Genomic DNA, 72,089 nt, shown 5'->3' on the forward strand with positions numbered 1-72,089 from the left:
TAACCTAACCTAACCTAACCTAACCTACACCTAACCTAACCTAACCTAACCTAACCTAACCTAACCTAACCTAACCTAACCTAACCTAACCTAACCTAACCTAACCTAACCTAACCTAACCTAACCTAACCTAACCTAACCTAACCTAACCTAACCTAACCTAACCTAACCTAACCTAACCTAACCTAACCTAACCTAACCTAACCTAACCTAACCTAACCTAACCTAACCTAACCTAACCTAACCTAACCTAACCTAACCTAACCTAACCTAACCTAACCTAACCTAACCTAACTAACCTAACCTAACCTAACCTAACCTAACCTAACCTAACCTAACCTAACCTAACCTAACCTAACCTAACCTAACCTAACCTAACCTAACCTAACCTAACCTAACCTAACCTAACCTAACCTAACCTAACCTAACCTAACCTAACCTAACCTAACCTAACCTAACCTAACCTGGAAAGTGCTCTTTCCCCCTTTATTGCAGACAACCAGTCCAGCGGAGTTGACCATGTCCATCAGTATCTCTCCTCGTTGGTCGCTACTCGGGCAGCCCCAGTCAACATGTTTGGCGTTGAAGTCGCCAGTGAGTAGGACCTCTCTTGCTTCACTTTTAATTGACCACTCCAGTCTGTTTATGAAATCCTTGTAGTCTTGGATGGTAGAATTTGGTGACCAGTAACATGTGTACAGCTTCAGTCCGTGTACTGCCACCCATCTGAAGCCTGCCTCTCCGAGTCCTTCCTTTTCTAGCCTCGTTTTACTGACGTTTACGATGGCTGCTTTGCCCAGCGTGTCAGCGTACCAGTTTGGCCCCTCCGCTCTGTTGAATTCGCTTGCCAATATGAAGTCGATATCCTCTTCTGCTGCAACCTGATGCAACAGGGCCTGGGCTGCCTTGCAGCAGTTCAGATTTATTTGTAAGTACTTAGGCATCTTGGTGTACGTTTCGGGTGCCTAGTTCTGAGTCTGACTCCCTTTGTACCTCCCTGTCTCTCTTTGTGCTGGCTGTTAGAGTTGCTCTAAAGGCGGACTTGATATCTGTCGCTGAAGTGCAGTTTGATGCCTTGTGCCCAATCTCGCCGCATTCTCTGCAGCAGTTTTGTCTGTCCGGGCCCGTGCATTCGCTTCGGGGATGGCCAAAGGCTAGACACCTTGGACATCTCCCTCTGCCCCGATCCTCCCAGAGGCGTAGCCGGCAGATTACGTAGCCAACTCTCAGCTTCCCTGCTACGAGAAGTTTTTTCGCTAACGCAGTGGGGAGCGATACGACGGCCCATTTCTGTCCTCTGGTGACTTCTCTCGTTGACACCACCCTTACATCTTCTTGTTTAGCGGAGATAGCCTCGCTGATAGCGTCGATTACCTCCTGCGGTTCTGCTTGTTCGTCGAGGTCCTGGACTACTACTTTTGTATAGTTTACCATTTCCTTGACTGCCGTCTCGTCTCCCGTTACTGAGCCTAACGCCTCGATAAGTTGTTTGGACTTTTCCGTCTTTGAGTTGACCCGTACTAGGAGATCGCCATTCCTCGTTTTCGTAAGCCCGACTATGTCCTTTGCCACTGCCTTCATTTTCTCGCATGCCTTTATTTTTTTCAGAGTGTCAGAGTATGTCCCGTCTTTTACACGCACAATGATGGCCGGGGGTCTCGGTCTCGGTGGCCTGGGAAATTCCTTGGTCTTGGTTTGTGCCCTTGGTTTAGAGGTCCCTTCTACTTGAATGCTATCGTTCGATTTCTTGCGTTCATCCTTCTGCGTTTCTGCGGTGACTGTTGCCCACGACCTCGATTCCCTCTGTAGTCGTGTTTCATTTAACGCCTCTTGCATTTTATGTAGTTCTGCAAGAGTATTGGTTTGGGCCGTTTGGATGTTTTTAATAGCTTCTTGTGTACGGTTGTACTGTTCTATTTGTGTTTGATGCTGAGCTTGTACTTGTTGTTGTAGTTGTTGTATAGCCTGTTGTTGTTGTTGCTGTTGTAACTGCTGTTGTTGACATTTTGTTGCTCGATCACGTGAGGGAAATTTGTCTACAAGTGACATGTGCTTCATCATCATTCTTATTGATATTCCAAGTGATCTGGAACTATCTTTTACATCCTTCTTTGTATTGGGTGCTCCCGCCACAGCCTCTTCAAGTTTTGCCAGTTCTTCCATAGTCTTCTCTATGGATTTTGCAAACAGATCCTCGGCTTCTTCGCGACTTCCCTTTTTTGCTTGTGTGACTTCAGACGCATGAGTAGGTTTCCTGTTGGAGGCAATCAGCTTATCTGTCAGGGTGGACCTCTGGTTTCGACCACTGCCATCGTGTTGTGTTAGATCGGCTATCTTACCCACGTCCTGAAGCACGGCTGTCTCAGCACTTGTAGTTTTAAGAGTGGCGGGGGCCAGGCTGGCCACCCCCGCGCTCTCACGGTCGCTTGTTGACGACCGCAGTGAGCCCGCTACGTTGGACCCGGCTGTTACCCCGGATCCACTCACTGCTGCCGGCGCCTGGGGGTCCGAATCCCCTGGTGCGGTAACTTCAATTCCTGTTAGTAAATCCATCATTATATTGTTGATTTTTGGCTTAGCCGCCACCAACGACACCAGCCTCGCGTCGAATGTCCTGGTTCCGATGATTTGCCTGATCTTCCAGAACACCGGGGGGCGATCGCTTCCCCGGTGTTGGGTACCTCTTAGCACCGACCGGAGTCGGTGAGCCCCCCCACCACGTCAAGGTGGGTCCCTTCGGGGGGGAACCTAACCTAACCTAACCTAACCTAACCTAACCTAACCTAACCTAACCTAACCTAACCTAACCTTAACACGGGTGTGAAGTCTGCAGACGCCGTGAGGGCGACTGCGCAGGAGAGGTCGTCACTGACTACCCATCTGTCGCTGTGTGCAGGGCTCCAGTTGTATTCCGATAAAAGAAGTACGTGGGCGTCAGTAACTGCGGAGGTCTGCTGGAGCAAACTCTGCGCTGTGGCGCTCCGCTGGAGATTAATCTGTAGGAACCTGATCATTTTTGTCTATTCGCGTTCATCTCGGAGATGGCCTTCCTTCGGGCGGCGCAAGCTCCGGATCCGGGCTTGTGTGGGATGCGAGTCGCTTTGATTCTGTCGCAAGCCACGCAGTGATCTTCAGACGCCGAACAGGTGGCATGGGTGTGTCCGTTTTCTCCACATCTCCTGCAGGCGAAAGAGAGGTCCGGGCCGGTGCACCGCGATGTCGAGTGGCCGAACCCGTGGCACCTGTAACATCGAGCTGGTTCTGGCCTGCGCGGGCGAACCCGGCACTGAGTCCATCCGACTCGGATAGAGGTAAGCTTGTGGCTGAGCGTGACTGGAACGGTGGCGGTGGCCATTTGACGACCTTCGCGGGTGGTCCACAGGCCGGTTACTCTCACTTCATCTTCGGAAGGCGGATCGTCGTCGTTGTGTATGGCCTTGCGAATGGCCGCCAAGACTTCATCTTTAGTGGTCACCTCGTCAAGGTCCGTTATCTCTACTTCTGCTGTGTTTCTGAGCCTGGTGACGACTGAGCCTACGATGTTTTCGGCCAGTTTGTCCCGGATGACGGAGGTAGCTGCTATGGCCTTTGCGCCTTTTGTGAGCTCCACGAGGAGGTCGCCCTTGAACGTCTTTCTCATGGACGTGACGTGCGTCCCCATGGCCTCAAAGTCCATTTCCGTGGCCCTAACGGCGCGCAGGATTTCAGCATAGGATTTGCCGTCGGCGACCTTGACCAGAACTGCTGCAGGTCTCTGCGCGGTTTTCCTGGTCGTTTTGGGTCTGTGGACGTCGGCCTTCTTGATTGGCTTGGTCACCAGTGTGAAAGGCTCTTCGTCGGGATTGGGTTCGTTCTTTTCAGTATTTTTTGCTGCTACCAACTTAGGTGCAGGCTCCGCCTTCGTGGAAGCGTTGTCAGCAGGAGTCCTATTGTCGGGCCTTGGTTTACCGGTCCTTCTTCTTCTGGTGTTGTTGCTAGGTGCTTGCTGGTTACTTTTCCTTGGTTCGACGGAGGAATTCGCTGTCTTGGATTCCTGGGCGATGGATGGATTGTCGAGCTTCGGGTTGGACGGTTGATCGAGTGAGTCTGTACTGGTGGCGGCGTCTGCTTTTGTTTGCTGACCGCTGGCAGCGGCGGTGTCTCGCTCCCTGGAGAGGTGAGACAGTGCCTTGCATACCTGCTCAAGGGCCTTGACGACTTTGGACAGGCAAGGGCCAATGTGCTCTTCGGAGAAGTACTCGTCGGCGAGACCTTGGACCAGATCGCAAGCGTATTTGGTCGCCTCGGTTGCGGTGCGGAGAGAGCCTGCATTGTCCGTGGTGGTAGGTACTTTCGGTATTTTTGGTGATTTTTTATTTGCGATGTAGTCCAGGGGAGGAGAACTGGGTTGTTTCCTCTTGTGCTGGACGTTTTTTGTCGGGTCCTTTTCCATGTCCACTTCAGTATCGGCATCGTCCCATTGATCGGGAACAGCTGACGGCTGCATGGCTACCTATGCTGGAAAAACGGGGTCGCGTGGGCCAGGAAGGGAGAAGAGAAAAAAAAAAAAAAAAAAAAAAAAAAAAAAAAAAATTAAATTAATTTTGTTGGGGTGACCTTGTTGGGGAGGTGTTGTTGATCGTTGGGCCCTTGGTCCGGGGGTCGTAGGTTGAATTCCGCCGGAGTTATCGGGGTTTTAAGAAACGGGGTGAGGGGGAGTTTCCGCGTGGAGGTAGAGGCCGTTGCCTCCAACCCGTGCGTTTTTTCCGCAGCTCGATCGGAGCGCTGGTTGTAGCGTGCCGTCGATTTTAGATCCGATTTTTTCCCGACCGTCGCGATCGCGGTGGCAACTGTTAGCAGTCGCCACGGGTATCGCGGTTTTCGCGAACCGACGCGATGGCAGTGGCGGTTTCCGGGCGGCCGTGTTATTCTAGAGAGTATGAGATTAACTGCACTTACCCTCGTCGGAAAATTTTTCTGTTGGACTTACAGGCCCGCTGAGTACACCAATCGATCCGTGCTGTTGTCGCGGATTTTTTGGTGTGTCGAACGGGATTGTTGGAAGTCTGGTTTGCCGGAAATCAGCGGTTTTGTGATGGCCGTGCGAGCGGGTGGCCGGCCGCAGAGCACTTAACTCGACGTTGCGCACTGAGTTTTGGACCCGCGTTCGCGCGCGATGTCTCTTTTTCTTAGTTAGCCGCAGCTGAAGAGTTTGAGACTTCGAGCGCGCAAATCGGAGTCGCTTTACGAACGAACTTTTTTTTGGCAGGGCGGCGGATTTCGGATCACTGATTTCGCGATTTCTCGGAAGGAACTTAGCCAAATTCGGCGCGCGATGTCTTGGATTGACAGCGGTGACGAGACGGATCGTTGGGTACCAGTTTCGCTCTGATCGGTTGTGAATTTTCGGAGAAAATAAAAAACTTCTCGGGAGCGATACGCTGGTGCGTGTTGACGGTTTGGTGTTCGGCACCGGACTAACCTAACCTAACCTAACCTAACCTAACCTAACCTTTTTTTTTTTTTTTTTTTTTTTTGCGTGGTATCGAGGACCGGAGTGGGGACTGCGTTAGCATTACGTCCACTCCGGCCCCCATCGTTTATTGTAATAAAGCAATAAATTACAATGGCTACAAAAGTATCAACAAGTACAAAATCATTACATTGCCCCCGCGGCCAGACAGACTTTCACCCGCGAGGGTGTTTCTCATCTGTCTGGGAGCCAGGCTCGAGGGGCTTACAAACATAGAACAAAAAATATATACAATATTAGTTTACAATCTCAAGGTTACAAATCAGAATTTTGTCAAACTTGCAGACGTTGAAAAGGTGCATCAGCTTCGAGTGTCGGGACATCGTCATCTCCCGTCAGCGGCCTGCCTTCTCCTTTCCTCTTCCTCTTTGAGAGACATGATTGACTCCACCATCCTGTACAGTAGCCGAAAATCTTCCTCGGCGTTTGACAACACCAAACTCCTCTCAGTCGTGTCCGCTGGAAGGCTGTCAAAATCAGGGCCACACAAAATCTCAGAGAAATCTTCAACACTTGGATGGCGTCCAAGCCGACTGGTGAGCTCCTCCCTGGAGCCACTGAAGAATACACAGCTCACCAAAGTGTGTTCGGCGGTGTCTGAGTCGTGACCACACAAGGTGCATTGGGGCGAGTTGGCCCTTCCCATTTTGTGCAGGTAATGTTGGAAGCAACCGTGACCGGTGAGTGCTTGCGTCATGTGGAACGTTAGTGGCATCCTCGGCACGGTTCTTCCAACCCACCTGTTAAGGTCGGGCAACAACCTCCTGGTCCATGACGCCTTAGGTGTAGACGCCCACCTAGCCTGCCATTGGGTGATGGTGACACTGCGTTCTAGCCTCTTGATTGCCGGCTTGGAGATCGGTATTGCGTCCGGGATCGGTGGGGCAGCGGTTCTGGTCCTAATCCGTTTTCTTTCCTTGGCGAGGAGGTCCGCCGGTGGCATCCCTGCGAGCACCAGCGCTGCCTCATCAGACACTGTACGGTATGCTCTAATTATCCGAAGCGCTATTGCCCTCTGCGGACGCACGAGATTCTTCACTGTTCTTGCCGAGGAGGTAGCCGAGTCAACCCAGGTTGGCGCCGCGTACAATAGTTGGCTCTCCACGACTGACGCCAGGAGTCTTCTCCTGGATTGACAGGGTCCCCCGATGTTCGGCATAAGTCTTGACAAGGCTACGGCTGACTTGGTCGCTTTCTTAGCGACGGTGATTACATGGGTCGAAAATGTCATTCTCTGGTCGATGAACACCCCGAGGTATCTCAGGAAGGGCCTAATTACTATCCGGTGGCCTCCGATGACCAGATTTGGTGCGGTATAGGCCCATCTTCTCGTGAGCATGACCGCCTCGCTTTTATGGTGAGCTAGTTCTAGACCCTTACCCCGCATCCAAGCGTCGATGGACTCTAGGGTGGGATTCACCGAGTCCTCGAGCAGTCCGCCAGTCTTTGCGACCCCGATAACCGCGAGGTCGTCGGCAAAACCTACCAGGTGTACTCCGGGGGGAACGTCCATGTCCAGGAGTGAGTCGTAAGCCACATTCCATAATGCGGGGCCCAGCACGGAACCTTGGGGGACGCCGCAGGTCACTGGCCTCGGAGTGAGTTCGTCGCCGGTCAGTAGAAGGCGGTCGGAGAGCCATGACCTAATCATCTCGACCAGATACTCTGGCACCTTCTTCTTTCTCATCGCGTCGTCGATAACAGTCCATCTCAGCGAATTGAAGGCGTTTTTTACGTCTAAAGTGATCAACACGCACAGGTCCTTCTTACCTGGACCGGATGCCGCTTGTCTGGCAATGTTCAAGACGTGGTCTATAGCCGACTCCGTGCTGACCCCCTTGCGGAAGCCAAACTGATTGCTGGACCTCCTCCGGCCGCCGTGGGCGTCGAGATGCGACTCCAACCTTTGGAGCAGGAGTCTCTCGAGGATCTTACCGGAGTGGTCCAGCATGCAGATTGGCCGGAAACTGGACGGCTGATCAATTGGCTTGTCGGGGCCCTTCCTGATCAGCACGAGACGTGCTCTCTTCCACCGAGGCGGAAAGGTGAGTGCCGAGAGGCGGTTGTTGAAAACCTGGAGGGCCTTGCGGTGGTGACGTGCGACGACCATCTTAATAACTTCGTTGGGTATTCCGGACGGGCCTGGAGCCTTGCCGGGCGCGAGCCTCTTGACGGCCCTGAGCAGCTCAGGTGGTGTGAATGGTGGTATGACTCTTGTGAATTCAAACGTGTTACTGACCGGGTCGAAAGCCTCAAAGATGTTGTACACCGCGGGCGAAGGGGCTTCGTCCCAGTTTGTCACGGCGTCCGCCGGGAACAGATGGTCAGCGATAGCAGACTCCTTTCCTTTGGAGTCTGATCCGGGAGGCCTGCGTCCGAACTTTTTCATTACGATACGATAGGGCTTGCCCCAAGGATCGTGGTCCACCTGATCACACAGGTCGGACCAGCATTTCGCCTTGGCGGTTTTGATCGAGGTGCGAAGTACCTTTCTGGCGGTGGTGAACGCGATCCTGCTCTCTTCAACACCAGGTTGACCGGGTTGACTAAGACGCGCCTGGTACCGACGGCGTAGAGTCAGGCAGTTCCGGCGCAGGTCAGCAATCTCGTCCGACCACCAGTGGACAGGAGTCTTACCCGGAGGACCTCGCCGCCTTCTGGGCATGGATGCCTCACATGCTCCGATCAGATAGCCGTCGAGTGCGTCAGCCGAGGCCAAGGCATTGGCCGCAGTCGAATCACCCGTGGGAACTTCAAGGCGGGATCCCGTGAGGTAGTCGGCCAGGGCATCGTCGTCACGCTTCCTCACAGCCCAGCCGCGAAGTTCGTTTGACGGTGGCTCGACGGGATCAGCGGCTAGCATCCGTGATTCGGATCGGAACGACACTAACATGTGGTCACTCAGGGAGTCGACCTCCAGGACTCTCCAGTCGGTTACGTTCGTGTTCTTCGAGAAAGTAACGTCGATGATCGATGTGGCCTCAGCTCTGCGGAAGGTCGGAGTGGAGCCAACATTGGCAACAGTGAGCCCCAAACTGTTAACCATATCCGATAGTAGTTGGCCTCTGGGGTTGTTGGTCCTCGACCCCCACTCAACACTCCACGCGTTAAAATCGCCGGCTACGATCAGTTCGCAGACTCCTCTTCCGCGGATGGCAGCTTCAAGCTCGCTCAGGAAGAGCGCGTATTCGTTTATGGTGGTGCCCGGTCTGCAGTAGCAGCTGAAGATCGTCAGGTTTTGGAAGGACATCCAGGCGAATCCGCCTCCGTGGCCCTGGCCGTCGTGGGTCATGGCTGTGCGGGTTGTGGATGCCACCGCCGCCATCCGATCTTCGCTGAAGCACCACCTGATCTCGTCTCCACAGCGCCTGAACGGCTCACTGACGATGAGAATATCCGCTTCTGTTTCGATCGCTGTCTGGAACATAAGCTGCTCCGCAGCCCAGTTCCTATTCAGGTTAATTTGGAGGAAGTTAACCATCCTATGAACTGGACTTCCAACCGGCGGCTCGCTTCCTGGCTGCACAGGCGCCCGATCCGGGCCTGTGGCTTACCTTAGGGTGACCGGCGAGCTCGCAGGCCAAGCAGCTATCGTCAGACGCCTGACAATTCTTGAGTAAATGATCAGTGAGGCCACATTTCCAGCAGGCCCCCGTCCTGTCTGGCCCGGTGCAATTCCTCGCATTGTGCCCGAAGTTCTGGCATCGGAAGCACCTCTCCGGAGGTAACGTCCTAGCCCGAACCCGGCACATTGTCCAACCAACTGCTATTCTAGTTATTAGCGATGCGGCGTGCTTGGACATCTTGGCCGTCGCTATCTGTTGGCCCGATCGTGTTGGCCAGATGTGGATGTCCCCGATGCTGTTTCTATCGGCTTGGGCCGCGGGATCGTCTTGTCCGGGGATGGCGGAGCGCAGAGCATCAAGTACCTCAGCTGCGGTGGAAACAGCGTCCAAGTCGAGGATCTCCACCTCAGTCTGGACGCCAAGTTGGGACACCTTCCCAACAGAATCCCCGAGCTGAGTACTAATAGCTGAGAAAATGGTCTTGGCAGCGGTCGCAGACTTGGCCCCCTTGGCCAGCTCCAGTAGCAGTGAACCGTCGCGTGTCTCGCGCATCGTTACGTTTGCCCCAATGTCCGATGCCGAGAGACCGCATGCCCGCACCGATCGTACCGTGTCGGTGTACGTCTTGCCCTCAGCCAGTCTGACGAGAATCGCCGGCGGCCTGTTTAGTTTGGCTGGCGGCTTCGGTAGTGCTGTAGCAGCGGGTGGGCTAGGAACTGTTGTGACGGCCGCTCGCTTCTTCGCGCCCCTCTTGACTACGCCAGACCACGGGGCTTCCGCGTCGGTATCGGCCGACTCCACCTCCGTGTCTCTGGTCTGAGCGATCCTGTTAGATGTACCCGCGACGCGGGTCTCGCGAACTGTGCTGATCTTCCGCGTTTTCGCCTCGAACGCGGCGTCACTGTCCCACCAGCTTGGGGTAAGGACCGTATCGGTTGAGGCGTCAACCAACACCGGTTTGTCGGGGAGGTCACACTTCGGTTTTTTGGGCTGCTGTGATGGTGGAGAGGTAGCTAGACGCAGTTTCCCCTTTTTGCTGATCAGGCTGGTTAACGTCTTATTGATGTCGTCGATGAGGCCAGCAATGCGCTTGATCGCTGGTGACTCCTCCTTCGTACGCGCAAGCTTAGCCTCGTGAGCAGCGGACTTGAGAGCAGAACGAATGTATTGAAGTCCGACCTCTAGCTCGCATGTTCCGGGGTCTGATGCGGTTGGCGGAGATTCATCGATCTTCCTCTTGGAGCTTTCCACCCATAGCGTCATCGGAGATCGTTCTCGCGTCGGGCTGTAGTCTGCCACTTCTTCGGGTCCGTATTCGTTATCCCAACGCCGTGTAGTATCTCGCACCTGCGGCGTGGCCGGCGTCGTTGAATCGTTGTCCATGTTGTGGTGGGAGGGGGGGGGGGCGCTTGGGCCCGATCTAGGACCTTACCTAGCTTGGCCGTATCCTGGTTTCGGTGTCCTGTAGGTCTTTCGTGTTGTGCCCGGGTACCGTGTAAGGGTGCCGTATCTCGGCCCCTGGGGGGGGTAGAGGGTCGGGGTCTTCGGTTACTTATTCGTACGGTCCGTGGTAGGTCAGAGGGATTTGGGGGGGCAAATTTTTGCTCCCGAGCCGCTCAGACCACTCCTTACCGAGTTATCAGCCAAAAACCGATTTTGGTCCTTTTAGGCCCGTTTCCTCTGTCTCCGCTTCTGGTAGGGTTAGAGTGTTGGGGTCTTCGGGATCTTCGCTGGCGTGACCGTGGTGGGTCCGTGACGTAGGAGGGGGGCAAGTTTTGCTCCCGAGCCGCTGCGGGCACTCCCTACCGAGATATCGGCTAAAAGCCGCTTTGAGGGGGGTCCGCTGGCTTGGGTGATGGCCGAGTCGCGCGAGCGCGCGTGGCGGATCTGTGACCTTCGCCGGTCGGGTCGGCACGTGCCGGAGCTCTGGTCGATGAACCGGCGCGCGTGGCAACGGAAATAGAAATCGGATTACTTACCGAAATCGGGCGGCCGTGTTCGCCTTATGGAGAAATCTCCAGCGTCGCCCCACGGGGGGAATTTTATTCAGGCCGACTCGAAAACGACACCGGCCTGATCGCGCACTTGTTATTAGGGTTCGGTGGTGCTGTCACAACTTAAGACTCGCTTGGAACCGTAGGTGTCCAAAACAAAAAACTGCCACTGGGGGCGGGCTTCGGAGCGGTGCACTGCGAGGAACGTGTGTCTAGATGACTACCGACGCGCTAACTGAACCAAACCTAACCTAACCTAACCTAACCTAACCTTTTTTTTTTTTTTTTTTTTCTGTTTGAACCGACGACGCCGCGGGAACTGCTCTCGCATTGCTTCCGCGACGCCGCCATCGTTTATTGAAAAACAATATTATACATACATACGTGAGGGGTAGACGGGACAATACCCCGACTTACCCCTCGGACATGATACATTTATTTATGACTTATATAATTCTCAGGACTTCCCGAGCCGACCGAAGTCCGCCGCTCTGGAGTCTCGTTCGTACTGACGATGCGGTGATCGTCGTCCCTCCCGTGGTGTCATCGTGATGGGATGAAGAGCGTGGTCGGTGACACCTCCGACGGTTTGCGTGGATCGTTGACTTTCATCGGTGAAACGCCTCGTCTTCTCGTTCGTCTTCCTCCTTGGTCGACATGATGGCTTCTATCATCGCTACCAGATGGTCGCGGTTCTTCATGGCCTGGACCAACAGCCGGTTTCTGGTGGTGACGTCTTCAGGCAAGTCCTCTGGAGAGGGGCCACACATGATGTCCTCGACGTCGCCGGCGTTCGGAGGTCTCCTAAGAATCTCTGTCAACCGGGCGCGATCGTCTTCCCATCTAGGACACACAAACACCGTGTGCTCGGCTGTGTCGTCAGGGTCCATACAGTAGACGCAATAGCTGTCGTCGGCTCTGTTGATTCTTGAAAGGTAGCTGCGAAAACAGCCGTGACCAGATAGGATCTGGGTGAGGTGGAAAGTCATATCGAGTTTCGGCCTTGACAGCCAGCGGCTCACGTTTGGGATTATTCTGTGCGTCCATCTGGCGCACTCTGAACGGTCCCATCGCGCCTGCCAGGCTGCAATGCTTATTCTCCTTTCTTCGTGTTTAACGTTTTGTTTGGACGTTGCGTCGTCCTGGTCATCTAGGCGCCGGCGGATTCTGGCCCTCTCGTTGGCTAGCAGATCGGCCGGAACCATCGAAGAGATCAGGAACGAACCGTCCGCGGAGACCGTGTGGTAAGCTCTGATCGTGCGCATTGCGACGGTCCGCTGAGCCCTCGCCATCTGGTTCCTGTTTTTCGCCGTTTTGGTGCCTTGATTTGCCCACGTTGACGCAGCGTAAAGCAACTTGCTGTTGGCGACCGATCCAAGAAGTGCTCTCTTGCGCTGAGATGGTCCACCGACGTTTGGCATCAGTCTTGAGATCGCTCGTGCAGACTCCGATGCCTTCTGCGAGGCTTGTTGGACGTGCTTGGTGAACAGCAGCCGGGTATCGAGTTCAACGCCGAGGTATCGCATTGATTGTTTGACTGGGATTGGGTACCCTTCGATTAGCAGCTCTGGTTCGCTGTAAATGTTCTTCCGAGTCAGGACTATCGCCTCGGATTTGGCCGGGGCTAGCCTGAGGCCGTTGGTGTTCATCCAGTTGGCGACTGCTTCGAGGACGGGGTTGAGAAGGGCGGTCGCAGCCTCGCCGGTCCTCGCAATCCCCAGGACGCAGACGTCGTCCGCGAACCCAACGAGTTGAACACCTGGTGGCATTTCTGTGTTGAGGAGACCGTCGTAGAACACGTTCCAGAGCGAAGGACCGAGTACCGAGCCCTGCGGTACTCCGCATGTCACGCTCCGCCGGTGCAGTGACTCACCGACGAGAAGGTTTCTTCCATCCATGTAAGAGCGTATTAGGGTGTTCAGATAGGCCGGTGTGCGGCTGGATCGAAGTGCGGCGTCGATGTTGCGCCACGGTGCCGAGTTGAACGCGTTTCTCACGTCTAGTGAAACGGCAACGCATATGTCCCTGTGTTGAACGGCACCGATCGCCGCTCCGCGTGCGGCTTGCAGGACGCGTTCGATGGCGTCGGTTGTCGACCTGCCGGTCCTGAAACCGTATTGATTATCGGATCGCTGTCCCGTGCGGTCGAGATGATCGTTCAGTCTTCCGAGTATTAGGCGCTCTAGGAGTTTCCCAGCTGAGTCGAGCATGCACAAGGGTCTGAAGCTGGATGGATCGTCTACTGGTTTCGAGGGTCCCTTGTGAAGGAGCACCAATCTTGCCGTCTTCCATCTGTCCGGAAACGATCTTCGTTTTAGGCAGACGTTGAATGCGTCTAGCAGGACCTGCGGCTTCCAGAGCGAGACGAGTTTCAGGACCTCGTTTGGAACCCCGTCGGGTCCTGTGGCCTTTCCGGCGGGTAGTCTCTTGCAGGCTACGGCTAGTTCTACCGGTGAGAACGTTTGGTGTTCATGATTTACGTCGTCGTTCTGGGGTCGAGGTTCCTGCAACCAGTCAGTTGCTGGAGGATGCGGAAACAAGTGGTCGGCGATCGACGATTCCATGCCTCGTGCTTCGATGCCTGGCCGCTTGCGGCCAATCTTTTTCGTGACGACCCTGTAAGGTAGACCCCAAGGGTCAGAGTCCACGGCTTTGCAAAGTAAGGACCAGCTCTTATCCTGCGCAGCGCGTATGGCGTTGCGTAGCTCCTTCCTGTTTTTTGTGTAAGCCTCGCGGTGGGCATGTATGACGTCTGGTTGGTCGTGCCTCCGGGCAGACCGTTGATGCGATCTCCGTAGCTTGTTGGTCGTCTCCCGGAGCGAAGCCAAGTCCTTCGACCACCAGTGTACTTGTGTTCTGCCTGGTCTGTGTGAGGCTCTAGGGGGCATGCAGGAGTCGCAGGCTGCTTCCAGGTACTTGTTGAGTTGTTCGGCTGCCTGCGATGCCGTGGTGTCTTCCTCGAAGTTGGGCTGGGCCGTGTTCGCCAGGTGCGCGGCCAAGGCTGCAGGGTTCAGCTGACGATATGACCAGCCCCTTGAAGGGTTATCATCTAAGTCGTCCGCGCCCGGCGTCGGGTCTGCCGAATATTGGATGTAGCGGTGATCGCTGGCGGACTCGACTTCGGCAAGCACACTCCAACCGAGGATGGCTCCCGGTGGGTTGAGGCGTGAGAATGTGATGTCGATTACTGATTCGGCGTTGACTCTGCTGTAGGTGGGAGTGGTGCCTACGTTAGCGACGAGGAGGTCCAGGCTGGCTGCCAGGTCTGCCAATCGGTCGCCTCTTGCATCGTTCCGAGCTGAACCCCACTCCTGTGACCAGGCGTTAAAGTCGCCTCCTACCACTATGTTGAGCTGTGGGTCGGCTGAGCGGACGGAATGTTGGATGTCCGAGAGGAAGGCTTGGAAGTTTGTTTCGGAGTCGTTCCTGGAGGTATAGCAGCTGTATATCCTGAAGTCTTGAGTCTGGATCCATGCGTAACCTCGACCGGACCCCGTTAACACGGGTGTGAAGTCTGCAGACGCCGTGAGGGCGACTGCGCAGGAGAGGTCGTCGCTGACTACCCATCTGTCGCTGTGTGCAGGGCTCCAGTTGTATTCCGATAAAAGAAGTACGTGGGCGTCAGTAACTGCGGAGGTCTGCTGGAGCAAACTCTGCGCTGTGGCGCTCCGCTGGAGATTAATCTGTAGGAACCTGATCATTTTTGTCTATTCGCGTTCATCTCGGAGATGGCCTTCCTTCGGGCGGCGCAAGCTCCGGATCCGGGCTTGTGTGGGATGCGAGTCGCTTTGATTCTGTCGCAAGCCACGCAGTGATCTTCAGACGCCGAACAGGTGGCCTGGGTGTGTCCGTTTTCTCCACATCTCCTGCAGGCGAAAGAGAGGTCCGGGCCGGTGCACCGCGATGTCGAGTGGCCGAACCCGTGGCACCTGTAACATCGAGCTGGTTCTGGCCTGCGCGGGCGAACCCGGCACTGAGTCCATCCGACTCGGATAGAGGTAAGCTTGTGGCTGAGCGTGACTGGAACGGTGGCGGTGGCCATTTGACGACCTTCGCGGGTGGTCCACAGGCCGGTTACTCTCACTTCATCTTCGGAAGGCGGATCGTCGTCGTTGTGTATGGCCTTGCGAATGGCCGCCAAGACTTCATCTTTAGTGGTCACCTCGTCAAGGTCCGTTATCTCTACTTCTGCAGTGTTTCTGAGCCTGGTGACGACTGAGCCTACGATGTTTTCGGCCAGTTTGTCCCGGATGACGGAGGTAGCTGCTATGGCCTTTGCGCCTTTTGTGAGCTCCACGAGGAGGTCGCCCTTGAACGTCTTTCTCATGGACGTGACGTGCGTCCCCATGGCCTCAAAGTCCATTTCCGTGGCCCTAACGGCGCGCAGGATTTCAGCGTAGGATTTGCCGTCGGCGACCTTGACCAGAACTGCTGCAGGTCTCTGCACGGTTTTCCTGGTCGTTTTGGGTCTGTGGACGTCGGCCTTCTTGATTGGCTTGGTCACCAGTGTGAAAGGCTCTTCGTCGGGATTGGGTTCGTTCTTTTCAGTCTTTTTTGCTGCTACCAACTTAGGTGCAGGCTCCGCCTTCGTGGAAGCGTTGTCAGCAGGAGTCCTATTGTCGGGCCTTGGTTTACCGGTCCTTCTTCTTCTGGTGTTGTTGCTAGGTGCTTGCTGGTTACTTTTCCTTGGTTCGACGGAGGAATTCGCTGTCTTGGATTCCTGGGCGATGGATGGATTGTCGAGCTTCGGGTTGGACGGTTGATCGAGTGAGTCTGTACTGGTGGCGACGTCTGCTTTTGTTTGCTGACCGCTGGCAGCGGCGGTGTCTCGCTCCCTGGAGAGGTGAGACAGTGCCTTGCATACCTGCTCAAGGGCCTTGACGACTTTGGACAGGCAAGGGCCTATGTGCTCTTCGGAGAAGTACTCGTCGGCGAGACCTTGGACCAGATCGCAAGCGTATTTGGTCGCCTCGGTTGCGGTGCGGAGAGAGCCAGCATTGTCCGTGGTGGTAGGTACTTTCGGTATTTTCGGTAACCTAACCTAACCTAACCTAACCTAACCTAACCTCACGATAGTACAGTGTACTTATATGAAAGTAAGTCCATTGTATTTTGTTTTGAGCAATAGAACAATAAACAGAAGAACGATTAATCGTCGTGTTCATACATACATATTTGTAATCTTTATATTGATTTACTTATGTTGGTTAGGCTGAAACAATGTGCGTGCGAGTTTTGTAGAAACAAAATGTGTTGTTAACTCTACAACAGTAAGTGTGGCACCCATAGGTATATGAGTTGTGAATAATTATCAACAGTATGATCGGAGTGATGCGTGCCGTGTCAGTGGCGTAATTAGGAATTTGTCTTAGGGGGGGATAAACATACTTAGATTTTCCAGTACAAAATCTGGGAAAACTATTTCATCAAAAATTCTTAAACTAATATATATGTACACAAAATGTATTAATAAATGTGTTTTAAAATTCTACACAATTTAGTACCTATACAATATTATAATAATTTCTTCAAAATGTAAATTTCGAATATATTAGAATTAAAATTTACTTTTAAATTAAATAATAATTTCCTAAAACCTAACGCCTAACGGGACCTACCTACTATTTGAGTTGTTAAACGTATGAAAACAACTACTCTTAAGCTGTTTTTTTCTCTAACGAATAGTGAATTAAATATTGTTAAACCGATTAACTTTGTATGAATTGTGTAGGTAATAAAACCTATTCGGCATGCGTAAGCCCCGTAAAAAAACATTCAAAGTCCCCCTAAAAACCACGCGAAGCTTTATATTATAATATTGAAATATTAAAAAAACAATAAGTGATTACTTTTGAAAAAACAAATAATAGACAACTTGTTAAAATTAAACTTTGAAGCATCATCATTACTTATAAATCAATATTTGTTTGAAGTTATACCTAATGAATTGAAATGTGAGATGATTGTTTTGAAAAATATGATGAAATGAGTTACTAACTATATTTAACCGTCGAAGAAAATATATCTAACGATAAAGATATACAGTTCCAAATCTTTTTGAAATGATTCAATTGGCTATCACTCTTCAGGTCAATTCCGTCTACTTGCAATGAGAAGAAATAATAATAACCTCAGATCTACTATTATGTCAAAAGAACGGTTTTCGAAATAAGCAATACTTCATATTGATAGAGATGTTATATTGTTGACAACGAAATTATTTTAAATATAAAAATAAGAATATAAAATATGTAAAAACTGTATTAAATCTGTTACCTATACTTATAAAAGTTCATTATTGTTTTATTTCTTATTTTTAAGTTTTACTTGCCTTGCAATTAGCAAATTTTTATAGTGTATAAAGGGCGGTAAAGAACTTCTAAGAGGCAGTGATTGAAAATATATGTGAGGGGCTGAAGCCTTTGGTGTGTGTGTTTGTATTGTATTTGTATCTACATTATGCAATTTAAACACTAAATATATAATACTGTATGCAGAATATTTATATCAGATACTTGTAGTATCATGTGAGTACCTACAGTGTACTTATATGAAAGAAAGTCCATTATAACATACTGTAAAATGTATAAGTGTTTTGTTATAAATGAGTTATAACTTATAAATAACTGTAACTCTACTTATTGTCTGTCACACACAGTGTGTAGGTGTGTGTCTGTGTTTGTGTATGACCTATGCAATAGAAATATTCGATTATATTTTGTTTTGAGCAGTAGAATTTTCGCAGTGTATAATAGCAATAAACGTTATATTGTTGTATAACAACATTAAAATATACATTACACATTATTTTTTAAATCTATATAACATAGTGAAATTAATTATCAGTGCCTACTATACTACAATACATTATTAATATGTTAACAGCAATTCATGGTGATATATAATGTTAAGGTTACATAAACAAATTTCAAATATTAAGTTAACTTAAGCATTTACAACGTACAATTAGTTCTATCAACACGGCAAATAAAGTATTGAAATAATCTAACGATATAGGGATCATTGAAAAGAGTACAGCATGTGGAATGATGAAGCCATTTAGCAGAACTCAACATGTATTTATGTATGTATTTAAGAATTTGACACCAAGGGGCAAAAAAAATAATAAAATACGCCTCATTAATCATTATAAAAAATACAATTAGCTGCCTGGGGCAACAGTACCCTGTATCTCCCCCCTAAATACGGCCTTAGTTATGTATATACAGACAATCAACTGTGTAAGAAAACGTATAAGTATAAATTGATATGGTACCTAGTGAGTTATGAGTAGCTAGGTAACTTTAAAATTGTAACACTGCAGCTTATTGTAGGTGTGTGTGTGTGTGTGTGTTAGTATATACAATACAATTAAAACATAGTTTTACCTAATTAATATTAATACAATCATAGGCAACATAATTAATAACAGCAGTAGTCAGTTGAACAAAACTGGTATAAGATGAGTTATGAAACTTTAATATTTGTTAATCTACTTGAATGTGCTGAGGTGAGATTTATGAAAGAAAGTCCATTATAACTTACTGTGAAATGTATAAGTGTTCTGTTCATTTGTTAAAGGCACATTTAAAATAAATGTGAGTTATAACTTATAAATAACTGTAACCTTGCTTATTGTGTGTGTGTGTGAACTATGCAAAAGAAACATACAGTTCCATACAGTTATACCTTAACAACATATTATTGTATATATTATTCAATTGTAATTTATATGAGCAGTAGAACAAAACAGAAGAACGTTTAATTGGTGTGTTCATACATACATATTCATAATCTTTATAATAATTTTTATTTATAAGTGTTTAATATGCCTATGAGTTTTGCAGAAACAAAATTTGACTCTACAACATTAAGTGTAGGCACCCTTCACAGAATTTGGAATGATGGAATCCCTAGTACACGTCTCACAAATAAAGAATTCAGTAGAAAGCCATTTAGCAGAACTCAACAGGTGGTTTTAACTGTTTGTAGTTAAAGTACCTAGATACCAATGTGTTATGAGTAACATTAAAATTGTAACACTACTTAATGTAGATGTGAATGTGTGCGTTAGTATGTACAATACAATTAAAACATGGTTTTACCTAATTAACATTAATGCAATCCATAGCCAAAATCAATAACAGCAGTAATAACAAAACTGCTATAAGATGAGTTATAAAATATTTGTTAATCTACTCGAATGCGCATATGTGTTAGTAACTGCAGTAAGTGTAGGTACTATACTGTATGTATTAACTATTAAGTGAATTTATAAATTACATAGGTACATGATTGTAGCATCTCATGTGAGTAGAGTGTACTTGTAAGAAAGAAAGTCCATAATGTGTTTTGTTCATCTGTTATTGGTAGATTTTAAATAAAAGTGAGTTATAACTTATAAATAAATGTAACTCTACTTATTGTGTGTGTGTGTGTGTGTGTGTGTGTGAACTATTTACCTAAACGACATTAAAATACGGAATATTCAATTGTATATTGTTTTAAGCAGTAGAACAAAACAGAAGAATGTTTAATTGGTGTATTCATACATACATATTTATAATCTTTATATTAATTTATTTATGTTGATTAGGCTGAAACAATAAGTGTTAATATGCCCGTGTGTTTCGCAGTTAGAAACGTGTTGTTGACTCTACAACAGTAAGTGTAGGCACCGATAACTATCGACCGCATGGTCTACATTTATGTTTTAAACAGAGTTAGTTTTTGACAAAAACATTATTGCAGCAGCACGTTAGTGTAAAACTTATAAATACAGAATTTAAAAGTGTCAATTTGGAATAATTGTTAAGCAGTAAAAATAAAATGAAATTGGCATAATTAATTATTTGTGTGGCTTGCATTTGAATAACGAAATACATTAGAAACCACTGCCTAGATGATAATCTTGAATAATAATTTATTAAACTTTATGCAACCGAGTGACCGTGGTAATAAGTGATAATTCTATAAACATTTTCAACCGATTTAATAATATACTTATATATATATATATATATTATATAAGACGTGTCACCCCGTGATGTGTTAGTGTTACGCGCACCTATATCGAGTGAGGCAACTGGCAAAGTATACAATTATACAACATGTAATAAAACTAAATTACGTAGATAAAAATGCAAAATCATTTATGTTTCCATTTCGTCGCGAGACAGAAAGTTACTGTTTTGTCGGCTTGGTGTAAACGCGGCATAATAACGTACGGTAATGTCGTACACGCAATATATTGTTAGAAGGCGTAGGTACGATATGGATGGCTTTGAAACAGACTCGCGGCCAATTAAATTTTTTTTTTTTAAACGTTTCCAATGAAAAATTCGAAAAAAAAAATGCAAAAAAAAACCACAATGCACGGATATCATTGCCGCCGCCAAATCGACGCTCACGGATTCGATCTACACACCTACGAATTACTACGCCTAACGCCTAACGGGACCTACCTACTATTCGAGTTGACATTTCATACGAAAACAACTACTATTAAGCCGTTTTTCGCGGTAACGAAAAGCGAATCACACGTCGTTTAACCGATAGACTCCGTACGATTCGCGTACGCGATAAAATCTATTCGGCGCGTACGTACAACGCGTCTCTCGTCGATTTAATTAATATATATATATAATATGTCAAAATATAGGCTACGGGGACCTCGGTCTGTACCTAAACGCAACCGCGCGAGCCGCGGACCGAATCGGGGTACTAACCGGCGGCTTCGAAAAGACGTCCGCCGAGCGATCAGCACACGGACGGCGTTTAAAAAGACGAAACCGATAACGGTAAAAAGGGAGAAATAACGGGCGACCAAACGACTCGAGGCGGCACCGTTTGCCGTCGAACCGATCGAGACGCGGACCTCGGACGACGGGACGCGAACGAAAACCGGACGCGCGCGCCTCCGGTATCGGAACGGGGTCGAAGAGGCGTGAAAAAACGTGAAAAAAAGTCGAAAAGGCGCAACGAAAACCGTTATTTCGAAAAATTCGGACGTCCGATAACGGCGGTGGCCCCGTTGTTCGCGGTCGCGATAACGGCGGCGGAAACGGCACGGCGATGCGGCTCGGGCGAAGCGGCTACACTGTAGTCACCCAAGGGACGAAATAATCGACACTTGGACGCGCCACCGTCTTCACGTTTTATAATATAAGACTAGCCCTCCGTGCTAGCTGGGGGAGACCCCCAGACCCCCTTGGTCGGTGAAAAGTGGGTACCGATGGCGGAGACAGAGTCGTTTGAATTATTAAAATCATTGCTGTACTCGCTGGTCAATAATCAAAAGTCGTAGAAGGTGATAACGATTTCTGTAAGGCGTAGAGGTATCGTTTCGAAAGCGGCAAATTTGAAATTCCAGTTTAACAGTCGATACGGTCCAGTCTTGTGCTGTTATGAAAGTCGAAACGAAAAGCGTAAAGCCGAAAGCCGTATTTAAATGTCTAGCAAGTCGGTCACGTCAAGTGAATACCGATTTCGGAGAGTATATAGTTAGAATTATGTACGTAGCGCCTGTAACGTCGCACTACGTCCTACCATACTGCTAGACGATATGAGTAGGTAATACGATTGACGTCGCGATATGTGGATTAATGATAAAGGGTTTTTGATGAGGCCCACCGGTGAGGTGGTAATCCATCGAAAGCGACAGTATTTGAAAACCGTGTTCGAGCATCTATCCATTCGTTAGGAAGTTGGTAATCAAAAGTAGACCTTTTAGTGGGTCCCGCATGAAACGTTCAAAACTGTAAGGTTTAATGCTGTATCATATACAATATCTCAATACCATAATTAGTCAATTAATCAGCCACACCGTCACAATACAAATTAAAGGATAAATGTTAAAAAGTACCAATAAAAACGAAATGAAACCGACAGACGAATGCGAATACATTGCAATGTCTTATGCGTTTTGGCAGAGAATAAATTAAGAATAATTGTTATCGTCATTGCTCACCAAATGAGTACACTATAAAATCCTGTACACATGCCATAGTGATATACCCCCAAACCCCCTTGGTCGGTGAAAAGTGGGTACCGATGGTGGACGTAGAGTCGTTTGAATTATTAAAATCATTGCTGTACTCGCCGGACAATAATAAAAAGTCGTAGCAGGTGATAACGATTTATGATGAGGCGTGGAGGTATCGTTTCGAAAGCGGCAAATTTGAAATCCCAGTTCAACAGTCGATACGGTCCAGTCTTGTGCTGTTATGAATGTCGAAACGAAAAGCGTAAAGCCGAATGCCGTATTTAAATGTCTAGCAAGTCAGTCACCTCAAGTGAATACCGATTTCGGAGACTGTATGGTTAGAATTTTGTACATAGCGCATGTAATGTTGCACTACCATAATGGTAGACGATATGAGTAGGTAATACGATTGACGTCGCGATATGTGGATTTATAATAAAAGGTTTTTGTGGTAACCCATCGAAGGCGGCACTATTTGAAAACCGTGTTCGAGCGTCTATCAATTCGTATTAGAGAGTCGGTAATCAAAAGTCGACCCACATGAAACGTAAAATATAATATCATATACAATATCTTAATATCATAATTAATCAGCCACACTGTCATTTTTGTCGAGTGCACTAAAACAATACAAATTAAAGGATAAATGTTAAAAATTACCAATAACAATGAAATGAAACCGACGGACTACTTGTGTTGGTAAGAATGAACGTAAAAATGTCCGACGTGCCAATGACATAAAGTGAATTACACACATACCTTCTTCTTCTTCTTCGGTAAACTCGGCCACTATGACCATCCCGACATACATCCTTGCCTCCAGTTTTCTCTATTCGATGCCTGTAATCTCCAATCTTCTCCTCCACCTAATGCTTTCACATCATCCCTAACTCCATCCTCCCATCTCCGACGTGGTCTTCCCAGCGGTCTTTTTCCATTAGGGTTCTCCTCCAGTACCATACGTATGAGTGGGTTTTGACTACGCCAGGCATGCCCAGCCCAAAGCAATCTTTTGTTCTTTATCGTTTCGAGTATACTGGGTTTATGAAAGAGTGTCTCTAGTTCATCATTCTTCCTTATTCTCCATTCCCCACTAAGCCTGTCCTTTACTGGTCCAAAGATCTTCCTCAGTATTTTTCTTTCCAGAACTAAGAGTTTTCTTTCATCACTTTTCCTTAATGGCCACGCCTCAGCTCCATAAGTAATAACAGGTCGTATTAATGTGATGTATAATTGTAATTTTAACTCTCTTGAAAGTGATCTTGATCCCAGTAATTTCGCAAGACCATAAAGGCATTTATTTCCTGACTGAATTCTTGTTCCTATTTCTATTTCGATTTCATTTCTCTCTGAAAGTATGGATCCTAGGTACTTAAATTGTCTTGTTCTTTTGAAATTTCGGTTGTTGATGCTAAGAGTTGGATATAATCTTATAGTGTCTCGTCTTCCTACTACCATATATTCCGTTCTGTCCTCATTGATATGGAGTCCAACTTTCAGTGCTGCTTTCTCCAGCCGGTTTAATAAATCTTTTAGTCCGTCTTGTGAATCCTCCATGATCACCAGATCATCTGCATAAGCCAGAAGTCCTATGGAAGTTTCCTGGAATTTAACTCCTTCTTGCGGTGTAATATTCATCTCTCTTACGACTTTCTCTACTACTATATTAAATAAGATTGGTGACATAGCGTCTCCCTGTCTTAATCCCGATTTAACTAAAATTGGGTCTGATTTTGTATTTCCAACCTTAACTTTGACAAATGTATCCAAAATGCTTATCCCAACCAATTTTATAAGCTTGTCCTGGAAATGGAATTCTCTCAATATGTTTATTAAGCTTTCTCTATGGATGCTATCAAAATCTATGAAAAGAACGTGAATTTTTGAAATATTTGTCTTAAAATAAATATCTGGTCTGTGGTCGATCTTCCCGGTCTGAAGCCACCTTGGTAATTGCCAATAATTTGTTCTGCTTTTGTTTTTATTCTTGTTAATAGGCAATTTGAAAAAATTTTATACGCCACGTTTAAGAGGGCTATCCTACGATAGTTATTGCAGTCTTGTTTACTTCCCTTTTTATGAATTGGACAGATCACCGCTGTCTTCCACTCTTTAGGCATTTTTTCAGTTGTCCAGACTTCGTGAATTACCTTCCATAACCACATTACCATTTCCTCTCCGCCTTCCTTTAAGAGCTCTGATTGAATGTCATCCTCTCCGGGGGATTTGTTATTCTTTAGCATGTTTATCTGTAATTTTATTTCTTCCAAGGTCGGTTATTCACAATCCTGTGATTCTTGGATTTCCTGATTAAAATTAAAATTAAAGGTTTCATTCGGTTCTTCACAGTTTAGCAAGTTTTCAAAGTAGCTAGCCCATTTCTTTGCCAACTCTTCATTTGTAGTTATCAGGGAGCCATCATCATCCCTTAGAAATCTTTCTTTCTTTTTGTATCCACCTCTGAGATCATTCACTCGCTTATACATATCCCTAGTTCTGTGTGTTTTATAATCGAGTTCTGCTGTTTCTAATATGTTTTGAACGTATTTTCTCTTTTCACATCTCAATATCTTGCTGGCTTCTTTTTGGCGAGTTCTAAATCTTCTCAGTGTTACTCCGTTGTTAGTGTCAATTAACCACTCTTGTCTTGCTAATTTTCTTCTTTGTACAGCTTCTTCACAAATCGTATTGATCCATGGTTTTGTTTTCGATACTTTTTTTCCCAAGACTTTCGATGATGCTTTATTTATGCTTTCTTTTACATGTTCCCATGTTTTATCAACATTTAAGTTTCTTTCTATATCTAGTTGTTTACTTTTAATAATATTCTGAAAGCACTCTACATACTCTTTGCATATTTGTTTGTCCTTTAGTTTATTTATATCGGTACGTCCTTTGTTTGTTAGATTACCTTTCTTATACTTCTTAATTTTTACTTTCATCCATATACCAACCAATAGGTGGTCCGAGTCCATATCAGCTCCCCGTAAAGTTCTTATATTCAGGATACTATTTTTGAATCTATTATTTATTAGGACATGGTCAATTTGGTTTTTATGTCTCCCATTCGGCGAGATCCATGTATATTTATGTATGTCTTTTCGTTGGAACATAGTACTTTTGACCACCAAACCCTTCCCTAAAGCGAAGTCGATTAATTTAGTACCATTATCGTTGGTGCTGGAATGTAGGCTGTAGATTCCAATAGTCGATTTGTAGCGCTCTTCCCTTCCTATTTTTGCATTGAAATCACCTAATACTAATTTTATATCACCTTTTGACGTGCTAAACGTATCTTCTAGTGTTGCATAAAACAGCTCTTTTTCTTCTTCATTCTTATCCTCAGTTGGAGCATGCGCGTTGATTAATACCATGTCAAAATTGTCTGTTTTAATTGTTAAAGTTGTAATTCTCGGATTTATATCTCTAAACTCCTTTACTGAATGTATAATTGATTCGTGCACAGCAAAACCGGTTCCCAGTTTATGACCTTTTTCGCATTTTCCGTTAAACATACCTAAACAATACCTACATCATCATGAGTGTATAGTGTAGGTACATGATAAATACCCACGCATGGAAACGCCATCGACACCGTCAACGTTTATACAGATCACACAAAGTCGAACCAAAAGTGACATTTTAACATTTTAAAAGCAAACAGAAACAGTTGTTTTTAAATATTATTTGTACATGGTACATTATTATTATTATTGCATTACTATTATTTTAACGTCAAAAGTAACATGACATCATAATATTATGGTGGTATAGAGAGTGGAAAATAACTTCTAAAAGGCAGTGATTGAAAAATATATGTGAGGGGCTGAAGGCCTCCCAATTTTTTTACTCTAATTGCGTCTATGTGCAATACAATTGAAGTACGGTTAGGTTAAAATACAGATATAAGAAGATGAGTTGATTAGTTTGTACATTCATATTTATAAAAGTAAGTGTAGATACTATAAATTATATGGTAAGTCTGAGCCATCTGAGGTGAATATTTGTATCATGTGAGTACTATGTAATTGTATGAAAGAAAGTCCATTATAAACTATATTGTGAAAACGTATAAGTGTTTTGTTCATTTGTTAAAAGTACAATAACTGTAACTCTACCTTTTATTGAGTGCGTGTGTGAACTATGCAATAGAAACATAGTTCAATATCAATACGGTCAAATTATTCAATTGTATTTTGTTTTGAGCAGTAAAACAAAACAGAAGAACTACTTTTTTGACCACTGATAACTTGCTTTATCTTACATATAAAATCAGCAACTTTCACGGCGTATATAGTAATAAACGTTATATAACAAATACAAATACAATACAAATACAAATAGCAATTCATGGTGACACATAATAATAAGTTAACTTAAGCATATACGATGTACAGTTAGTTCTAAAGTATAGGGAGCATTGATAAGAGTATAGCATGTGGAATGATGAAATCCGTAGTACACATCTTACAATTAATAAAGAATTCAGTAGAAAGCCATTTAGCAGAACTCAACTGTTTGTAGTTAAAATACCTAGGTACCGATGTGTTATGTATGTAGGTACAGACAAACAACTGTTTAAGAAAACATATAAGTATAAGTTGATATAGTTGTGAGTTGTAACACATTTAGTGTAGGTGTAAGTGTGTGTGTCTGTCATAGGCGCTGTAGTGGGGGAGGGGCTGTAGGGGCTAAGCCCCCTAAAAAACATTCAAAGTCCCCCTAAAAACCACGCAAAGCTTTATATTAAAAAAACAATAAGTGATTACTATTGAAAAAACGAATAATAGAAAACTTGTTAACTTTGAAGGATCATCATTACTTATAAATCAATATTTGTTTGAAGTTATACCTTATGAATTGAAATGTGAGATGATTGTTTTGAAAAATATGATGAAATTAGTTACTATAATATATCTAAAGATACAGTTCCAAATCTTTTTGAAATGATTCAATTGGCTTTCACTCTTCAGGTCAATTCCGTCTACTTGCAACGGCCATTTTCTGCAATGAGAAGAAATAACAATTACCTCAAATCTACTATTATGTCAAAGGAACGGTTTTCGAAATAAGCAATACTTCATATTGATAGAGATGTTATATTGTTGACAACGAAATTATTTTAAATAGAAAAATAAGAATATAAAATATGTAAAAACTGTATTAAATCTGTTACCTATACTTATAAAAGTTCATTATTGTTTTATTTCTTATTTTTAAGTTTTACTTGCCTTGCAATTAGCAAATTTTTATAGTGTATAAAGGGCGGTAAAGAACTTCTAAGAGGCAGTGATTGAAAATATATGTGAGGGGCTGAAGCCTTTGGTGTGTGTGTTTGTATTGTATTTGTATCTACATTATGCAATTTAAACACTAAATATATAATACTGTATGCAGAATATTTATATCAGATACTTGTAGTATCATGTGAGTACCTACAGTGTACTTATATGAAAGAAAGTCCATTATAACATACTGTAAAATGTATAAGTGTTTTGTTATAAGTGAGTTATAACTTATGAATAACTGTAACTCTACTTATTGTCTGTCACACACAGTGTGTAGATGTGTGTGTGTGTTTGTGTATGACCTATGCAATAGAAATATTCAATTATATTTTGTTTTGAGCAGTAGAATTTTCGCAGTGTATAATAGCAATAAACGTTATATTGTTGTATAACAACATTAAAATATACATTACACATTATTTTTTAAATCTATATAACATAGTGAAATTAATTATCAGTGCCTACTATATACTACAATACATTATTAATATGTTAACAGCAACTCATGGTGATATATAATGTTAAGGTTACATAAACAAATTTCAAATATTAAGTTAACTTAAGCATTTACAACGTACAATTAGTTCTATCAACACGGAAAATAAAGTATTGAAATAATCTAACGACATAGGGATCGTTGAAAAGAGTACAGCATGTGGAATGATGAAGCCATTTAGCAGAACTCAACATGTATTTATGTATGTATTTAAGAATTTGACACCAAGGGGCAAAAAAAATAATAAAATACGCCTCATTAATCATTATAAAAAATACAATTAGCTGCCCTCTCAGCTGCCTGGGGCAACAGTACCCTATCTCCCCCCTAAATACGGCCTTAGTTATGTATATACAGACAATTAACTGTGTAAGAAAACGTATAAGTATAAATTGATATGGTACCTAGGGAGTTATGAGTAGCTAGGTAACTTTAAAATTGTAACACTGCAGCTTATTGTAGGTGTGTGTGTGTGTTTTACCTAATTAATATTAATACAATCATAGGCAACATAATCAATAACAGCAGTAGTCAGTTGAACAAAGCTGGTATAAGATGAGTTATGAAATTTTAATATTTGTTAATCTACTTGAATGTGCTGAGGTGAGATTTATGAAAGAAAGTCCATTATAACTTACTGTGAAATGGATAAGTGTTCTGTTCATTTGTTAAAGGCACATTTAAAATAAATGTGAGTTATAACTTATAAATAACTGTAACCTTGCTTATTGTGTGTGTGTGAACTATGCAAAAGAAACATACAGTTCCATACAGTTATACCTTAACAACATATTATTGTATATATTATTCAATTGTAATTTATATGAGCAGTAGAACAAAACAGAAGAACGTTTAATTGGTGTGTTCATACATACATATTCATAATCTTTATAATAATTTTTATTTATAAGTGTTTAATATGCCTATGAGTTTTGCAGAAAAAAAATTTGTTGTTGACTCTACAACATTAAGTGCAGGCACCCATTACAGAATTTGGAATGATGGAATCCCTAGTACACGTCTCACAAATAAAGAATTCAGTAGAAAGCCATAATCAATAACAGCAGTAGAACAAATTATAATATTATATGATAAGTCTGAGGTGAGATTTATGTTATGCAGAATATTTATATCAGATACTTGTATAGTATCGTGTGAGTGTACAGTATACATACTGTGAAATGTATAAGTGTTTTGATAATTTGTTAAAGGTAAAATAAAAGTGAGTTATAACTTATAAATAACTTAGTGTGTGTGAACTATGCAATAGAAACATAGTTCCACACAGTCCTACCTAAACAACATAAATACGGTCAACATTTTCAATTGTATTTTAAAATACAGAAGAACGGTGTTTATTCATGTTGATTAGGCTGAAACAATGAGTGTTAACATGCCTGTGTGTTTCGCAGTTACAAACGTGCTGTTGACTCTACAACAGTAAGTGTAGGCACCGATAACTATCGACTGCATGATCTACATTTATGTTTTAAACGAAGTTAGTTGGATAGATTGTTTTGACAAAAACATTATTGCAGCAGCATGTTAGTGTAAAACTTACAAATACAGAATTTAAAAGTGTCAATTTGGAATAATTGTTAAGCAGTAAAAATGAAATGAAATTGACATAATTTATTGTTTGTGTGACTTGCATTTGAATAACGAAATACATTTGAAACCACTGCCTAGATGATAATCTTGAATAATAATTTATTAAACTTTATGCAACCTAGTTACCGCGGTAATAAGTCATAATTCTATAAACATTTTCAACCGATTTAATGATATACTTATATGGTATTATACATAAGACGTGTGTCACCCCGTGATGTAGCAAATGCAAAAATTTAGCCGACGGTACAATAATTATCATTTATGTTTCCATTTCGTCGCGAGACAGAAAGTCGCTATTTTGTCGGCTTGGTGTAAACCCGGCATAATAACGTACGGTAATGTCGTACACGCAATATATTGTTAGAAGACGTAGGTACGATATGGATGGCTTTGAAACAGACTCGCGGCCAATTAAATTTTTTTTTTTTTTGAAACGTTTCCAATGAAAAATTCAAAAAAAAAAAATGCAAAAAAACACCGACCGTGCCGATTATCATGGCCGCCGCCAAATCGACGATCACGGTATCGATCTACACACCTACGGTTACTATGCCTAACGCCTAACGGGACCTACCTACTATTCGAGTTGTTAATCTCTGTGGAAACTACTACTGTTAAGCTGTTTTTTGATATAATTAATAATGAATCGTATTCCATTTAACCCATTGAATACATATGTGAATTCTATAAATCATATATTCTTACCTCTCGTGTATATATATACCGTTGTTTTATATATTATTGCATAATGCACTTATTTTACAATATATGAATACTTACACACACCATTGTTTTCATCAAATCATATACAATATATATATTTATGTATTCCAAATACTATTAAATATTGCATTTTAAAGGTGATCATAGTCATCCAATACGAATACATTGTGTTTTGTTAAAAAATATAAGTCATGTACTACATATTACAATATATATTGTTGTGCATTAAATACTTGCATGTTTATTTGTTTTTTAAAACATAAACAACACATAAGAGCGGCGGAACATTAACGTCGCTTACCAAATGAGTACACTATAAAATCCAGTATATTACAGTAGAGTTTATAATCTACACATCACATATATTTAATTGTTGTGTACCGTGTTTGGGTGAAATCGTATCACAGACAACAGAAAGCACAGCAAACATATATACCCAATTCGAATACATTGTAATGTCTGATGTGTGTTTGATAAAGAATAAAAGTCATGTACTACTTCTTTTACAACCTCTCCGGTGTATATATTACTCCAATTAGATATATTATGCTATTGTTATTGTCATTGTCGTTTCTTACCAAATGAGTACACTATAAAATCCAGTATAGGAATTTAACAATATAAATCTAATAACTTTATACATGTCACAGGAATATACCTAGTAGCATACTAAATGTGAATACATTGCATATGCATTATTATTGTTGTGTATGTATTGCTCTAAGTCCAATGCTTAAAGCTATGTTACATATAATATGGTCACTGGCCAGTCTAAGGCATATATATTGTATTTTATTCGTTACCTATGCACTATGTGTGTGTGTTAAGTCAAACAGAATTGTGAAATTCTATAACAATATACAGCTGTTAAAGTAAGAACAACTTGTTATGTTAAGCTGTGTACTAACCTGGTTATGTACTACACATTACTACAACTCACATGTCTATTTGTTTGTTCAATGTATGATGTATCATATCACAGAGTTGTGCGTACATCAGTTGTTGACGTTTAGAATGTACAATAATTACTGCTGTTACTCATTATGCTTTATTTATTAAAGTTATTCTCCTGACAGTATCACAATTTGTTAAAATTATTAAGCTTTGAAGGATCATCATTACTTATAAAGCAATCAAGTTATACCTAATGAATTGAAATGTGAGATGACTGTTTTGAAAAATATGATGAAATGAGTAACTATTTAATATAATTAGCAACACTTTATATTGATAACTATTATTTTAAATAGAAAAATATATATATAAGAATATAAAATGTAAAAACTGTATTAAATCTGTTACCTATACTTATAAAAGTTTAAGAACTTCTGAGAGGCAGTGATTGAAAATATATGTGAGGAGCTGAAGCCTATGGTGTGTGTGTGTGTGTGTGTGTATTTGTATGTACATTATGGAATTAAAAAACAGTTTTACCTAATTAACACAAATGCAATCATACTTATTGCAACAAAATCAATAACAGCAGTAGAATAATACTAAAATTGTTGAATGTCCTCATGTGTTGGTAACTATACTATATGCATTAAGTGGGTAAGATTTATGTTTTGCTATTCTCCCGATGGCATCACGATTTGTGTCCCCGACCAACCTACGGGCACGGTACACGTTAATTATGTAGTACGCGTGGCAGTACATCCTTCTGTATGTCTATAACGACACACATTATATTGATGTGATTTATTGAATTCAAACAAAATCGTGTACAGGCGTAGGCACGTAAAAGACGGCGGGGAAGGCTGCGAACCGAAAAAAAGCACTCGCGGCCTTTAAAGAGACGAAACGGATCGGGGAAAAACTAAAACGTCTGGAAATCCGGGCGACTGACGACGGGCGGCGACGGTTCTGGCGATCGACGTCTCGGCCCCGGCGGACGGCGCACGGGAGAAGAGCGGACCGCGCGGACGGTAAAAACTCGCGGGGAACGCGATGAGAGCTCGAACGGGGCCGAAAAAAGGTCGAAAACGGTAGTACGGGGGGCGAAAAGCGAAAATGTCGGCACCCGCCGGCGAGAATCTGAAGAATCGCACTCGAGTTATCAATAACGCGCAAACATCGGAAAAGGCGAAAAGCGATAAGCGAGAATCGCCGTCGAATTTTGTGATTGGTGATTCCCTATGGAACGAAATAATCGACACTTGGACGCGCCACCGTCTTCACGTTTTATAATATAAGACTAGCCCTCCGTGCTAGCTGGGGGAGACCCCCAGACCCCCTTGGTCGGTGAAAAGTGGGTATCGATGGTGGAGACAGAGTCGTTTGAATTATTAAAATCATTGCTGTACTCGCCGGACAATAATAAAAAGTCGTAGCAGATGATAACGATTTATGATGAGGCGTGGAGGTATCGTTTCGAAAGCGGAAAATTTGAAATCCCAGTTCAACAGTCGATACGGTCCAGTCTTGTGCTGTTATGAATGTCGAAACGAAAAGCGTAAAGCCGAATGCCGTATTTAAATGTCTAGCAAGTCAGTCACGTCAAGTGAATACCGATTTCGGAGAGTATATCGTTAGAATTTTGTACATAGCGCCTGTAATGTTGCACTACCATAATGGTAGACGATATGAGTAGGTAATACGATTGACGTCGCGATATGTGGATTTATAATAAAAGGTTTTTGTGGTAACCCATCGAGGCGGCAATATTTGAAAACCGTGTTCGAGCGTCTATCAATTCGTATTAGAGAGTCGGTAATCAAAAAACGTAAAATATAATATCATATACAATATCTCAATATCATAATTAATCAATTAATCAGCCACACTGTCAAAACAATACAAATTAAAGGATAAATGTTAAAAATTACCAATAACAATGAAATGAAACCGACGGACTACTTGTGTTGGTAAGAATGAACGTAAAAATGTCCGACGTGCCAATGACATAAAGTGAATTACACACATACCTTCTTCTTCTTCTTCGGTAAACTCGGCCACTATGACCATCCCGACATACATCCTTGCCTCCAGTTTTCTCTATTCGATGCCTGTAATCTCCAATCTTCTCCTCCACCTAATGCTTTCACATCATCCCTAACTCCATCCTCCCATCTCCGACGTGGTCTTCCCAGCGGTCTTTTTCCATTAGGGTTCTCCTCCAGTACCATACGTATGAGTGGGTTTTGACTACGCCAGGCATGCCCAGCCCAAAGCAATCTTTTGTTCTTTATCGTTTCGAGTATACTGGGTTTATGAAAGAGTGTCTCTAGTTCATCATTCTTCCTTATTCTCCATTCCCCACTAAGCCTGTCCTTTACTGGTCCAAAGATCTTCCTCAGTATTTTTCTTTCCAGAACTAAGAGTTTTCTTTCATCACTTTTCCTTAATGGCCACGCCTCAGCTCCATAAGTAATAACAGGTCGTATTAATGTGATGTATAATTGTAATTTTAACTCTCTTGAAAGTGATCTTGATCCCAGTAATTTCGCAAGACCATAAAGGCATTTATTTCCTGACTGAATTCTTGTTCCTATTTCTATTTCGATTTCATTTCTCTCTGAAAGTATGGATCCTAGGTACTTAAATTGTCTTGTTCTTTTGAAATTTCGGTTGTTGATGTTAAGAGTTGGATATAATCTTATAGTGTCTCGTCTTCCTACTACCATATATTCCGTTTTGTCCTCATTGATATGGAGTCCAACTTTCAGTGCTGCTTTCTCCAGCCGGTTTAATAAATCTTTTAGTCCGTCTTGTGAATCCTCCATGATCACCAGATCATCTGCATAAGCCAGAAGTCCTATGGACGATTCCTGGAATTTAACTCCTTCTTGCGGTGTAATATTCATCTCTCTTACGACTTTCTCTACTACTATATTAAATAAGATTGGTGACATAGCGTCTCCCTGTCTTAATCCCGATTTAACAAAATTGGGCCTGAGTTTGTATTTCCAACCTTAACTTTGACAAATGTATCCAAAATGCTTATCCCAACCAATTTTATAAGCTTGTCCTGGAAATGGAATTCTCTCAAGATGTTTATTAAGCTTTCTCTATGGATGCTATCATACGCCTTCTTAAAATCTATGAAAAGAACGTGTATTTCTCTATCGAACTCCCAGATATTTTGAAATATTTGTCTTAAAATAAATATCTGGTCTGTGGTCGATCTTCCCGGTCTGAAGCCACCTAGGTAATAATAGAAACCCCGGTCTAATTGCCAATAATTTGTTCTGCTTTTGTTTTTATTCTTGTTAATAGGCAATTCTTGTTTACTTCCCTTTTTATGAATTGGACAGATCACCGCTGTCTTCCACTCTTTAGGCATTTTTTCAGTTGTCCAGACTTCGTGAATTACCTTCCATAACCACATTACCATTTCCTCTCCGCCTTCCTTTAAGAGCTCTGATTGAATGTCATCCTCTCCGGGGGATTTGTTATTCTTTATCATGTTTATCTGTAATTTTATTTCTTCCAAGGTCGGTTCTTCACAATCCTGTGATTCTTGGATTTCCTGATTAAAATTAAAATTAAAGGTTTCATTCGGTTCTTCACAGTTTAGCAAGTTTTCAAAGTAGCTAGCCCATTTCTTTGCCAACTCTTCATTTGTAGTTATCAGGGAGCCATCATCATCCCTTAGAAATCTTTCTTTCTTTTTGTATCCACCTCTGAGATCATTCAGGTCACTCGCTTATACATATCCCTAGTTCTGTGTGTTTTATAATCGAGTTCTGCTGTTTCTAATATGTTTTGAACGTATTTTCTCTTTTCACATCTCAATATCTTGCTGGCTTCTTTTTGGCGAGTTCTAAATCTTCTCAGTGTTACTTCGTTGTTAGTGTCAATTAACCACTCTTGTCTTGCTAATTTTCTTCTTTGTACAGCTTCTTCACAAATCGTATTGAACCATGGTTTTGTTTTCGATACTTTTTTTCCCAAGACTTTCGATGATGCTTCATTTATGCTTTCTTTTGTTTTATCAACATTTAAGTTTCTTTCTATATCTAGTTGTTTACTTTTAATAATATTCTGAAAGCACTCTACATACTCTTTGCATATTTGTTTGTCCTTTAGTTTATTTATATCGGTACGTCCTTTGTTTGTTAGATTACCTTTCTTATACTTCTTAATTTTTACTTTCATCCATATACCAACCAATAGGTGGTCCGAGTCCATATCAGCTCCCCGTAAAGTTCTTATATTCAGGATACTATTTTTGAATCTATTATTTATTAGGACATGGTCAATTTGGTTTTGATGTCTCCCATTCGGCGAGATCCATGTATATTTATGTATGTCTTTTCGTTGGAACATAGTACTTTTGACCACCAAACCCTTTCCTAAAGCGAAGTCGATTAATTTAGTACCATTATCGTTGGTGCTGGAATGTAGGCTGTAGTTTCCAATAGTCGATTTGTAGCACTCTTCCCTTCCTATTTTTGCATTGAAATCGCCTAGTACTAATTTTATATCACCTTTTGACGTGCTAAACGTATCTTCTAGTGTTGCATAAAACAGCTCTTTTTCTTCTTCATTCTTATCCTCAGTTGGAGCATGCGCGTTGATTAATACCATGTCAAAATTGTCTGTTTTAATTGTTAAAGTTGTAATTCTCGGATTTATATCTCTAAACTCCTTTACTGAATGTATAATTGATTCGTGCACAGCAAAACCGGTTCCCAGTTTATGACCTTTTTCGCATTTTCCGTTAAACATACCTAAACAATACCTACATCATCAAGAGTGTATAGTGTAGGTACATGATAAATACCCACGCATGGAAACGCCATCGACACCGTCAACGTTTATACAGATCACACAAAGTCGAACCAAAAGTGACATTTTAACATTTTAAAAGCAAACAGAAACAGTTGTTTTTAAATATTATTTGTACATGGTACATTATTATTATTATTGCATTACTATTATTTTAACGTCAAAAGTAACATGACATCATAATATTATGGTGGTATAGAGAGTGGAAAATAACTTCTAAAAGGCAGTGATTGAAAAATATATGTGAGGGGCTGAAGGCCTCCCAATTTTTTTACTCTAATTGCGTCTATGTGCAATACAATTGAAGTACGGTTAGGTTAAAATACAGATATAAGAAGATGAGTTGATTAGTTTGTACATTCATATTTATAAAAGTAAGTGTAGATACTATAAATTATATGGTAAGTCTGAGCCATCTGAGGTGAATATTTGTATCATGTGAGTACTATGTAATTGTATGAAAGAAAGTCCATTATAAACTATATTGTGAAAATGTATAAGTGTTTTGTTCATTTGTTAAAAGTACAATAACTATAGTCTATAACTCTACCTTTTATTGAGTGCGTGTGTGAACTATGCAATAGAAACATAGTTCAATATCAATACGGTCAAATTATTCAATTGTATTTTGTTTTGAGCAGTAAAACAAAACAGAAGAACTACTTTTTTGACCACTGATAACTTGCTTTATCTTACATATAAAATCAGCAACTTTCACGGCGTATATAGTAATAAACGTTATATAACAAATACAAATACAATACAAATACAAATAGCAATTCATGGTGATACATAATAATAAGTTAACTTAAGCATATACGATGTACAGTTAGTTCTAAAGTATAGGGAGCATTGATAAGAGTATAGCATGTGGAATGATGAAATCCGTAGTACACATCTTACAATTAATAAAGAATTCAGTAGAAAGCCTTTTAGCAGAACTCAACTGTTTGTAGTTAAAATACCTAGGTACCGATGTGTTATGTATGTAGGTACAGACAAACAACTGTTTAAGAAAACATATAAGTATAAGTTGATATAGTTGTGAGTTGTAACACATTTAGTGTAGGTGTAAGTGTGTGTGTCTGTCATAGGCGCTGTAGTGGGGGAGGGGCTGTAGGGGCTAAGCCCCCTAAAAAACATTCAAAGTCCACCTAAAAACCACGCAAAGCTTTATATTAAAAAAACAATAAGTGATTACTATTGAAAAAACGAATAATAGAAAACTTGTTAACTTTGAAGGATCATCATTACTTATAAATCAATATTTGTTTGAAGTTATACCTTATGAATTGAAATGTGAGATGATTGTTTTGAAAAATATGATGAAATGAGTTACTATAATATATCTAAAGATACAGTTCCAAATCTTTTTGAAATGATTCAATTGGCTTTCACTCTTCAGGTCAATTCCGTCTACTTGCAAACGGCCATTTTCTGCAATGAGAAGAAATAACAATTACCTGAAATCTACTATTATGTCAAAGGAACCGTTTTCGAAATAAGCAATACTTCATATTGATAGAGATGTTATATTGTTGACAACGAAATTATTTTAAATAGAAAAATAAGAATATAAAATGTAAAAACTGTATTAAATCTGTTACCTATACTTATAAAAGTTCATTATTGTTTTATTTTTAAGTTTTACTTGCCTGGCAATTAGCACATTTTTATAGAGGATAAAGGATAACTTCTGATAGTCAGTGATTGTAAAATATATGTGAGGGGCTGTGGTGTGTGTGTGTGTGTTCGTATGTACACAGTTTTACCTAATTAACACTAATACAATCATAATGTTGGTTAATCTACTTGTGACAGTAAATTTGAGACAAAAATTGTTGAATGTTCTCATGTGTTGTTAACTGTACAGTATAGTCTATACTATATGCATTAAGTGGGTAAGATTTATGTTTTGCAGAATATTTATATCAGATACTTGTAGTATCATGTGAGTACCTACAGTGTACTTATATGAAAGAAAGTCCATTATAACATACTGTAAAATGTATAAGTGTTTTGTTATAAGTGAGTTATAACTTATAAATAACTGTAACTCTACTTATTGTCTGTCACACACAGTGTGTAGGTGTGTGTCTGTGTTTGTGTATGACCTATGCAATAGAAATATATTCGATTATATTTTGTTTTGAGCAGTAGAATTTTCGCAGTGTATAATAGCAATAAACGTTACCTATATTGTTGTATAACAACATTAAAATATACATTACACATTATTTTTTAAATCTATATAACATAGTGAAATTAATTATCAGTGCCTACTATATACTACAATACATTATTAATATGTTAACAGCAATTCATGGTGATATATAATGTTAAGGTTACATAAACAAATTTCAAATATTAAGTTAACTTAAGCATTTACAACGTACAATTAGTTCTATCAACACGGCAAATAAAGTATTGAAATAATCTAACGATATAGGGATCATTGAAAAGAGTACAGCATGTGGAATGATGAAGCCATTTAGCAGAACTCAACATGTATTTATGTATGTATTTAAGAATTTGACACCAAGGGGCAAAAAAAAAAATAATAAAATACGCCTCATTAATCATTATAAAAAATACAATTAGCTGCCCTCTCAGCTGCCTGGGGCAACAGTACCCTGTATCTCCCCCCTAAATACGGCCTTAGTTATGTATATACAGACAATCAACTGTGTAAGAAAACGTATAAGTATAAATTGATATGGTACCTAGTGAGTTATGAGTAGCTAGGTAACTTTAAAATTGTAACACTGCAGCTTATTGTAGGTGTGTGTGTGTGTGTGTGTGTTAGTATATACAATACAATTAAAACATAGTTTTACCTAATTAATATTAATACAATCATAGGCAACATAATTAATAACAGCAGTAGTCAGTTGAACAAAACTGGTATAAGATGAGTTATGAAACTTTAATATTTGTTAATCTACTTGAATGTGCTGAGGTGAGATTTATGAAAGAAAGTCCATTATAACTTACTGTGAAACGTATAAGTGTTCTGTTCATTTGTTAAAGGCACATTTAAAATAAATGTGAGTTATAACTTATAAATAACTGTAACCTTGCTTATTGTGTGTGTGTGAACTATGCAAAAGAAACATACAGTTCCATACAGTTATACCTTAACAACATATTATTGTACATATTATTCAATTGTAATTTATATGAGCAGTAGAACAAACAGAAGAACGTTTAATTGGTGTGTTCATACATACATATTCATAATCTTTATAATAATTTTTATTTATAAGTGTTTAATATGCCTATGAGTTTTGCAGAAACAAAATTTGACTCTACAACATTAAGTGTAGGCACCCTTTACAGAATTTGGAATGATGGAATCCCTAGTACTCGTCTCACAAATAAAGAATTCAGTAGAAAGCCATTTAGCAGAACTCAACAGGTGGTATTAACTGTTTGTAGTTAAAGTACCTAGATACCAATGTGTTATGAGTAACATTAAAATTGTAACACTACTTAATGTAGATGTGAATGTGTGCGTTAGTATGTACAATACAATTAAAACGTGGTTTTACCTAATTAACATTAATGCAATCCATAGCCAAAACTGCTATAAGATGAGTTATAAAATATTTGTTAATCTACTTGAATGAGCTTATGTGTTAGTAACTGCAGTAAGTGTAGGTACTATACTATATGTATTAACTATTAAGTGAATTTATAAATTACATAGGTATATGATTGTAGCATCTCATGTGAGTAGAGTGTACTTGTAAGAAAGAAAGTCCATAATGTGTTTTGTTCATCTGTTATTGGTATATTTTAAATAAAAGTTAGTTATAACTTAAAAATAAAGTAACTCTACTTATTGTGTGTGTGTGTGTGTGTGTGTGAACTATTTACCTAAACAATATTAAAATACGGAATATTCAATTGTATATTGTTTTGAGCAGTAGAACTAAACAGAAGAATGTTTAATTGGTGTATTCATACATGCATATTTATAATCTTTATATAAATTTATTTATGTCGATTAGGCTGAAACAATAAGTGTTTAATATGCCTGTGAGTTTTGCAGAAACAAAATGTGTTGTTAAGTGAATAACTATGAACTGTGTGATCAGAGTGAGAAAGGTTTATGTCTTGAGTTTAGAATTTGGAATGATGAAAAAGAATTCAGTAGAAAGCCATTTAGCAGAAATCAACAGGTGATTTTAACTGTTTGTAGTTAAAGTACCTAGACAGTAGATACCGATGTGTTATGTACAAACAAATGTGTAAGAAAACATTATAAGTACCTATGTGTTATGAGTAACATTCAAATTGTAACACTACTCATTGTAGGTGTGTGTGTGTGTGTGTGTGTGTGTATGTGTTTGTATGCACAATACAATTAAAACACAGTTTTGCCCAATTAAAATTAATACAATCACCGGGAACCAAATCAATAACAGCAGTAGAACAAATTATAATATTTGTTAGTAAAGTTAGTAAATTATATGATAAGTCTGAGGTGAGATTTATGTTATGCATAATATTTATTATATCAGATACTTGTAGTTATGCGAAAGAAAGTCCATTATAACATACTGTGAAATGTATATAAGTGTTTTGATCATTTAAAAGTGTCAATTTGGAATAATTGTTAAGCAGTAAAAATGAAATGAAATCGACATAATTTATTGTTTGTGCGACTTGCATTTGAATAACGAAATACATTTGAAACCACTGCCTAGATGATAATCTTGAATAATAATTTATTAAACTTTATGCAACCGAGTTACCGCGGTAATAAGTCATAATTCTATAAACATTTTCAACCGATTTAATGATATACTTATATGGTATTATACATAAGACGTGTGTCACCCCGTGATGTAGTAAATGCAAAAATTTAGCCGACGGTACAATAATTATCATTTATGTTTCCATTTCGTCGCGAGACAGAAAGTCGCTGTTTTGTCGGCTTGGTGTAAACCCGGCATAATAACGTACGGTAATGTCGTACACGCAATATATTGTTAGAAGGCGTAGGTACGATATGGATGGCTTTGAAACAGATTCGCGGCCAATTAAATTTTTTTTTTTTTAAACGTTTCCAATGAAAAATTCGAAAAAAAAAATGCAAAAAAAACCACGACGCACGGATATCATTGCCGCCGCCAAATCGACGATCACGGATTCGATCTACCCACCTACGGTTACTACGCCTAACGCCTAACGGGACCTACCTACTATTCGAGTTGACATTTAGTACGAAAACAACTACTGTTAAGCCGTTTTTCGCGGTAACGAAAAGCGAATCACACGTCGTTTAACCGATAGACTCCGTACGATTCGCGTACGCGATAAAACCTATTCGGCGCGTACGTACAACGCGGCTCTCGTCGATTTAATTAATATATATATATATATATATATAATATGTCAAAATATAGGCTACGGGGACCTCGGTCTGTAAACGCAACCGCGCGGGCCGCGGACCGAATCGGGGTACTAACCGGCGGCTTCGAAAAGACGTCCGCCGAGCGATCAGCACACGGACGGCGTTTAAAAAGACGAAACCGATAACGGTAAAAAGGGAGAAATAACGGGCGACCAAACGACTCGAGGCGGCACCGTTTGCCGTCGAACCGATCGAGACGCGGACCTCGGACGACGGGACGCGAACGAAAACCGAAAACGTGAAAAAAAGTCGAAAAGGCGAAACGAAAACCGTCATTTCGAAAAATTCGGACGTCCGATAACGGCGGTGGCCCCGTTGATGATAACGGCGGCGGAAACGGCGCGGCGATGCGGCTCGGGCGAAGCGGCTACACTGTAGTCACCCAAGGGACGAAATAATCGACACCGGGACGCGCCACCGTCTTCACGTTTTATAATATAAGATTTTTTAAATCGAGTTTATTTCCTGAATCAACGTTTAAATTATTATTTGTTATACTATAATCTACAGATTCAACTTCGTCATAGAAGTGTTCTAATTTTTCTTCCTCTTGTTTATTAATTATTGTTCCTAAAGTATTGTTATATAAGTTTTTACTTTAATTTAAAATATGATTGTGTATTAACGAATTACTACTTTCCGAAATTCCCTTCGCCTCTATCCTATCTAATTTCTCTACCATGCTACTTGTTTTTGTAATGTCCGCCGAAAATCCTGACTCTTATTCCTGGTTGATTCCTGAATTAAAATTAATTATTTCGTATTCGTTTTCCTTATTTTGATAAAAATTTTCAAAACCATCAATAATTTTTTCAATTTTTTTTTGTGATATCTTGTGCTTTATTATTTAAATTATCATACACCTTCTTACTCTCTGCTATCTTTTTACTTAATTCTTGATTATTTAATGATGTATCATTTAATTCTGCTTTTATATCAGTGCCCCTAATTTTATTGTTTATCGATGTATCTATAATATTCTGTTTTTCAATGTCGTTTAATGTATCCTCTAGGTCACTGAATGTTGATTTCTCCTTGTAAAAATTTTATAATCTAGTTCTTATTTCATATAATGTACTTACTAATTTTAATTTATTTAATATGCAAATTTCTATAAGTCCTGTAATTTTCTTTAAGTAAATGTCTGTGAATTTCGATATAGCAAGTGCCCTATTATTATCTTTGTTCATATCCCATTAATAATTTTATTTTTATATATTAATAATAATAAAAAAAATTGATTGATAAATAACTATACTAATAATAAAATAAAAATATATATATCGCATCCACTTGGTGTAATCGTATTTTTCATGAAATGAATATCCATTTCATGAACTACGATCATATAGTGTTAGTCAAATTTTAGTTCAAGAAATGGACAATGGACATATATTTTATCCATTTCATGAAATATTAAACTCTGATTTGTTATGAAAAAATAAAATCTGTTTAAATTAAGTTTACTTTTTAATCTATTACATATCTAAACCTTGTCCCCCAGAAGTACGAGAAACTGTTTCACGTAATGTGAGTTGTTTATCATTATTAACTTCAGTAATTTAAAAAAATAAATAGATGTCGCGGGTTTCAAACTTGCTGAATTGTACCACCCTTTTACTAAACCATATTGAGTTCCGAGTTGGTAAAGTTTATGTTTGTTCTGATATAATATGTAGTATTTAAAGATTTCGATTTCAAGAAAAGTTACCTATTGATGTAATTAATTTAAAATATTACACAAAGTGTAAAATAAGAGTTTAAATTTCATTAAATGGATAAAACACCAACCTAACCTAACCTAACCTAACCTAAAAGGATATTATTTTATACATATTTTCTTTTCTTTTGAAAATTGTCAGGTGCATATTAATACTTGTCCGTTTAGTAATAAGTAGTGATTATTAACAAATATTTTATTTTTATATTGTATACCGAATCATAGTTATCGTATCCATTTACAACGTAGGTATTTAAGTATTAGACTTTTATCCTTATACCTTAGTATTTCAAGTAGAATAACTCTGGAAGTTTTCGTTCGATTTTTGATTGCTATATGTCAAAATTGTCAGAAAAATTATCTGAATCACATTTTGCTTTAAAACATATAGAATCTCATTTGGAAAACCAAAGTTAGTATCGCTACATGATAGTCCTTAAAAGCTGCTAAAAATCTAAGTACTCAAAAATATCGTCTTTAACTACACTTTAAAATTCTAAAAATCAGAATTTGAATATATGCATAATTTAAGCATAAAAATGGGGCGAGATATCACCCGGTATATATATATATATATATATATATATAGGTGTAGCTTTTAGAAATTTGGAGAACAAAAATTGGAAGTACGCATTATGTTATATTATTTAAATTAGGACAATAACAATTATGATGGATAGATTTTATAGATTGAATTTTATAAATTTTATTTTTAATTAAGAAATATTTTAAAGATTAATATAAATATAGGTTAAGACCTGGACATAAATGATAATTATCAGGAAAAAATAAAACAGTTTTTCTCCCTCGTCATAAATGTATATATTTTGTTGTAAAACATTGTGGAACAAAAAAATCCATTGAATTGTAATTATTAAAATTCAAAATATTAATGTTATAAACGTGTAAATTAATTTTTGCCATAACTTAAAATACATCAATTGGGAGTTTACAAGAACTTAACAATATAACAAGAATCAAGTTTAAATATTTCTTAATTGATTTAATTTATATTTATAATAATACAATAAGTTAATCGTTAAATAAGTTTTTGAGATTTAATATTTTTGTAAAGAAAGGTTTGAATTCGTCTTTGGTAATCATTTCATTACAGAAGTAAGTTATTGGTTCAGCTTGAATTTCTCCTGAAAAATAAATTCATATCACATTTTTTGATTGAGTGTATGTTTTAATGACAATATTGAAATTTTCAACAATCATAAACCAACAAATAACATTTAAAAATGTATTTAGTACATTTAGATTATAGAATAAAATACAGTTTATAGGTATGAATATTACCAAATTTCTCAATTTTGATAAATTTTATTAAAACACATGATGCTCAAATGATACAATATTATGATACCCCGGACTCTACCAGTGGCGTATTTGTGGGAGGATGATGACCCCCCAAGATATGTTTTAAATCTTATTTTATTTTTTTGAACTTATTAGGGTTAAATATTTAAATTATAGTAATTACCCGTAGTAATTACCCACTCACGCAGTTGATTGTGACTCACACAGTCATCTATTCAATTCATAGTAGAGTTTTTAAAAAATTGCGTGGTTTTACACGATCACAAATTTCCTATGGTGCCGTCCGATTGCGTCATCCAGTTTCCAACTAGGTCCCACTCCACTAGAAGTAAATACCGTATATGTCACCTCTTGGATTTAGGGGGTAGTATCATGAATATAGTGATATATACATATATTGTTACTAACACCTGAATATTATGATGTATAATATCAATACGAGTATATATTAGTATGATAAGTAAGACGACTGTCAGGAATTGTGTGTTAGCCGACGGCTCGTCGACGTGAATTCGCCGACTAAGGGATTTCGACGTCCGGCTGGCCGTAGGCCGACGCACAAAAGTGGAGGACAGTCAGTGTTAATACAGAGCCTTAGAGTAACAGAACGTTCGTAACTGTAAATTCGCTATTCTTATTTTTTAAAGTCACAATAAACTATATTTATATTTTAAATTACATAATAGTACGTTTTTTATTGTCGTGAACCTTCGGGATCATAACAAGCTTATGTTCAGATTGAGTACTATGTAAGATTCGAATTGATTGGCGAAGAAGTCTGCTTCCTGAATCAAATTTTGAGATATGTTGGCTACAAATGCCACTGATTGTGGATTCATGGCTTGGATAATGCGGATGGGTGCTACGTTGGTGTTTCCCGGATGTCGCTGGCGTTTCATCGATTAGTCTTTGGGCTCTGATTGCTGCGCAAGGCACGGGAGCTTTTGCCAAGTGTCCATTTAAAGAGACAAAATCCTTTCCACACCCGGGACATTTAGATTTCGGTTTTGATGGGATTAGGTTGTGCGGAGCTACTAATGATAGTTGAGACACGGTTTCGTTTTGAGAGGCCATTTTAGAAGGGGCGTGCCCCTTAGTGTGCGTGTGGCGTCTACCGAATGAACAGATGTGTTCCCCATTAGGGTAATGTGTTGGTAACCGCGATGACGCCCGATTACGGCACTATTTGTACCCCGTCTCTTCTTTGCGTGGTATCGGTTCTTCTCCGTAAGCAGACAGCTGTTCCATGGAAGTCCCGTTTCAACACGGGTGGCTTTGGGCGGCTGTGTTGGGTATAGGGAAAAAAACAAAAACGACTATAACTCAGCCGTTGGTTGTCGGACCTCGAAGGTGGAGGTGTCTGTGGATTCGTCTTGACAAGCTGCGTGCGACCAGCTACCGCGCGCGAACGTACAACGTGCTGTTCGTCGGAAATTGGGCCTCCAGCGGTAGGGTGGGTGTAACGAGATTTCTCGTAAACGGGGGGGCCTAGCTAGATGCGCGGTACGGATAGTTTTTTTTAACCTCAGAAAATTGAATGTAGATATTTAAAAAATAAAATCACACTTCTTATCTAAATTATGTTGAATATTATTATTATTAATAATAGTAGTATATATATACCATTCCTGGCGCACTTTTATTTTATCAGTAAAAGATCACAAAGAAAACAATGTGCAAAAAGATCAGACAATTGAAATGCAATAATTATTAAAATATTTTTCATAGAACTTATGATATTAATAATTGAAAATTGAAATGCAAATATAATCGCAAAATATTTTATTATATTATATTTTCAATCTTTTTTATTTTGATTTTTAATTAATGTATTAAGATGGTTTACAAAATTATTTTTATCTATATTTGTTTTATGATGTCCCCAAGCTAAAGTATCAATACCATTTTCCAAAACAAATCTTTTATCATCTTAAGCACTTAAAGCTTTTTTGTTTTGTTCTACAGTAAAAATATCATGTTTCTTTGTTCTAAATAAATTTTGTTTAACATATTTTGGGGTTTTATCAAATAAACAATTCTTAAAGTCATTAAAACATATTTTATTTTTCACTACATTTTTTTTAACACCTTTAGCTTTTTTATTTTCTTTTTCACTATCTAAAATTGTATGTGAATATAATTTAGATCTTAAACCTATAAATTCTGTCATAATTTTTCCATTCAACTCATCTTTAAACTTACCTAAAACTTTTTTGTTAATTAAAGGTAGATCATAAATATTATCTTTTGGATAATCAGATGTATCAAAATGATCTAAATTAATTTTCATATCCTGATAGAAATCATCAGTTTTTATTTCTATTATTAATGAGTCTGTATCAGTATAATATAACAATCTAACTCTATTTCCACATTTTTTCTTTAGTATATTATAATAAAAATCATACATTAATAATTTAGATAAATCTAAAACACACATTCCTATATAAATTGGTTGTTTTAAAGTTATTTGTGTTCTTTTCATATGGATTGCAGCTAAATTTCCTGTAAAAATTGTCCTTCTATCAAAATTTGGTCTCACAATTAATTTGTCTAGTTTTGACACATAAGAACATAATCTTATATCAACATGATTTCTAACATTCATCATAGTACGTCCCAAAACACTATTGTTCATTAATTTGAAATATTCTTTTTCAAACTCATTCTTAGCTTTTGATCTAAGATTAGTATTGAAATCAATATAAACTTTTAACCAAGGAGATTGACTAAATTCTAACACTCTATGAATTTTCTCTATCTTTAAACCTAATTTAATATATAATTTTAACGTTTCATAATGTATTATATATTTTGTCTTATCATACAAAGTTGTTAATAATTTTGGGAGTTGTTCACTATCAAAATGTCTTTCTGGCGCTAAAGGGAAATCTGAATGTAGATCATGAAGTTCTTTAGGATAAGCTAAATCAACTTCTAAAATATAACCTTTAGGTGATACATCAGAAATATTCATTACATCAAAATTATTCAGATTATCAATCCATTTGAAATCTCCAGTAGGTAAATATTTACTCATTGCCCATCCATAAAGATTATTTGCATCCAAGTATTGTAAGAATATTGATTCCTTAAGAGTATTTAATTTTTTCCCCATATATTTATTATTTGCTTTACAATATCTTTGACTACATTGAGATAAGCCCCCTCTTATTCCGGATTCAAACATCAATATTTGATCGATATCTGTTAATAAATCTAATTTTATTTTTGTCATTCTTAACATGCTATCCCACGCAAATCCTGGTGTTGTGTAATACCACAGAGGATCTAATTTATAATTTTTTAAAGAAATGTCTCTAAAATTTTCTATTATATCTGTTAATAGTAAAACATCAATCTTATTATATAATCTGGTGAATTCACGAAGATTTTGTATATTAAATACTTTCCAAATTTTTTGTGAGTTTTCATATTCCTCTTTGGTTATATTTTTATCAGTGAGAGAACTATAAAAATTTTCTATAGGTGGTAAACATTTTTCATTAAATTTTTCTTCAGAATCCATATATCATAAGGATAAGCTAACTTCCTAGTTATTAAATTTAAATATTTTTTAGGAAAATATTTATTAAGTTCTTTAAATTGATGTTTTTCAAGATTATTTGCTAGTTTATCTAAAGAACTTGGAAAAAATTTAAATGAATCAATAAATTTTAATTCTGTTGATAATATTGTTTCTTCACCTTTGAAAACTTTTGTACGTTTTATAATTTTTGAAAACGAAATATTTTTCCTCATTATTTGGAATTAATTTTATATCATTGTCATCATTCCCAAATTCTTTTATAAATATATGAGCATCACAACCTGAAAGATTATGACATACAATTGGGATAAATTTAGGATTTTGATAAGTAAGATTACATATAGAATGAGCCGCCCCTCTATATTTTCCTGTCAAATGATCATGATCACAAACTTTTTTCATATTAATGTTTTTATTTTTTATTAATTTTTTCATTAGATCTTGATATTTTTTAATATTTTCATCATCATTATATTCTTTATAATATTCAATAGCATTGTGAAAGATTTTTAATTTTTTCTCTAATCTTGGAGGTAATTCACTTAATAATCTTTCACATATATGACATTTATTAGAATTATTAAAATTATTTTTTTGGTTTGCAGTCATTAATTTTTTAGGAACTATTTTATCATATATTTCTGAAATAGCTATTTCTTCATCATACATACATCTTAAAAATTCTTGAGCTACATTTGGACGATAATATACTACAGGAGGTTTATAATCACCATTACTATATTTAATATAGTAACAAAAATTATTAGGTATATATTTCTGACAACATTTTGTAAAAGACTCTTTATCATTTGGTTGACAAGTGTATATTGGTACGAGTGTACATTCATAGTCAACAATAACCTCAAAAGAGATTCTAAAAGAATGATTATACTTCTCAAATTCTAAAGTTTTATTAAAAGGTTCTGGTAGAATCATTTTAGCAGCTTTATTATTACCACAATAATGTTTATGTTTATTTAACTTATTTTCTGTATCAAAACTATTTAAACACATTTTACATAACTTTCTTTTATGACCATCTTTTGTAATTTGACTACTATAATAGCTACTCCTTATAAACCTCGTAATCCAGAATTATTACGATTAACAGAAGATCAAGATAATATGAAAACACCTAAAAGTTCTCCACTAATAACAACAAATAAATCTCCTATGCCTAAAAATATAATAATATTAGGTGAAAATGCGCAAAAATATTTACCAACTTTACCAAATGAAGCTAAAGGTGTTAATCCATTTGGAATATATCATATAAGTAAAACTGATGAATTCATGATCGGAAAATACCCTATAATATTTGACTTTGATGATATAATTTTAAATGGAAAAAAACATATACTAACCCCAGGTATGTGGAGATTATTAACTCATACAGATGTTACAAAATCAGAATTTTATACAAAAGAAGATTTTGAAAATTATGAAAAAATATTAATTGAAACAGATTCAATATACCAAAATAATGATATTAACACAGGAAAACCTAAATCAAGTGGAAGTGCTAATTATAATGAAATGATTAAACCTATTTGGGAAAAAATTAAACCAAAAACATCAAAAAAAGATAAATCACCAACACTGAAAGAATCACAAAGTTTACCCAAAGGAGAAGGTTTAATAAAATATACAAATAATCCTATTGAATTTATTTATATCGATAATATAATAAAAATAATTGACAGACTATATTTTATATTAGCAGAAGAAATAGCGGGAAATTATGGTTTTCATAATGAAAAACTTGGTATTGTTCATTTGTTTAAACGAAACATGGAAACACTGATTGATACTCCCAAAAAAGGTGTTGAATATTTACTACAATCTTTGTTAAATTTACCAAAAGAAACAACAAATAAGTTAGAATATAATATTAAACACTTAATTGACAGACTACATGTTATATCATCTGCAGAAAGATCGGGAAAAAACACTTATCATGATGAAAAACTTGAAATTCTTAATTTTTGTATTAAAAAAATAGAAAAGATAATTGATATTCCCGTCAAAGGTGTAGAATATTTATTTTTGTACCTATATTTCACATTTACCAAAGGATATTATAAAAGGTTCAGGGTTTTTTAATGATTTTTTAAATTGTTCAAAATTACCTCCGATACATTGGCCTGGATATAATTATCTAGGATCATTTACAAATTTAGATGAAAATATTCCCCCGATTAACAAGTTAGACGAATATGCAAGAGAACATGATTATTTTTATAAAGATCATAAAGATACTAAAACAAGGCATATCGCTGATAAAAATTTACAACAAAAAGCAATGGAAAGATTTTATGCTTCTGATAGTTCTTTGAATGAAAAAATTGCTGCTTTGACAACTGCAAATGTAATGAAAACAAAAAGATATTTAGGAATGAATTTAATATTTGAATAAAATGTAATATTTTTAAATAAATATTTTGTATAATAAAATGCATTTTAAATTAACTGAAAACCATAAAAAAGTTGGCTGAAGCTCATAAAAAAAATTCTAATGCAACAATTCATATTGCTAGTGATAAAATATATAAAGGAGAAAATAAATATTATTTAGATCAAAATTAAATAGATAAATTAAAAAATGCCAAGAAAAAAAATTCTGGAGTAAGGTTGGTGATTACACCGAAGCAAATTAAAGGTGGATTTTTACCATTAATTTTACCTTTTCTAGAAGCTGCAGCAGTAGCTACTCCAGCTTTAATTGCATTGTATAATAGTTATAAAGATAATAAACATAAGAAAAAAATAGAAGAGGAAATAATTCGACACAATAAAGAAATGGAAAAAAATAAAGGTTCTGGATTGAAGACAAATAAAAAAAAAAATCGAAAAAATGATTAATTTCGATATATCAACATTTAGAAAAAACATTAAAAATTATCCAGGTTGTTATACAACTTTTTCGAGTAAAGTTAAAAATATAAATATCGAACCGTTAAGTAATTTTGATATAATAAAATTTCGAAATAATATAAAAAAATTTAGAGGTTGTTTCATGATAAATGAATTACCTGAAAACCTTGGTTAAATGAATGTGGGATATTTAATTTAAATAATTCTACTCAAAACGGTTCTCATTGGGTTGCATGGAAAAAAATAAATAATTATAAAATATATTTTGATTCATTTTCGAGTACTCCTCCTCCTAAAATTTTAAATTATTTAGGTGATGATAATCTGTGGTATAACAATGACAAGTTTCAAAACTATAATGATCCTCCTATATGTGGACATTTATGTTTAAAATTTATTGACAATTATAAAAAATTTATTTAAATATAATATATTAAGATGTTTTTAATAGAAACATTTCTATTAAAAAATGATGATTATTTAGTTATATTCTAAGCATTTTGTGATCGGAATCTGTACCTCCCATGCCAAGACAACAAATTTTAATATTTCCTAAATCTTGAAAAACACAAATATCATGAAGATATTTGAATAAAAAAGTACCTGTTGTAATTTTTAAATCATTAGCTATCTTACAAATTTCGAGCCAAGTTGGTGATTCTAGTATTTTAGAAGCATAAGGCTTTCCATTTCCAGAAATATTGTGTCCATTATCGACGATTATAATATTTCCTTTAATAGGAATTGCATTTAGATTATATTTCATGATTTTAATATTTTTATTATTAGTAATATAGTATTCATATTTACAAAACTTAACAAATATTTTATTATTTTATATTAATTTTTCTATTTAATTTTGCATTTCATTTTCTTGTAATTTATTAAAATCTTTGATAGTTGTATCCATTGTTTTATTATACATTTCAATTCCTTTAACTAAGGTATTCAATTTCTTTTTAATAATTATTGCATTTCAATTGTCTGATCTTTTTGCACATTGTTTTCTTTGTATTTAATTTCTATTTTTTGACGCTCACCTTATTCGGGTGATCTTTTGGGCATTTATGATATTTTTATGTAATTGAATGATAGTTTTATTTTGCATTTGTATTTCAATTTATTTTTTTTCAAAATTTTTCGATTTCATTTCTGATGTTATTCTGAACTTATATAAATTATTTAATTTATGATATTTTATTGAAGGAATATTAATTATGATATTTCTGATGTTATTAACATATTACTAAATTTTTTTTGGAGAATATTGCAATTCAATTTTCAATTACTTATATCATAAGTTCTATGAAAAATATTTTAATTATTATTGTATTTTAATTTTAATTATTAATAAGTAGTATTATGAAAAATATTTTGCGATTGTATATTGCATTTAAATTGTCTGATCTTTTTGCACATTGTTTTCTTTGTGATCTTTTACTGATAAAATAAAAGTGCGCCAGGAATGATATATATATATATACTACTAATAATCATTTAAAATTAAATCATCTTATTATTTGGTATAATAGACAGATATTATCAGATAATAATTATAAATAAATAGGTTAATATTTTTTTGTTTAAGGTTAATATTTAATTATAATAGATTATAAATAACAGTTTTTTTTTTAAACTCGTAAAATTGAATGCAGATAATTAAAAAATAAGATCACACTTCTTATCTAAATTATGACGTGGAACATTATATAAACATAAAATTAATTTTTAAACATATTTAAGATGCTTATTAATATTTGTGTAAAATTTAATAATTATTTAAAATTAAATCAACATACCTTGTATTATAATAGACATAGAATACCCAATAATAATTAATAAGTCTATAATATATTTTATATTTATAAAATATTCATCAAATGTTATGATTAAAGTTGAAAATCAAATGATTTATTTGAAATGTTTTCAATGAATTTTCAAGTTTTTCAGTAGAATATAAATTTTGAAACATAAAAACTATAATAGAAAAATCATTTGAACTTAATTTGAAATAGAACTCTTAGTTATAAAATATCCATACTTATATGTCTACTATCAGGACATGCATAGAATTAAACATTATAAATACGTCGTTTATGGTTAATATATAATAGATTACATAATAGATTATAACTAACAGTTTTTTTTTTTTAACTCGGAATATGAAATGCAGATATTTGAAAAATAAAATCACACTTCTTATCTAAATTATGATGAATATTATATAAACATAAGATTAAACTTTAAATATATTTAAGATTCATATTATAAATCGTATAAAATTAATAATTAATTAAATCCAAATCAACTTACGTTCCTCTATTAAAGACAGAGAATACCCGATAATAATTAATAAGTGTATGGTATATTTTATAATTATAAAATATTCATCAAATATTATAATTAAAGTGGAAAATCAAGTGATTTATTTGAAATGTTTGCAATGAATTTTCAAGTTTTTCGGTAGAAAAATCATTTGAACTTAATTTAAAATAGAGTTTTTAGTTATAACATATTCTTACTTACGTCGAATCGTATTATAAGGCAAAAGTGGTTAAGCGACATGGTGTATCTCGTACTACGCGCGGGACAATCAACAGTTAGAGCTTAGAGCAATCGAGCGCACCAGCGCTAGTGTTTGTATGACAATTTAGTAATGAGATAATTGATTTTTATTTTTCGGTATAAGCGACATTTATTGATAAGAGTGTAGGGGCCAACCGCCTTTTTTAGGTTAAAAATTCACTGTTGCAATTGCTATTAGTAATTATTTATTACCAAGTGACAAACACGTGGTGCTTGGGCCCCTCTATTATCACTTATCACCTTTTATAATATGGATAATAATATTATGAGATTTTTTATCAAAATCAGTTACAGTAAAATATATTTTATTTATTATTTACTACACTTAATTTATTCATTTTTCGTGGTTTTTTATGGTTCGACACTAATGAATGAAACAACATCAGAAGGTAAACATAATAATATTATATATTAATCATTAGTAATATTGAAGTTTAATTTTTTTATGCCTGCACATTTCACATAGGTTGTTATATTTGTGACATACATCAATTGTACACTGTAGTCGCTAGCTATTAATTAAAGTATACACTGTAACTATATTATGTCATTGAACACAAACATTTAATGTTTCCAACCAAAGTTTTATATAAAACACATCAAGAAACTTATTTTATACACTTATTATAACAATATTATTTCCAATATCAAATTATAATAACAATATTATATCTACATTATAGGTACCAGCCAGTGTTGTAAAATGTATTTCCTCTAATAGATACTATTTTGTATTTGAAGAAGTGTTTTAAATAATTTATTGAAATGTACTTAAATTAAAATGCTTGTAAATATCTGTTTAAGTATTTAGATTTAATATCAAATAATTAATAATTATTACCTAAGTATAATGATTTTTATAAATAATTTTGTATTGCTTTTACATAACTATAAAGAAATACAGAAAAAAGTGGTTTTTTAAAAATGTATTACCTACAATAAATTAATTTGTATTAAATGTTAAAACTACTTATTGATATAATATTTTCAGTGGGAAATCCCTTTAGAATCTAGCAAATTTCTCAATTGTATTTGCTGAAACTGTACATATCTATTACTGTTATGATTAAAAAAAGACAGATATTTTAATTCAATATTTTACAGAATTTCATCATCAGTCATATTTTAGGCTTTTCTTTTATCATAATAAAAGGCAAATTTTTCTAAAAATGAACAATGTTTGTAAACAATAAATATGTTAATAATTTCTGTAATCCAAATTTAAAATTATCTCTTAAAATTTGTATTTAAGAAAAGTGAAGCTGCAATTTTATTTTATACCTAAGTATTTATTTTATTAATTTTAGTTTCTAGTATACATTTATTTTATTATTTTTTATTTGTTACTCAACATTTTAAATATTTTTTCCAATTAAGACGTGTTCTATTACATTTTTTTATATCTAATAATAACATTTATAAAATTATGAGAAAAAAATACATCTCAGATTTGAAAGAAAAGTAGGTATTTATTCAAATTAATAATATCATTATTGCTATTTAAATAAGGGTACAAGCGCCCTTCATCACATATGAAAAAGCAAAAAAAATCAGAATTAAGAGCCAAAAAATTGTAAGTTTATATAAAATTCATTGTGTTTAAAAATTAACGAGACATTTCAGTATAACTAGTATCAAGCCATCAATGTAGCATAAAATCAAATTAAAATATACATATAACAACTTTATTAAGCGGACTGCCCACCGTGCGGGTTGCCTAAAGACACAGTATACAAAGTTAAATATTGAAATACATAGGATTGTTAAAAATTATAAGATTATAGTAAATAAATATATAAATAAAATGGCTGTACATTCTAAATGGATGAAATATCTACTAGGTAGAATTAATTAAGGTTTAAAAAAAAAAAAAAAAACAGATTAAGTATTGAATAATAAGATAAAATAAAAAATAAATATAATTGATACAGAAAATAAACCATGATATTACGGTTTACGAGTATAAGTGGTAGTTTATAATATTGAGTGTATCCCTTAGAATACACAAACATATTTTTACTAGATCAGAGATGTTTAGTCCATGGGTTCTGAAAAAATTTCTCAGAAAGCAAGATGCGGTTCCTCGGGCCCCAAACCATAAACCCACGACTCCCCAGTTGTTTATGTTGTATTGGTTCTTAAGTATGGGGGCGCATGGTTGGTATATCGCCCTCTTTTCCTCGTCCACTGCTGTATCTTGCAGGTGGTTATTAATTTGTTTCCCAACGAATTGTTGGGTATAAAATGGGTCCGTGGTTTTTTATCCTGTCCAGCATTACAATATCAGCGCGACGGTTTTGGGTGATACCGTCATTTGTTGTTTCACAGTAAACTTCCTCATATACTTCGAAATTTTTACTCCGGAATAGGTCAGCTATTGCTGAACAAACGCGATGATGAGCCGTGTTTCGCAGTAACTCAGTCTTTGTACAGGAGCCTCTAATGTGTAGTAGTGATTTAACAATATTATTCTCATTGCATACTTCGTGTCTGTAATGGCGACTACCACCCACGCTGCGACCGCCTGTTTCCCGGTTAGACATTAAGTTAATCGATGCTTTTATCGCGTTTGTCCATTCACTGCTCAATAAACCACCTTTGTTTGATACCCAGGCGTTTGTGAGAGGGCATTTAATGCATCTATCATACAGCTCTGAGCGGTTGGCCTGTGCATTTTGACCTATTACGTTACCCAGACGGATACGACACTTGGTTATTTCATCTGGGAGATCGCAAACTGCCTTGAGATGTCAGTAATTTATTCTAGATAACTTCTGTGCAATTTCCAGGTGCTGTAAAGAAGCTTCCAAAAAAGTTCGTAACATACCCAAACCACGGACTTTGCGGCCGCTGTAAAATACTGGAATTGGGGTATCAGCTGGTATTCCGCATATTTCCCTAATACCTTGGTGTATTAGCACGTCTACACGTTCAAGAAATGATTGATGGAGAAGATCGACTGGTGTTGTTTACAGAGGATAGATTAGTTTTGGGTAGACATATTGGTTGAGTTTATTGAGTTTTTGGTCACCACTTAACAACTGTGAAGTGACTAAGATTCTTAAGTATTTTTCCAGAATTATTAGGAATTCTTTTTGATCAAAAATAATCTCATATTTGAAGTTAATTCCCAAGTATTTTATGCGATCTGTGTCGTCTAGTTATGGAATTATGGAAGAATCTAAAAGAGTAATTACTTTTGGCATATGATTTCCGTTTTCTATATTGATTGCATGGGATTTCGATGGGTTTATTTGCATTTCCATTGAATAGAACAGGTCTCTGGCCATATTAACCAGTATGGTGGCGCTTTCTAACTCTTTGACTATGATAGTTGTGTCATCGGCAAATCCTATTACTGAGGTGTTGTCTAGATTATCGTTTAACTGGAAACCATGTATGCTTGCTACTCCTGGGTCGAAAATTTGTTTTAGGACGAAGTCTTGACAAATATTGAATATTGTAGTAGAAAGCGGAGATCCTTGAGTTACACCTCGAAGCATGTTAATTGGTTTAGACGATTTCTTGTTCACTTCGACGGTTATTGCCGGAAATAAGAGAGAGCACTAGGTTGCGGAGGTTTGGTGGAATCGGTAGTGACTCTAAGGTCTGTTTGATATGATTGTCACCAACTGTGTCGAAGGCTTTAGTGATGTTAAGAAAAACCACACAACCAGAAGATTTATTTGTTTTAGCCGTTTCAAGAATGCCATTGACTATTGATGCGTTGATATTTATGCCCGGTATACCGGTTAAAAAACCCCTCTGATGACTAGTAAATTGAATGTGATTACGCAGTTCCTGGTCTAAATTTCGTTCGATTATACGCCTAAGAACGCTGAATATGGTAATTGGACGCCAGTTTCTGACATCGGATTCGTGGCCTTCCCTTTATATATCAAAATTGTCCTACCGGTACGAAGTTTAAGTGGAACGTAGTTCCATTTGAGCATTATGTTCACGATATTACAGATAGCGCGAGCGCCATGTACGTGCCTTATTGTTCGTAAGACAATGCCGTCTACTCCAGGTGACGTATCAATAGCGATAGATTTAATAGATTTTTCTATTGAGTCTAGTGTAACCGAGATAGGTGTCAAGTTTTAGTCGCCTCCTGGGTCATACGATTCGCGGACGGAGTTGTTGGTGGTCTCAAAGATACCTCGGAAGTGATTCTCTATCGTGTTTAATTCGATGCTCATGTTTACCTTGTTTGATGAGTTTAGAAGGCGACTTACCACCTTCCTCCTTTGGTTGGCGTATCGCCATTGTGCCATGTCGTAATTGTGTTTATCGTGGGTCCTTTGGGCTTGGCGCATTGTTGCGCGTTGCGGGTTTGATGATTCTCTGTACTGGCGATCCATGACATTGCGGTGAACTTGCTTGCGCTTCCGGTAGAATACAACCGCTGGATTTTGGGGGCCTGGTAGTCGAACATTGGGTTTGAAGAGGAAAGTGGAAAACTTGGCAACAAGTTTGTGAAATTCGCTAATAGAGCTTGTTACGAACCCCTGAATATTATGATGTATAATATCAATACGAGTATATATTAGTATGATAAGTAATACGACTGTCAGGAATTGCGTGTTAGCCGACGGCTCGTCGACGTGGATTCGCCGACTAAGGGATTTCGACGTCCGGCTGGCCGTAGGCCGACGCACAAGAGTGGAGGACAGTCAGTGTTAGTACAGAGCCTTAGAGTAACAGAACGTTCGTAACTGTAAATTCGCTATTCTTATTTTTTTAAGTCACAATAAACTATATTTATATTTTAAATTACATAATTGTACGTTTTTTACTGTCGTGAACCTTCGGGATCATAACATTTTGGTGGCAGCGGTGGGATACGTCCAGTATACTCTACCACGTGCAATAAGTAAAATTTTTATTTAAAAAGAAAATATATACATTTTGTGATTAAGACAATTAGCCAGTATTTCCTATGTGCAAGGAAGAAATACAGAAACTACCTGAACATCCGTAAAGACTGGTGCATTCAACAGATCATAAATTTACGTAAATAAATAAAAAAAATATTAATAATAACTCGTCGTTTCTTCACGGTCGTTGGCCGCCCGAATTCATATATCATACGCCGTGGAACATTACGTCTACGCACAACTCGCCGCCGTCGTGATACACATCCGCCGCCGCGGCGACGATGCTGACCTTGAAGCGCCGCCAGTTTTTTTTATTCAAACACGCGCGACAATCGGCCGCCCGAATAATTCGAGTACGTCATCGGTCGTTGTCCGCCGCCGCCGTCGACGCGCCGCCGCACTAACTCGTGATAACATAAACGTTACGTGTAGTGCCGCCGCCAGTGTTGTTTACAAATTACGAAACCCAATATTTTATTGGTCTCCGTGCCAGCACCTCCGGAGTGTAGATCGTCAAAGAAGTTACAGCAAGCCTTCGTTGGAGCGACTTCGAGACGATCCACCAACATCAGATCATTGGTTCACCATCAGTAGCAGAACATCAGTAGCGGAACATTGCAGAGAATCAAGGGAACCAACTTCGACATGTTATTCGTACGGATATTAGTAGCGTGAGTATAGAATTAAAAATAAGAAAAAAAAAATCAGATTATTAGTTTATATATTATATTTTTTTATTATTATACATCGATAAAGCAACCGTTGCCGTATTATTGTCAGACAATTTAATTTAGAGCTCGAAATTAGCTATAAGCCTAGGAAAATAAGATCTTGAATTTATAATACAATTTATTTTTAAGAATTAGTTGATCAGTATTTCATGAGTGATACAGAGGGTAAAAGTAGTGGGCCTGACTCTCCTAACACCACAGACACTAACAAAGTAACAGAAACTCCCATTGCAACCCCTCGTGTTAGTCTCCCCGTACGATTTGCAAATCCGGAAAACCCGTTATCTGAACGTCCCATTTCATAATTGTCAACAGGTTTCTTGGGAGATCGGACGGCAAATTTAATCGACATTGACGATACTTTTTTGGTAGAAATAAACAACACCTTAATTTCCGTGGACAGAACACTAGAAGCGACAAAAACCACAATGGCCGACGGTGACCTTTTAAATCAGACCCTCCATCCAAATTCCGACACAAGCAATATCAGACCAATAGTAGGAACGAACACCTCCACTGAAAAAAGAAATATTCTGGACAATAGGCAACAACCTCTTCTTGACTCATTATCGATCTCAGACAACCCAGTTGATACCATTAGTCTAGCAGCAGCTTTTAAACTATTACCCCCTAAGTTTAATGTCGCAAACCAGGAAGAACTGGAACTATTTTTAGAACAGTGCGAGTTTGCCATAAAGTTTGTGGACAACCGTGCAAAAGCCAGGTTACTAGAAGGAATTATGGTAAGATTAACGGACAAGGCACGGGCCGCGATAAAATTTCGGAACATTAACAACTGGGGTGATCTGAAGGAAACATTAAGGAAATCATTAGAGCCGAAGAGGACGACAACGCATTTGTACCTCAATTTGTACTCCAGCAAACAACGAGCTTTTGAAGATGTGGCTACGTATTCTACCAGGATAGAGGCACTACAAACTTTGATACTAGAACAGGAGACAAGCGGAAAATCCGCTGAAGCAGCTTCAGCATTAGAGAGCAAAGTATTCAAAGAGGTATGTTGCCTTTTAAAAATAAAACAAACCTCTACTACTCCATACCACCCTCAAAGCAATGGCTCTTTGGAACGGAGTCACAGAACATTGGGCGAGTATTTACGTAACTTTGCTGGGAAGGATTCAAAGAACTGGGATACTTATGTCCCTTTCGCTATGTTTTGCCATAATTCTACAGTACATTCATCAACAAAATTTCAACATTCGGTTTATGGTCATGAAGTCGTGGTGCCAAATTCATTTACTCAAAACACAGAACCTCAGTATAATTATGATGATTATTACTTCGAAATGAAAAAACAGATGAAAGAAGCTCATCAATTAGCAAGGACCGAGTTACTTAATAATAAAGCTAAATCTAAGGACCGTTACGACAAGGCCATATCACCCTTGACACTATCTACTGGAGACAGAGTTTTAGTTCAAGAAAAGGCCAGTAAAGGGAAGCTATCCTCGAAATGATTAGGCCATTATTCTGTCGTAGACGCTAAACCAGACTCTCCAAACATAACAATACTAAAAAAAAATAAACCTGTAACATTGCACCGAAACCTCCTTAAATTATTTCACGAAAGACATTGAACTTGTGTTTCAGAAGCATTCTAATACACCTCGGAACAACAGAACCTCTAGCCAGAATATCCGCAGTTCAAAATCCGGGCTGTTTGCCAAACACAACATTTCAGTTAACACCTTTCACAAATCAACAGGGATTATACTACGAGTCATATGGAGCAACAAGGTTATCACATCTCACTTGGGATTTGGTATCGTTTCTTGATCTTAAGTTGATAACCTCAAGGTATAATTCAATAATTGCTCATTACGAAGCTACACGAAAAATCTGCAACCAAATGACAGAACATTTTGAAAATTCAGAAATCGACAAAACTTGTGCATTATTCATGCAAAAATTTGAACAAGCAAAATCTCCCTATATAAATGAAATTAACGCAAATCATCGTAGTTTGACTTTAGTCTTGGGCTATAATCAAACAAACACGAATAGAATTCAACGAAGGTCGAGATATCCGTTCGGACGAGTGATCAACGTCTTGTACGGAATGTTCTCTAACCTCAACGTAGAATCTATCATAGATGAAATAATTGAATTAACAAATAACAAGATTCAAAGTACAAATTTTATACAAGAAAAGATTAGAATATTGCAAACCGAACCGAACCACACGGTACAACAATTAGAGGAACACCAACAAAAATTTGAGAAAAACCTAGAATACATACAACTACAGATATTAAAGAATACTCGGGATATAGACTTACAAACATTTGGTATTAAGATGTTAGAACAAATAATATTATTCGAAATAATACTAAACAAATATGCTTACAAAACTCAGACCCTCATATCTATAATTAATTCAGCAATGAATGGTAAAATACATACAAGCATGATTACACCACAAACTCTATGCCAGGAACTTACGGAGTTTAAGATGAACATCCCAACCGGAAGTGCTCTTCCAGTCGAAATTAGTAAAGAATCGTTATCAGAAATTCTCCACGTTTCGAATATAAACATTTTCGTCGAGAACAATTACCTGATACATATAATAGAAATTCCACTTATATCTAGTGACGAATACGTAGTATATCACCCAATACCCTTACCTATTCAATACGACGAAGACAAGATAATACTAGTGGATCGAGAAACAGAATATTTAGGCATTAGCAGAGACAGTGAAACATTCTTCTCACTGGAACAAAACCAATGGCACACCTGTATACAATTGAAATCTCACAAACTTTGTAAAGGAATACAACACATACATCGTAGTGCCGGATCAAAATTATGTGCGTTATCAATAATAACTAATCAACGAACAAACCCAGAAAATTGTAAACTAAAGTTTGTCCACCTAAACGCACCAATTTGGAACAAGTTAACGCAAACCAATTCTGGGATATACTATGCCAAACTTGAAAAAGGAACACTAGTGTGTTCAAACCCGACAGAGACTTATAAATATTGCGATTTCAGGAATAGGACGATTAACAATACCATCATTCTGCAATATAAACATTAAAACACATTATGGATAATATTTTAAAAATGTTTATATATTAACTACACATTTCTAGACTCGAGAATATTCACTCTGATACTTTGATGTTAACTATGTATGTATTTTCATAATGGAAAACTTTTTAGGTATAAATATACACATAGTCCTTCGCTCAAATCGTCAACTCCTCTAAAAATGTAATGAATTTTCGTTTATACTTTGAAACAGTTGCTCTTAAACGCAACATTGTCTCGTATCTCGGAAAAAATAGATGTTGTTGATGGTCAACTCACAAAATGCATTGTTTTTTTATGAAATATCATAAAAAACTGATGTTAACTTAAGAGAAGCGGATGCCGACTTGAACCATTACCTACTATTTGCACAATTCAATCTCAGGCTGTATACAAAATGGAATATGGTGAAAAAGTACCTAGAGAAAAATACAACTTACAGAGTATAGCCGACCTCGAAGCTCTTGAAAGATTTGTTGAAAAAATTCATGGAAATTACAAGGTAATTAAACAGGAAGAGAAAGTAAAGCACAAACCATTAACTCCAGTTGAAGTCAGTTAAAAAAAGCAGTGATCAGCAGTGCAAATGAATTTTTGGTTATGGACAAAAGAATGAGACAGAAGAGCTGGTTCGCAATGAATTATGCAAAAACGCAATAGATAAAATAAATGAGCTTAGAAAGACGGGCGGGACACTTTTCGGCCAAAATGAACCTTTCCCTTTTCGGCCATTCTGGAATGACCGTTTTCAGCCAGTACACTATTTTGGTCACCAATTAACTTAATTTCACATTTTTTTTTCTGTTAATCTATACCAATTTATATAATGATCATATAATATTATTAAGTTAAAAACGTAAAAATATAGTCATAACTTTTTTTTCATAATTTACAATTTTCATAATTATTTACAATTAAAATTTTTTTTAAATCACGCATTAAGTCAAGTAAAAATACATACAAAATATTAATCACAATTTACAATATACGTTATATTATTAATTTACAGAAAAAAATCAATTTTTTTTATAATTATGGCACATGCGTTTTATAAATTCGAGTCGTGTAATTTCTACGTAATTCTTACGTTTTTAACTTAACAACATTATATGATCATTATATAAATTGGTATAGTTTAACAGAAAAAAAAAACGAGAAGTTAAGTTAATTGGTGACCAAAATAGTGTACTGGCCGAAAAGTGAACTGGCCGAAAAGGGAAAGGTTCATTTTGGCCGAAAACGGTTCCGCCCAGAAAGACAGCCCTTCAGAATCCATTAATTTATGCTACATATAAATACAAGAAACAAATAAATTGTTAAGAACCCTTGCACACACTTTATATTAGTAAGCATATTAAACAATAATAATATATAGTATTGTAAGCAATATGTTTTTTTTTTTTTTGTAAGCGACTGCGTCGCAAAGACAAGAATGTAGAATAAGCAAGAGTCAGTCGTGAATAAGTAACCGATTCGTACAATACTGTGTCGTTAAAATATTCTTATAATAAAATAATTTCTTTTAAGTTAAACAGATTGTGTGTAGTTTTTGATTTACAACCCGTAAGTGAACGAACTCTTACAACAAATATACCTTTCGGACTTAACTGAAAGAGTATATAACAACTGGTGGCAGCGGTACCCTTTCGGAGTATTCTAACACAACGAAGTCTGTCTTTTACTCAGGTAACACAGTCGTCAATTTATACAAATTTTAATATTATATACGGATCTATACAATATACGTATAATTATATACGTCTATTGTCTATACATCATTCATATTATCGTGTCTTTATACGTAGCGTAATACATCGTGTATAGTGTATTACGCGACGTCAACAAAATTCCTGAGTGCGACATCGCAATCGTCAACATCGATATTAAACTCGATATATGATAATATCGATGCATAACATCGATATTAAAATCGTTTCGATTGTGACGCTCACTCATCATCCATCATGAGTCGCTGTCGTCGTCAACGCCGCCGTCGTTATCCTTAGCCGTGACAGAAAATCAGAGTAGGTCAAACCAACGGAGTGGGAGCGCTGAGCGTCCAGAAACGTCACGAAAGCAGCTACGGTGTTTACATTGTGACAAGCTATTACTGATAATCAGCCATATCAGTCAACATCATATATACGTTAAGCATGAGAACTATACTAGTATTACTGTAAGTTATTAATTTATTATGAAACCTTAACGTAACATTAACAAATAATAATTATTATTATCATTTTTTTATATATATATATATATATATATATGCATTACGTATAAAAGCCTAATATACCTATAAGAATATTAATGCATGTCAACTCATACGAGTGATAGTGAGGGTAGCAATTCTGATTCACTTGAATTAGATCCTGATTTCGTCCCCCACCGAACGGTTGTACCTGATAACCCGTCTAATAAACCATTAACTAGGTTACAAAATAAAACAAATATAAATACAAATCTAAATTTTCTTGATAAAATACCATTAATATAATTAAACTTAAACGATAAAAATACTATTTTAAAAACCAACGAACATAATGGCAAATAATAAACAAACAGTACTTTCGTTAGAAACAGCTATAAGACTCGTACCTCAGTTTAATAGAGAAAATCCACAGGATGTATATCCATTCTTTAGTGCATGTGACTTTGTGATTAAGACTGCAGATGAGGAATGTCGCCCTATTCTTTTGCAGGCAATTTTAACAAAATTAGCAGGTAAAGCTTTTGCGATAACACAACATCGAGAGATCAAATCATGGGACTCACTTAGGGATTTATTAACAGTTACGTATTGCGCTAAACGAACTCCAGGTTACCTTCGTCTAGAATTGTCCACAACTCGATTTAAATCAGGAGAGACTATTCAAGAATATTCCTCAAGAGTCGAGAAATTACTAAATCAGCTGTGTAATGTTAGTACAAGCAAAATAACAATAGCGGAAGCTAAAGCAGTGCACGATTATATCAAAGAAACTACTTTAACTACTTACATTGAAGGATTACCAAACAGCATCCGAAATATCATAAAATCTAGAAACCCTTCCACCTTAGAAGACGCTATGAAAGTAAGCTTAGAAGAAGAAAAAATATTTTTATCAAATAAAGAAACACGACGTTTGTTTCAAAATAAATCTAACGCTAATAGCACAAATAAATATTGCAAAAACTGCCAAAAAAGTAATCATAATACGAATGAGTGTAGATATGCAAATCGTAACATAGACACAGGGCAAAACAGAAAACCAAAAAACTCAAATACAAAGCAAGAGACATGCGCATATTGTAAAAAAGCTGGTCATTCCATAGAAAAATGCTATAAAAAAAAAGGAGCAGATGAAAGAAAATATAATCAACAAGAAAGCGATAAAGGAAATCAACAAAATTATTCGGGAAACGGATCGGGACCGAACGCCTCGGGCAGTCGTCCGGTCAAAGATTTAAAAATAATAGCCCAAACACAATAAGAACCTTACCATTTACAATAAAATTACATGACGACCATGCAATATTTCAGGGGAATTATTGATTCCGCCGAAAATACCTGTTTAGAAAAAAGGTTTGTATCGTTCCGCCGGCTACTGTATAAAATATCTACATATCGTTTCCGCCGACTATTAATTCCACCGGCTACTGTTTAAAATATCTACATATCGATTTCGCCGGCTACTGTTAATAATATTCACATATTGATTCCTCCGGACACTGTTTATCCCCCCCCCCTTGTATATGTATTTTATATAGTACATAATACAAATAAAAAAATAATAATTGTATAATTCAAAAATAAAATGTATATTCTAATTAATTCGTGTATGTGAATATATTATAAAATATTAAAATGTATAATATAGTCTAAATTGTATAAAATGATAATAGTAATAATTGTATAATTAAAAATTAAAATGTGTGAATAAATGATGAAATATTAAAATGTATATAGGTAATATGTACTATAGTCTGAATTGTATAGTCTTGTATATTATGTAGGACTGTAATTTTAAAAATACATTTACAAATTACAAGGGCGGGATAAACAGTAGCCGGCGGAATCGATATAAAATCGGTGGAATCGATATACGCTCAATATTTCAAGCCTCACAATGTACGTCAGGAAGTACAAAACTCCTAATAGATACCGGCGCAAAACTAAACCTTATCCGGCTTGACGTATTACACGATGGAGTTCTAGTTTCGGATACTAACATTTATCAATTACAAGAAATAAACGACCGCTTAGTCAACACTATGGGTAGTGTTGTACTTACGATTTCAGATAAGAACCAAACTTTTGAAACCGAATTTCATGTGGTACCATCGTCATTTCCGATTGACGGGGTTGGAATTTTGGGTAAACCTTTTCTAAAGGAAAACAAAATCATCATCAATGTAGATCAGGAGGAAATAACTTATCCTGATAATGCCACAACAACCATACCAGCCAGAAGCGAAGCGATAATTCCTATACGAATATTAAACGAACCTACAACTGATTCACAAAATATTCTTATTCATGCCCAAAATATTAATGAACATAATATAATCTGTAGAAATGTCTTAAACGAAATAAAACAAAATCAAACACCCATTGCTGTAATAAATCCAACAGAAAATCGACAAACTGTGAAAATTCCAAGTCTAAACGAATTATCTTATGAAACTTTTGAAATAGTACCTATAAAATTCACTCAAAGTAAGGAAGTTCCAAAAAATGGAAATAATCGTATTCAACTATTAAAAGAAAATCTTAGATGCGATCACATGAACAATGAAGAAAAAGAATCAATTGAAAGATTATGCAGCGAATATTCAGATATCTTTTTTCTTGAAGGAGATACATTATCTTGCACAGAAACAATACAACATGAAATCAAAATGTCAGGAACAAACCAACCCATATTTCACAGACCATATCGTCTCCCTTATTCTCAAAAAAAAAGAAATAGATAAACAAATTGAACAACTTGAACAAGATGGAATAATTACCCCCAGCGACAGCCCATGAAACGCTCCATTATTAGTAGTTCCAAAGAAAACCGACGCATCAGGTATCCAAAAATATAGGGTGGTCATTGATTTTCGTAAACTTAACAAAATCACTGTGGGAGATGCATTTCCAATGCCAGACATATCAACGATTTTAGATCAGTTAGGAAAAGCCAAATATTTCTCATGCCTTGACATGGCAAGTGGGTACAAATAGCGTTAAAACCAGAAGATAAACACAAAACCGCTTTCAGCACGGAAAAAGGTCATTTCTAGTTCAATAGGATGTGTTTTTGATTAAAAGGCACACCAGTAACTTTTCAAAGGTTGATGAACCGAATCCTAATTGGCTTAAATGGTGTGAAATCATTCGTATATTTAGACGACGTGATTGTGATAGGAACAACAATCAGAGAACATGAACGAAATTTACATCAAATATTTGAAAGATTCAGAAAACATGGACTACAGTTACAACCGACTAAATGTGAATTCCTTCGTCGAGAAGTAATCTATCTCGGACATGTAATCACAGAGCAAGGCGTGAAACCAGACTCGAAGAAAATACAATGCATGGTAAACTACTCCACACCGATGAATACAAAAGACGTAAAATCTTTCCTAGGTCTAGTCGGATATTATCGAAGATTTATCAAGGATTTTAGTAAGAAAGCTAAGCCACTTACTAATTTACTAAAGCAAAATCAACAATTCATCTGGTCAGATCTTTGTCAAGAATCGTTTAATTATTTTAAAAACATTTTAATAAATGAACCAATCTTACAATACTCTGATTTCAATCAACCATTTAATATCACCACAGATGCAAGCAATATTGCAATCGGAGCTACTTTATCACAAGGTAAAATTGGCTCGGATCTGCCAATTGCGTATGCGTCACGCACACTAAATAAGGCGGAAACCAATTATGATACGACCGAAAAAGAATTACTGGCGATACTTTGGGCAGTCAAACAATTTAAACACTACGTGTACGGGTGCAAATTCAACATTGTGACAGATCACAAACCATGATCGTGGTTATTTGGAGTCAAAGATCCTGGAGCTCGATTGACCAGGTGGCAACTACAATTAGAAGAATATGACTATAATATCATATATAAACCAGGGACGTAAAACACAAACGCAGATGCTCTAAGTCGAATAGCAAAAATCGACAAGTTATAAAATGTAAATGACCACAGAACAAAAACATATGAACAATTCGAAGAAGATATACAGAAAACATTAATAACAAATTCAAATGTGACCGAAATCTAGGGTGATATATTCGAGGCACCTGAAGATATAACTCTTGTAGTTTGTGTATCAAAACATTTTGAGATGTCATAAGGATTAGCCTTAGAATTTAGAAGAAGATTCGGTCAAATTGAAACATTAAAAGAAGAACAAAACAAAGAAATCACAGAAGTCGCAAGTCGCACATATTCAACACAATGAAAAATCTCTAGCATTTATAATCACCAAAGATTTATGCCAACAAACAACTACTTTTGAAACATTTTATAAATGCATCATTAATCTACGAACTTTTTGCGATGAAAACAACATTACAAAAATCGGATTACCTAGAGTCGGCAATGAACTTGATAAACTAAACTGGGAGAAAGTTCGAGCCATTATTAGGTACATTTTCAAAAATTCAAAAATAAAAGTCATGATTTATGTCGACATCGAATATTCTGCAGAAGAAAAGGTCAAAATAATCGAAGAATTTCATAATGCTCCACTTGGCGGTCATCAAGGCGTGTCAAGGACAATCAAAGAAATCAAGCGAATCAAATTACATCATCAATGGAAAGTACTTTTAAAAAATGCATAGCTTCTTGTCAATCGTGTCAGCAAAACAAAAGCATGAACAGGACTATCAAACAACCCATGGTAATTACAACAACAGCCAAAAAACCGTTCGAAAAAATATTTATCGATATTGTGGGACCGTTAACAATAACAAATGAAGGTCATTCATATATACTTACCATTCAAGACGACCTGACCAAATTTTCAGCATCATTTCCATTAATAACTCATGATGATAACTCAGTAGCAAAAACATTTGTTGAAAAATTTTTTTGTCAACATGGCATACCTGAATCGATTGTTACTGATTATGGCACTGAATTTATGAGTAATATATTCAAAGAATGCTGCAAGCTACTTAAAATAGAAAAAATGAATACTACACCATACCATCCACAATCCAATGGCGGTTTAGAGATAGATCTCACCGAACTCTGGCAGAATACCTTAGGCACTATGTCAATAAAAACCAAACAGATTGGGTTGATTATTTAGCGTTTGCTATATTTGTATACAATACAACAGTTCACACAACAACTAATCATCAACCATATGAACTTGTTTACGTTTTACCTCTACAGTCCCTCACACATTAAGTCGAACACCGCAAGCAAGATATAACTATGATGATTATACATATGAATTAAAACAAAAACTTCAGGAAACATGTAAATCAGACAGAAATAATATACTAAAAAATAAAGAGAAAACAAAGAAAAGTACTATCAAGAAGAACTACAAGTAAATATAAAAGTCGGAGACAAAGTATGGGTAAAAAACCACCAACAGCAGGGAAAGTTAGGACCAAAATGGGTGGGCGCTTACAATGTAATACAATTAAATAACAACGAAAATATAACAATTCAACGAGGCAGAATAGAAATAAAATTACACAAAAATGAAATAAAACTTGCAAATTAAAATTCAATAATTCATAACGCAAAATGCAAATATAATAATTACTCATAAATTTGTTTATTAAAATATTCAAAGCCGTATTATATCGTTTTGTTTTTCCAATTTTTCTTAAATTTTTATTCTTTATTTCTTCTTAATTTTCACACAATAAACAATTTACGCATATACAACTCTCACTGGCACTTCTTAACCTATATTAATATTACGAACTATAATGAAAAATACAATAAAATTGGTAAAATGATAAAAGATTTTGAAGAGTCCTGTGAAATGAGTAAATCACTTGAGATAGATTCTTTACAACAACTTTCTTCCCAGGCATATAACTTTTTATCAGAAATTAGTAGTAATAAAGAACATCTAATGAAAATTATAGACCGACCAAAAAGTAGTTACCGTACCAAGAGAGGTCTAATCAATTTAGTTGGGAGAGTATCTAACGTCCTATTTGGTGTATGTGACGACACCGATGCAGAATATTTTTACAGTAAAATAAGAGATCTTGAAATTTCAAATTCGCGCATTTCTAAACTATCCGATGCACAAATACAAATCATACAATCAATCATATCAAACGTAAATTCATCGCTATTAGAAATAAATAAAAATGAAATTAATTTAGCCGACAAATACAGTTATCTACTTCATGAAATGCAAGCAGAAAAGGCTGCATTAGGTATTTTAAATTTTAAAACAGCACTAGAAGAAAGAATATCATTATTAAATATAATGTTAATGCAATACGCATTTGAAACAGAAAATTCAGTAAACATAATAAATATGTCCCTACAAATTTTCGTTCACTCTAGTATATTAGATAATAATACCCTTAAAAATCAGTTAAAAGATATTAAAACACAATTACCCATAGGAGAAGGCATACCCATAGATTTAGATAATTCAGGAATATCAGAATTGTTATGATTAATTACAACTAATATAGTATTAATATACAGGCCGATTTTTTTATCATGAACCACTCATTATTTCAAAAAGTATCAATGTTTTTGAAAATATTTTTTTACAAAGTTTCATTTTGTTAAAAAAACAACGTTTTTATGAAAAAATTATATTTTTTAATATTTTTTATCCTTATATTTTTTTAAGTTTTTGAATGGCAACCTAGAGTTTTAATTTCATATTCCAAAGCAGAATATTTTTCTAAGTATTTTGATACGTAAAAGTTGAATTTTGGACGAGTAGTTTATGAGTTATAAGTATTTAAAGTTTTGATTGGCGGAGTGGAGTGGTACGAGGTTACCCCGCAAAATGTTTGTCCACTACTCCGCTTGTCTAAACTTTAAATACTTATAACTCATAAACTACTCGTCCAAAATTCGATTTTTACGTATCAAAATACTTAGAAAAATATTCTGCTTTGGAATATGAAATTAAAACTCTAGGTTGTCATTCAAAAAAGTAAAAACTTAAAAAATTATAAGGATAAAAAATATTAAAAAATATAATTTTTTCATAAAAACGTTGTTTTTTTAACAACATGAAACTTTGTAAAAAAATATTTTCAAAAACATTGATACTTTTTGAAATAATGAGTGGTTCATGATAAAAAAATCACCCTGTATATAAACTATACTTTGTATAGAAAATGTATTAATTTTCGTCATAGAAATACCTTTAGTTAACAATTACGAATTTAGATTATATAAAAACATATCTTTACCTGTCAACATATACGATAACGACTATGTAATGATAGCCCCGAAATCTTATTATATAGCTATAGACAAATCTAGATTATACTAGATAGAATTAAGCGAAATACAAGTATCAAAATGTAAACAAATGATGAATATGTTATTATGTACATATTATCAACAGTTACATCATTTGGATATATCTTGTAAGCTAACAATATTTAGAAAGCCAGGTATATTGCCTAATTTGTGCAACCTAAAAAATATTAATTTTAATTTTAGCATATGGCATAGATTAGACAATACAAATTCTTGGATATATGTTACGATTAAGGATAATATTATCATTAAATGTAAAAATAATCCAGAAACAATAGTAGTAAGTATAAACGGCACGGGTATTTCAGATTTGGACAATCAATGTGAAGCCAATACTGATGATGGGACATTGTTTATAGCAAAAAGAAAAATAACCACTAAAATGTACAAAGACTTTATCCCACAACTAGACATATCAATTGACTGGAAAACTAAATTAAACATTACAAATACAATTTTAAACAATTAAATTATTCCAGATAAAGGTAATCCTATAGTAAAAAAGAATTTATTCAAACTTATAGAATATTCCAAATCTCTAGAAGAATTAA

The 72,089-nt window shown here is 37.0% G+C and overlaps 4 protein-coding genes across 4 annotated transcripts; all 4 read right to left on the reverse strand.

Moving 5' to 3' along the window:
* Positions 1 to 3,010: 3,010 nt before the first annotated feature.
* Positions 3,011 to 4,486, reverse strand: LOC149059083 (uncharacterized). The gene has a single exon (XM_089222443.1). It carries the CDS (start codon positions 4,484 to 4,486, stop codon positions 3,011 to 3,013), a length of 1,476 nt encoding a protein of 491 aa, XP_089078569.1.
* Positions 4,487 to 14,769: 10,283 nt separating this feature from the next.
* Positions 14,770 to 16,098, reverse strand: LOC149059084 (uncharacterized; the record flags this gene model as incomplete). The annotated part of the gene is made up of 1 exon (XM_089222461.1): positions 14,770 to 16,098. A coding segment is annotated over one exon (1,329 nt), but the record flags the coding sequence as incomplete, so codon positions are not given.
* Positions 16,099 to 24,332: 8,234 nt separating this feature from the next.
* LOC149059085 (uncharacterized) lies at positions 24,333 to 25,571 on the reverse strand. The gene has a single exon (XM_089222477.1). The coding sequence runs from the start codon at positions 25,569 to 25,571 to the stop codon at positions 24,333 to 24,335; it is 1,239 nt and encodes a 412-aa protein (XP_089078603.1).
* An 8,471-nt stretch (positions 25,572 to 34,042) lies between these two features.
* LOC149059086 (uncharacterized) lies at positions 34,043 to 35,847 on the reverse strand. The gene is made up of 2 exons (XM_089222486.1): positions 34,905 to 35,847; positions 34,043 to 34,821 (listed from the first exon to the last, which is right to left on the reverse strand). Exons 1-2 carry the CDS (start codon positions 35,845 to 35,847, stop codon positions 34,043 to 34,045), a joined length of 1,722 nt encoding a protein of 573 aa, XP_089078612.1.
* Positions 35,848 to 72,089: the final 36,242 nt, after the last annotated feature.

Source organism: Diuraphis noxia, unplaced genomic scaffold, assembly GCF_037042655.1.
Source record: "Diuraphis noxia isolate RWA-SAM2 unplaced genomic scaffold, SU_Dnox_SAM2 contig0001, whole genome shotgun sequence".
Taxonomy (NCBI): Eukaryota; Metazoa; Arthropoda; class Insecta; order Hemiptera; family Aphididae; genus Diuraphis; species Diuraphis noxia.

What these genes read in the sequence shown, in the direction of transcription:
- LOC149059083 (XM_089222443.1), bottom strand. Translation starts at nt 4,486, where the DNA reads ATGCAGCCGTCAGCTGTTCCCGATCAATGGGACGATGCCGATACTGAA.
- LOC149059085 (XM_089222477.1), bottom strand. Translation starts at nt 25,571, where the DNA reads ATGTTTAACGGAAAATGCGAAAAAGGTCATAAACTGGGAACCGGTTTT.
- LOC149059086 (XM_089222486.1), bottom strand. Translation starts at nt 35,847, where the DNA reads ATGTTTAACGGAAAATGCGAAAAAGGTCATAAACTGGGAACCGGTTTT. An exon ending in AGCCAGCAAGATATTGAGAT is followed by an intron (nt 34,822 to 34,904) that starts GTGAAAAGAGAA and finishes GATATGTATAAG; the next exon opens with CGAGTGACCTGAATGATCTC.